At 39.9% G+C, this 72089-nt stretch overlaps 1 protein-coding gene and 1 pseudogene across 1 annotated transcript; one reads left to right on the top strand and one right to left on the bottom strand.

Moving 5' to 3' along the window:
- The first annotated feature begins 4515 nt into the window (after positions 1-4515).
- On the top strand, positions 4516-5533 carry LOC135713035 (uncharacterized; annotated as a pseudogene).
- Positions 5534-5679: 146 nt separating this feature from the next.
- Positions 5680-24576, bottom strand: LOC135713036 (uncharacterized). The gene is made up of 2 exons (XM_065236110.1): positions 24363-24576; positions 5680-6764 (listed from the first exon to the last, which is right to left on the bottom strand). The coding sequence occupies exons 1-2, from the start codon at positions 24574-24576 to the stop codon at positions 5680-5682; spliced, it is 1299 nt and encodes a 432-aa protein (XP_065092182.1).
- Between the last annotated feature and the right edge of the window lie 47513 nt (positions 24577-72089).

The raw sequence follows: 72089 nt of genomic DNA on the forward strand, positions 1-72089 counted from the left end.
CGACTTCGGCGTAGTGGTTAAGATCCATACCTCTCACGCCAAAGTCACGAGTTCAACTCTCACCCACGGACAAGTCACGAATGACGCAAAAGCTTTAAAGTAAGTCTGATACAAAAAAGTAGAAGGGTCTGTGCCTAGGGGCACGAACGGAAGCTTGACGTAGGACCGCTAGTGGATGGAATAAATGTGAAGAGCGTTTAGTTCTTTTAATTGATCAATTATCTATTATCTCAACTCTTTCCGTTTTTTGAATTATAGGCGTGCCAAATTTGTAATAATTTTTTTCAAAGAAAAAGTTGATTAAGAGAATCAATCAAGATCACTTGCACCCCTGCTTCCAAGTTTGGTTACAAGATTACAACTCTGGAGAGCATTTTGTGTGGTCGTTGGGGGCTTGTGGTTCTGAATATGGACAAACAAGCACAGATAAATTCTATTCCAAATAAAATTATTGAAATTGGACCAGGTACAGCTGAGTTATTAACGTTCAAAATCTTTCTTAATTTGTACATGTTCCATTTTCGGTTTTCACAAAGTGTACCCCATATAGAAATCAAAACGTAGTCCTACGTCAAAAAAACATCCCTAAAGTTCTGAGAAAAATTTTCCTTCATTTCTGGGAAAAACTTGCCTCACGTTATGCATAGAATGTTTCTTGAGTTCTGGGAAAAATTTTCCCGAAGTTTATTTCAAAATTTTTTTTAGAATAAGTGTATACCTTATTACGTTGGGTTTACGTTTAATTCTACTAATATTGTATTACTTTACTATTCACCATTCACTTTCACTATCACTTTTAAAAAAAATTATAACAGTTACGTATTTCGTTTACTATTTCAAAACTTCGTCTGTGTCTAGTCATAGATTTTTGTTTTAAGTGATAGTGAAAGTAAATAATGAAAGTGAATAGTGAAAGTGATGTAATAGTAGTAGAATTAAAAGGAAAATCAACGTTATAAGGTATACCTTGTATCAATTTTGTATTAGTATTAGGCCATTCGCCCTCTAGTGGTAAAAGCTGTCAAAGCAATGCATATAAAGATTCTAGTTGTTAAAACAAACTTCTGGTCCATGACTATTTGGCACTGAAGAAGTGAACAAGTTTTGTGCGAAATAATGATCATTTGATAAGCAATTATAATGAAAATAAATGGAATTTACTCAACCCACTCCGAAAGCTCATACACCTCACAAAATTATTTTTAATTAATTTGCTCTGTTCTCCCAGATTGTGAATTGGAATTCATCCGTAGTTTAACACGTAGCATAAAATCGCGCCAACTCTGTACCAGCTCGCCCATGGCAGCCGGATGGCTTAGCCACAAATCCAAAAACCCACCCCACCACCCACAAAGATGATAAAATCTTCCTCACCGACCACGAACCGCTGACTTTTGTGGTGATGTATAGTTAGCTGTGGTAGCGATGGCCATCTCTCCCGAATTGTGATTCACGTTACGCCTAAAGGAATGTCTAATGATGGAAATGTTACTAATAGCTTTCTCACAGCGCCAGCAGCAGCAGTGGATCCCCGGGATGAGATTGCAGCCAGCGAACGTGTGAGCTTCTATACATGGACGAAATGAGCTTTTTAGACGCTCCCAAGAGGACGATAAAAGCCTGTCGCTCATTGTTCGATCCCGATCATCGCTGCAGGGTTCGGAGCGACGGGAGACGGGTACAAATGATTTTGATAAATGCAAACTACACACGCGAGCGGAATTGATATGGCCTGGATGCTTCCAAAGTTCGCCATAATTTCCAACCCATTAGCGCTGATCATCAATTGCTTGAACGGTCGGAGCGCAGACCATGTGTGGGTAAGTCTTGGTCCACGGTGCATTCCCAAATGTCAGAAGGAAAAGCTGCCACCTCCAGGCATCATCGCTCGGCAGATACGGGATGAGGATTATCGAGCCATTGGATGATTGGATCCCGCTGAACTGGGAGGGTGGTGGTCATTAATGTTCCACTGCTGGTGGAAATTTCGACGGTGGATCAACTCTCGGGACAACGATTAGAGTGTGCGGTCACAAAGTTTACCGATGAAATGAGGATTTGTAGATTGTGTGGATGGGAATTTGTTAAACCAACTCGGGTGGTCTTCATTCGCATCAAATAGGCCAGATGATTCCATTTCAAGTGAACTTCTTATCCACATATACATAATTGAACCGTCGTCGCTTGCCATCTTCAATCATCGCATTTAACGTCAAAACATGACGGGCAATTGTTTCCACAGCTCAGAAAAAGAGATACAATTGCACATCGCATCAACTACCCGTGTCATGTTTCGATCCCATCCGGAAATAGAAAATCCCTCGGCTCAGAATTCCCTTCACTTCATTCCTCACCAGTCATCGGCAGGGTGGGAGAAAGTTGCCAGCATCATCCGGCCGCTTCAATAGTGTTGAACTAGAACTGCTCTTGCCGGAGGGTGGAATGGGTTGTACCAATCTGGTATTTCACTCCTGTCTTGCTTCCTTCCAAAGCACCCTCGATTCCGGTTCGAAGCCAATCCAAACCCCCATCCGCTTCTTCCACATCCTTCACACAATAATCCACTAAAGTGCGACTATGATTAATGATCGGGAAAAACGGAGTTTTCTGAATAAATAAATATCAAATATGCATTTGTGTCAAATAAAAGTTTCCATTTGAATCCCATTGAAAAATAGTTTTTCTCGTTCTTCCCGGCTGCCTGAACCAGTGGTAATAACGGTTACTCGAGTATTGGCGCTCGGTAGGGATCAATACAAACACCGTCTACATTTGAGAAATCGGTCGAAGAATGGTGGGGTGAACCGGCAGCAGAGACACAATAAAATGCCACCATTGCCTGTCGACACAAAGTTGACTTCCATTTGTGCATGGAGGCAACTTCTCACCACACTTCCGGTTCGATGCCATTAGGTTGACCGCTTTCTGGTCTTATAAAACATTTATGTGTAACTGCATGTAATATGTATGCATATGGCGGCTGGGTGATAAATCGCCGAACGGTGGTGGCGGCGGTGGTTATGAAATTGTTGCCGTTGAAAATGGCACTGCAGATCCGAAGTTTGCTGACTGGTTGAGTGATTCAGCACATTGGGATATCCAAAATATTGGAATAGCGCAAGAATTGATTGTTGCCAACAGCACAATTCTCGATTTCTTTTTGGAAGGGACGCATCAGCTATTGTAAATAATGCATTTGATCATCAGTTTGGCGAAACTGGTAGCTCATACACGCATACTAGCACCACTATCAGGCTATCTGCTATACAAAAAAATCAAAAAAGTAATTTAGATTTCTTGCTTGAAATTCTAAAATTCATCAAATTAGTTCAACTGGTTATAAGCGCACACACATAAGGACGTTCCGATATCGCAATATATCGATATTTGATTCTATGCGAATCAAAGTATCGATATTACCGATATATCAAATTCAAAATATCGATATTTCGATATATCATATGATGTTTGCAAAATTTAAAAAAACGTAAAAAGAAAAAAACACAATTTAATTGAAATACATTTTTATTTCGTGAGCTGTGAAAGTACATCTGATCATTTAATTTAATTGAACCAGTCTGCATCGTCGACACTACTTAGAAATAGGATTTTCTCCCAGTGCTTTGGTGAAAGACGATTCCTGGTGGTGGTCACTGTAGCACCTGCTTTTGAAAACAGACGCTCACATGGTACGGAGCTGGCCATATTTACCATGTAAAGTCTTGCTTGCCTTGCTAGTACAGGTGTGGAAAAACTTGTTTCATATCCTCTCACAGCATCAAAGGATTGGTTTGCAGAGAGCCTACTGGATTCGCCAAATAAACGTCAAGCTCATCTCCTACAGTTGACTGATACTGATTGCTTTGAGCAAGTTGCTTATGATGTCCCCAGAAATCAAATTCTCCATCATTTTGTTCAGCCAGAATTTTGGAAGTGTAGATTTTTAAATCTTGGATCCAAAATTGTTGCTACAGACACCACAACATTTTGCTCAACTTGGCCAAACCTTTTATGTAGTTCTTTCATAAGACAGTCTCTTACGGTTCTTACAGCAGAAACGTTAGAGGAGAAATTTACATTTTTGGATGAAAGACAGTTTACCATGGGAATAACTTAAGAAACTGTCACATATTTATCCCCGCTGATGTCTCGTGTCATGAATTCAAAAGGTCTTAAAAGATTTAACAACTGCCGACATAAGCATTGGTGGACCGTTGGTGTCATCAATCAATATATCTGACACAGTTTTACGAAGCTCCAGAAACCTCTCTATCATGTAAAAGGTGGAGTTCTAACTCGTTTTAACATCAAGGATAAATTTCTTGATATAGTGATTCTTAAGAAAAATCCACATAATGCCCAACAACTTATGCGCCGATCAGTTGCGCGCCAGCTATCTTGATGAATATGTAAACAAACAAACGTCAAAAAAAAATCCGTATCGAACAGCAAATTTTCCGAGTTTGTTCTATTCATAACAGTTTCCAAATCCATACTTTCCATAACATTGACTAAATGTATCGAATTAAAGAAGAGGTACTTGGCCGACATGCATCAACCAATACGAAGTATCACGTGCTGTACGGGTTCTATTTCCTGGGCTTGTCCAAATCGCAATTGGCAAAAATGTACGGGAAGCATCACACTACAATTAGCAGCTGGATAAAACGTTATCGCGAAAGTGGATTGGTGGCTCGCAAAGAGAGAAGAAAAGTGTCCTTGCAGTTTGGAGCAAAGAAACGACGGTGGTTAATCGAACAGTTTAAAAAAAATCCGACATTATTCTTAGATGAGGCCAGGGATAGTTTTGAGAAAACTTTCAACTGCTCCATCAGTACGTCCTCTGTTTCCAGAATACTACACGAGCAAGGATATACGTGGAAAGTTCTAGAGCGTCGGGCGATCCAGGTTCAAGAATCTCAGATTTGTCATTTCGTCAATGAGCTGGCTGCAATAAACTGGGACCTACATCACCTTATCTTTTTGGACGAAGTATCGATCGACAACAGAGGTATGTTGCGGAATCGAGGCTACGCCAAGGTCGGCGAAAAATTGATTTACAGGGGTGAATTCAACCGCAAAGCCAGAGTATCCTTACTCTGCTTCTTGGGCCAGACAGGAATGAAGAACACGTACTTGACGGAAGGAACTTTCACGAGGGCAAAGTTCTTTGAATGTTGTCGTAGCTTTGCCAACAGTGGAGAAGTTTATCGACACCCTGGAGTTAATTCGGTCTGGATCTTGGATGGGTCTAGAATTCACTGCCATCGACGAATAGTTGAGTACCTCCGGTCATTGGGAATCCATGTTATCTTTTTGCCTCCGTATATACCGTTTTTCAATCCAATCGAGTATATTTTTGGATACTGCAAGAAAAAACTACAACGTGTCTATAAATACATTCACGAACTTTAACTGCACTCGTGTATTCCGCAAATGCGGATATCTGCCAGGTGGGAAATTCAATCCGGCAAACGGACTAAGTCAAAATATCGAATCATTGGGATTTGAGAATGTACGTAATAAGGATTAATAAACAATAAATCAAATAATCAAATGTTGTTCACCTTTTTTTATTTCATAAACTCAAAACAAAGAGATGTTCAATAAGCAACAGCTTCAATCAGTTGGTCGTCCCGAATGCGTATGGAATCGTTCGGAATCAGGATCAGCAAATCGTTATTGATGGTCGACATCGAAGCAGTCGGTCACTTCCTCGGCGAGTTTCTGCCCAAAGCTATCTTCAGATACAGCAATACTGCCAGACACATCTGCTAGCAATGAAGTGTTAGTTGCCTGCATCGTTTGCAATGCGGTCAAGCGCAATTGCATCGCCTTAGCATATGTCATAAGCTGGTCCAAATCTGCTTGCAGGCCATCCAACAATTGTTTATACCCTGAATTAACATTTTGGGCAATGCATACATCCTGACGAGTGTGATTCAGCACGTTTTGAGAGCATGAGGGAACCGTCTGGAACAAATGTATCAGATGTTGGGGAGGTCCTCGCAACTTCAATTCCTCTCGTTCAAGCGCGTCTTTAGTCAGTAAGTAAGAAGCCCATACAGAGCAGTTGATGTCCGATGAAATGTAGGATAGCTTGTAGAGTTCCTTCAACTCAGTGGACAAATTACTGTTTGCCTGGTTGGATGCTGCTCCTGCTCGGTCACGCTCCTCCGGTTTTATCAGCTGCACTCGCAGTGTTTCGTACATAGCGGCTGAGGTCACCGACTCCGAATAAATGTGCACAAACACGTTAATATCTCTGTTCAGAAATTTCTGCATTTTGTTTGGCTTTTCTAGCAACTGTAATGGTTTAAACGTGCGTTTCGAGGCTTTATCTTGGAAGGAGATGAACTTATCCATATCGCTGACTTCTGGGTTCAAATCATCATTCCAGTGCACGGTAAATTGATCAGCATCTCCACCAGCGAGTGATTCAAACACGGCCTCTCTGCGAATGAACTTTTCACAGTAATCCCATACAGTTTGCATTACCTCCTCAGCTGATTCACAGTTCACTTGCACTTTTCCCACAGAAGGACCTTTTTTGTGGCCCTTGAAGTTTCTGATGAATACAGTTGCTGGGAATCGAAATATTTGTTTTGGCTCCGCTTGTTCACTTTCACTTCCAGGGCTCCCGGGCGAAGCAGAATCCAGTGTATCCTGGAACGATCGTTTTGCCTGCTGCACATTTGATGGTCCTGCTTCTGCTTCCTCCTCCAGAAATTCTACCTCGTAGTCAACCTCCCGTCCCTCCAGTCCTACAAAAGTTGGAGACATATGCATGATGGCACATCTGAAAAAGAAACATTTATTATGAAATGCATTTCATTTGAATTGATACGAAAAATATTTTACCTGCGATTCAAAGCCGACGTCGAACGGGCACAGCAGAAATCAAATGAAGCCGCTAGGAAAAATGAGTTGACAGTTTGTTTTGTTTTGTTTGGTGAAGGGTAACTGATGGGTTGTTGACTATGTACGATTGCAAGTATTTTTTTTTTATTTGTTGATTTGCAACTGTTTTATGTGAAATTATGATTCACTGGCCCGAAATACATATAGGTAATAACGAGTTGAAGCTTTAAGAAGGGTAACGTCAATATTTAAAGACAATTTTTGAAGCAATATAAGATTTCGTTCGAGTCAACTATCAGTCACATACCCTTGCGCACAAAAGAGGGACAGCTGAGCAAATCAAGCTTTTGCTAGAATTTCTCGGGAACCACTACGCCGTTATTCGTTTGAACCTTACGTTATTTATCGGAAGCTTTGACGCTGTTTTCAAAATATTTCATATAGGTTCAAAGTATGTGCAATACACGGTAGGCGACGATTATCGAACGCATGGCAGCCACTACGTTACTGGCGTTATCCGTCACCACACTCACCACCTTTTCGTTATCGATTTCCCATTAATGTACACTTGCACCCGGAGTTGCACTATCCTTTCCCTCGACGTTTGACGATGACAGCTTGAGAAGATTGGGATGATGCACTTGCAGGTGCCGCGATAGGTTTGTCGTATTCCCGCTGTATTTCACATGTTTGCTACACAGCTTACACTTGGCAACCTTCCTAGAGATGAACTAGCCTAAGGCTAAAAATCTCTTAAATAAAGAATTAAAAAAAAAAAAACTTGGCAACCTTATTTGCCTCGATTTTTTCGAAGAAAATCCACACTCACTAGCTCATGGGGCCATTTTAATGACACTTTGATAGAGTCAGCTGAACACACGCGACACGCCTGTTCTACATGCAGGTCTCACTGATTCTGAAACGTCGTGCAAACAAACACAATCTTACAGTCTGCATTGCGGTCAGCATACAACGTAGCCAGTATTGAAACCTGTGTTAGTGAATGAATGCAGCGAGCGAGTGGATAGAAATTTGTCTCTCTTTCTCTCAACGATGCAGTAATTATCTCAATAGATCCATACCGTAGCTATTCATGTTTATTTGAGCATGTGTGGTCTCACACGTCAATGGCCATTACGACTACAAACTCTTCTTTGGATTATATCGTGTCTTTTACACACACAGCCTGTGTGAGGCAAGGTAGGTAGAGATGAAAGGTACACACTTAATTTTTTTTTTGCCGAGATGAGCACCACTGAGCAGCTCGGCATTTTATTTTGCTGGAAATTCAGCAAAAAATATGTTTGTTAGCTGAGATCTCGGCAAAATTCCCGTTTGTTAGCTGAATCTCGGCAAGTTTTTCACTGAGATCCAGCAAAATAAAATGCCGAGCTGCTCGGTGGTGCCCATCTCGGCGAAAAAATCTAAGTGTGTAGGGATGCTTAAATTGAAAAAAAAAAACATCATAGCTAGAAAATTATTTTAAAAGTTATAGGCATTCGATATTATAAATATCGAAATGATAATATCGATATTGGCACTATATTGAATCGAATATAGCGATATAAAAATATCGGATATCGGAAGAAAAATATCGATATTGCGACATATTGGATATTGGAACGTCCTTAGGCCTAGTGTGACTGAAACTTGTTCGTCGCGTACTTTGGCATGTAAATTCTTCTCGCGTAACATTTGAAACTATAAACTTTTGTAAACAGAACTTAAAGTCACAAAAATTTTCCAGATCTTTCCAAAAATTTGCTGAACTTTCCTGAAATTTGCAGAATTTTCCTGGAGTTCTGAAAATGTTTCTGTATGTTTCAAAACTTTCCAGAAGTTCATTTAATTTTTTTTGAAATTCACAGAATTTTTGGTCTTGTTCTTTAAATTCTTTAAAAACCTTAAAATATTCTATAAATGTCGAAGAAGCTGTGACGAGCCTGTTGAGGAGTGTTGGAAAAATCATAAGTCAAATGATATTTTTCAACTCTCATACGCTCTCAATATCACGCGTGATATCATGTTTGATATTGCTCCTTTGAAATTTTGAGACTATTCACAAGATGTAAGAATGAAGCTGATAGTTGATTCAACACCAATATGATTCCGTTGCAAATAATTTTCTAAGAAAGAGAATTTATAGCTAATAATAATAAGCTTAATAAGTATTGCGAATTGTGTTATTCGATTTGTTCGAGCGTATCGTAGGAAGGAGATTCTTAAATTCCCGTGGATTCCGCGTAAGTGTCTCTGCTTACGGGTCCACCCCTCCGTTTTTGGCCCTTCATACAGCGATATAGTGAATTCATATCGGTAGCTCAAATTGATCTTGCTATTAAGTGGAGCTGCATACAAGACAAGTCTTGAAAGGATGGTGGCTACCTTACATACATACATACATACAAGAGAATTTATAGCTAACTATCTCTCTACACTCTTTACCGATGGCAGGCACGAAGCTACTGCTGCCAGCAGTGACGGTAGTTTCGGGTTGCGTTCGGATGTAAAGCAAAAATCATGAAACTCAAACTCAGCACGGTCTGGTTCAAATTGTAGCTGATGAGTTTTGTTAGCTTGATATTCGTAGCTACGATACCACGGCATGTAAAATCATCCGCAGTTGCTTGCTTATTCATATTTGTCTAGGAAAATCAAGCGTGATCTTGGGCATTGCTGCAATTTGATTTTTTGACGTAGGACTACGTCTGTGATTTCTATACGGGGGTACACTTTGTGAAAACCGAAAATGGAACATGTAACAAAATTATGAAAGATTTTGAATGTTAATATCTCAGCTGCCACTGGACCAATTTCAATAATTTTATCGCCAATCGATCAGATATACTTCAACGCATCTGTTTATTTAAAACTTTATCATATTTTGAAATGTCACTATTGAAAATTTCACGAATCGCCGGCGCCGGTGGTGTAGTGGTAAGCGTGACTGCTTTCTCACCCCAATGGGTCTGGGTTCAATCCCAGCCGAGGTCGGTGGGATTTTTCTAAGGCATAAAAATCTCTGGTCACGTCTTCCTTCGGAAGGGAAGTAATGCCGTTGGTCCCGGCCCATGTGTGTTGATGAATGGGTGCGATATCCTACGCAGGTGTGGAAGCTGCCTTCCTGCACATTCAATTGCCATCAATGGATGGCAATCGATGTCCGTCGGTGATTGGCACTAGATTGCGGAACAGAGACCGACGTTAAATAAAAGAAAGGAAAGGAAAATTTCACGAATGTGCAACTGTTGCTATTATAATTAAAAGTATTACCGATTGCCTGCGAAAAGCGATTTCCCTAGCACAGATTTCAAAGTTAAATTCCATCCGGTCTCACCAAACGGTGTTTATACCATCGACGCGTGATGAGTGGTGGTGTTCTCCAGTACACAAAGAAAGGCTGCCTGCAAGCAGCAAGCTGCAGCCCACATGAGCATCCATAGAAGGAGAAAGAAGCCGCACCGCTATTGATCGGAAGAATATTTCGTGAGTTGGTGTGGGCCATCTATGTGAAGCGCGTCATTATAAAGAGTATAAACAGATAGAACCCCGCTCAAATTCCTATGCCTACACAAAACACTAGCTCCTGCTGTAGTTAACAAATAAGATTTATTATAAAAGACCACGTAGTCGTACGTTACCATTGCGTTCAACCCCACAGGGCTGCCCCTTGCAGTTTTTTTTTTTTTTATTTTTCCAATGCTGCCGTTGAGGTTCTGGAAACTCCATCGAAGTTTTCAGAATTTGGTGGGAACTCTGTCAAAATTCTGGAAAAACTGTTTAAGGGGAAGTCCGCCGCTCTGAAAAAAAAATACGTTTTGCTTTTCTAAAATGATCAGAAATCTAAAACAATAGTTTTTATTCTTACAAATAAAAATTCTAGTGCAAAAACATTTTCGTAAGTCACCATGAAATAAAGTTGGACTCAAAAAGCCACAAAACTTCGACGTTTCGGTTTTGGTGATGGTTCAATGTTGTTTTCCTGAAGAGATAGAAAACAAATGTTTACATATTTTCTTAAAAATCTAAGGAAATATCTTACTTTTAGGATTTTTGAAAAAAAAAAATTCAAATTTATTTTGAAAAATAAAAATGCGCAAAAAAAAATTCGAGGCGGTAAACTTCACCTTAAGGTCCTTGTTGCTCCAATGAAGTTTGGAAAATCGATCAAAAAGTACGGCGATTTTATAAGTTTTAGAACTTTACCTTCAATAGTTAGAACTTTCCTAAAGTTCTGGGAAGAACTTCCATGGAGTTACGGGAAGAAATTTTCGTAAGTTCATGGAAAATTTTCTCTCAAGTTTGTGTATGAACTTTGAGAGTTTTGGAAAGAACTCCCCTTAAGTTCAGGGAAGAAATTCTCTAAAGGTCTGAATAGAACGTGCCTCATATTCTGGGATGAACTTCCTTCCTTAAACATTCGAGATGAATATTTCTGAAGTTTTGTGAGGAACTTTTATGAAGTTCTACGAAGAATTTTACCTAGTAGCAAACTTGCTGCAAAACGGTTGAGATATCTTGTATGTGACACAGCTTTGTGGTGCTTTGAATTCTGAAGTTCTGAGAAGAACTTCCCTAATGTTTTAAGAAGAGCTTCCCGAATGTGTTGAGAAGAAATTCCCTCAGGTTTTGGAATGAACTTTTCCAAAGTTCTTGGATAAGCTTTCCTTAAGTTCTGAAAGATCTTACTTAAAGTTCTGGGATCATCCCAGAAGTCACGGGAAAATTTTACTACAGCTCTAGGAGGTACTTCCTTCAAGTTCACGGAAGAATTCCTTTAGAGTTCTGGGAAGATCATCCCTGAAGTCTTTAGACAATTTTCGTAAAGCTCTAGGAAGTACTCTTTAATGTTCTCTGAATTTTTTTTTTTTCAAAGTTCTGGGAAGAACTTGTCTCCAGTTTTGCGAAGAACTTCCCTGGAATTGAGGGAATTAGTTCCGTGAACTTGTAGGAAGGTCTTTTTTAAGGTTCTGACTGGGGGTGCAACACATCTAAATCTCAATTTAAGATGGCCGGAAAATTTCATGCTAGCGAATCAATCTACGAAATTTTTTTTTATCTCTTGCTTCTATTTACACCTACTCGCATCGCTCTTCACCTTTTTGTAGGAAATCTTCAACATCTTCATTAATCTTCTTTCTATCTACTAAGCGTGCGAGCATCTCACAACAGCAAAGCAAAATTTTTCCTGCATCTTAGATAGAGTCGCACCCCTCGGGTTCTGAGAAGAAGTTCCCTAAAGTTCTGGGAGAAGTTCCATAAAATTTTGAGAAAAGCTTCAATATCTGGGAAGATTTACTGGAGTTCTGAGAAAACACTTTCTAAAGTTCTGGAAAGAACTTCCCCATAGTTCTGAATATAACTTCCCCAAAGTAAGTTTTGAGATTAGCTTAACTAAAGCACTTGTTTTTCCCTTGATTTATTTTCCGTCGATCTTGTTTTTCGTACTGAGTACCAATGCTACCAACGCCAGGAAACGAACTCCCACACCTGGATCCTACCTATCGACCCATAAACTCATGGATTGGGGGAAAATGGCCTTACTTCGCTTCCGAAGGGAGGCGTGATCAGAGATTTTATGCATCAGAAAATCCAGATGGTGCCGACTGGGATTGAACCCAGACCCTCTGAAGTGAGAGTCGGTCATGCTTGCCACTACACAACCAGCGCTGCTATGGCCTTAAGCAACACAGCAAAAAAATAATTTTGATATCACGTCAAAGTGGATGCACTACAATCATGTCGAAAATATGGTGTAATATTACTTGCTTAAAAGGACAAAATTATCATTAATACAATGCATGAACTGACATTACGCTGCTTTTACTGCATTTGTTTATTTATGTGGTCATAAAAATTACATGAAATTTTCGACATAATTGTAGTGCATCCACTTTGATGTGATATCAAAATTATTTTTTTGCTGTGAATAGGAAGAACTTTGCTATAGTTTTGGAAAGAACGCCCCTTAAGTTCAAGAACGTTCTTGATGTTCTGGGAAGAACATCTCTCAAATTCTGGAAAAAAAACCTCCCTCAAGTTTTGGGAAGAACATCTCTGGAGTTCTGGATAAAACTTCCCTGGAGTTCTGGGAAGAACTTCTTTTATGTTTTGGGAAGAGCTTTCCTGAAGTTTTCGGAAGAATTTCCTTGATATTCTGGGAAAAACATCCCTAAAGTTCTGAGAAGAATTTCCCTGGAGTTCTGAAAAAACTTTTCTACAATTCTGGAAAGAAATTCCTTCAGTTCTGGCAAAAACTTGTCTCTAGTTGGATGATCCTAGGATGATCATAAATTATTTTAAAAACCAACATAAGGTTCCCTGAAGTCCTCAGGATTTTTTTACAAGACTTCAGGTTGATCTGGTACTATTTTTAAGATTTTTGAAGTTCGCAGACAATCCAGTAACGCCTGGTAGATAACATTTTCGTGGCATTGAGATCTACCACTGAAGGTTTATCTGAACTACATCAAACTATGGGAACAGGATTGTTTTGTTATCAAAGGAAGGGTTCTGATGCATGGTCATTATCGGTGTTATTTTTTGATTTGTTACGAAGAAATCCGTTTTTCACTGACGAAGGGGCACGCCTTTGCAGGGTGTTCCAGAACTCCGAAGAGTATAAAGATCGGGACCTTACAATTAGAGTCGGATCTTTGCAAAAATGGCAAAAATGACAACTGTAAAACAAATTGAATACTTCATCATTTCTCAATAGCAAGGGAGTAATACGACCTGCACTAAATTAAGTACACGGTTTTCACTAAACTAAGGACAAAGTTAACAGACTTCCCTGTTACTTGCAGAGATTTTCTTAAGTTCCCAGAATGTTCCTGGTGGATGCTGCAGTTCTCAGAATTTCCATGAAGCTCGCCGCCTTTAACACTCCGAACACGATGTCTCCTGTAAAATGTGTAATGGAAAATTTGCGATGTTTTAAAAATCATAGCTCTGCCATTTATTATTGAATTTCAAATATATTTCATTCGGTATCAATAGATTTAAAATCTATTGATACATTCCTGACCAATTATTTTTCAAACATTGACAATTTGTTGTTACACATTTTACCGGAGGCATAATGATCGGAGTGTGAATGAAGTTGGCAGAATATTTTAGAAATCCTTCGAATTTTCCAGAAAATTACAAGCATCCTTGAATTAATTAAAATATTCCTGAAGTAGACTTACTTGAAGTTCGCGGACTTTCCTGAAGATCTCAGATTTGCAGAACCTTCCAAAAAAGTGCTGAATTTCCTGAAATTCTCAGAATTTTCCTGGAGTTCATGAAATTTTTGATTTAAACTTTTCCAAACTTTCCATCAGTTTGTTGAAATTTTCTGAAGTTCACAGAATTTTTGTTGAAGCTCACTGACTTCACTTCACTTCCCAGAAATTCACGCATTTCACCTAGGTTTCGCAGAAGTCTGGGACAAGTCTTGGGACAAGGCTTGGGACAAGTCTTGGGACAAGTCTTGGGACAAGTCTTGGGATAAGTCTTGGGATAAGTCTTGGGATAAGTCTGGGACAAGTCTGGGAACAAGTCTGAGGGCAAGTCTTGGGACAAGTCTTGGGACAAGTCTTGGGACAAGTCTTGGGACAAGTCTTCGGACAAGTCTTGGGACAAGTCTTGGGACAAGTCTTGGGACAAGTCTTGGGACAAGTCTTGGGACAAGTCTTGGGACAAGTCTTGGGACAAGTCTTGGGACAAGTCTTGGGACAAGTCTTGGGACAAGTCTTGGGACAAGTCTTGGGACAAGTCTTGGGACAAGTCTTGGGACAAGTCTTGGGACAAGTCTTGGGACAAGTCTTGGGACAAGTCTTGGGACAAGTCTTGGGACAAGTCTTGGGACAAGTCTTGGGACAAGTCTTGGGACAAGTCTTGGGACAAGTCTTGGGACAAGTCTTGGGACAAGTCTGGGGGAAGTCTGGGGGGAAGTCTGGGGAGAAGTCTGGGGAGAAGTCTAGGGGGAAGTCTGGGGAGAAGTCTTGGGGGAAGTCTGAGAGGAATCTGGGGGGAAATCTGAGAGGAATCTGAGAGGAATCTGTGGGGAAGTCTGGGGAGAAGTCTGGAGGGAAGTCTGCGCGGGAAGTCTGGGGGAGAGTCTGAGAGGAATATGAGGGTAAGTCTAGGAGGAAGTATGCATGGAAGTCTGGGGGAAAGTCTGTGTGGAAATCTGTGGGGAAGTCTGGGGGAAAGTCTGGGGGGAAGTTTGGGGGAATTCTTGGGGGAAGTCTGGGGAAAAGTCTGAAGGGAGTCTGGGGGGAAGTCTTGGCGGAAGTCGGGGGGGAAATTTGGGGTGATATCAGGGGTAAATCTGGGGTGAAGTCTGGGGAGAAGTCTTGGGGGTAGTCTGGGAGACAGCCTGGGGGGAAGTCTAAGAGGAAATCTGGGGGGAAGTCTACAGGAAAGTCTGTGGACTTCATAGATGCTCACAGCCTTCGCTGAAATTCCCAGATTTTCCCTGAAAGTAGAAGAAATTTCCTGAAGTGTGCAGGACTTTACAATATGGTGATATGGTGAACTTCCCTGAAGCTCGCAGAATTTTATACGAGTTAATATTTTTTTTTTTGTATTTTTCATAACTTACCAGCATTTTCTTCAAATTTTTAGAAGTCTTAGGAACATTCATGAAGATCCCTGAAGTGATCAGAATTTGTCTGAATTTTCTTGTTTACTGAGCTTTCATGTAGATCTCTAAATTTTTCTTAATTTCACAAAAAAATTCTGAAGGCTTAGAATTTTCTTCGGGTTTGCAGGATTTTCCAAAAGTGAGGTGAACGTTTTAGAAAGTTTGCAATATTTTAGTAAAGCGTTTAGTACTTTCTTGTAGTTGTGGAGAATACTATAGGAAACTCACGGGTAGTTTAAAAGAAATTTTAGGCAGAATAACTTTGAAGTTTGAGACTTCCTTGAATTCCGGAGATTTTTTTCAGAAATCTTCAGACTTTCCAGAATCTCGTTGAATTTTTCTGAAGATCATAAACTTCCCCCAAAAGATAAAAGTTTCTTAAATTCGTTAAAATTTTTCGAAGTTCGAAGAATTTTCCTAAAGTTATCAAAGGTTCCCTGAAGTTTATATTTTGTTTCTTCATGTTGTACTCAGAACTTTCCTGAAGTTCGCAAAAACTTTCACATGTTTGTAGAACGTTCCGGAAGTTCACAGTTTTCTATGAAATTCACATTTTGTTTGCATCAATTTTTATGGAATAAGCAAAATTTACTGAAGTTACCACTATTGTTCTTTATTCAATCTTAAGGTTTTGTCCAAAATTTGAGCTTAATCAATAAACATTAACCCATTTGAAGCAATTTTACAGACTTGAACTTTGAAACAACATTTTCAAAGTTCTGCCTCTATGTGAAGTTGCAAACGTCTCAAACATCACCAATTCTAATGTCATAATAGGGAATAATTTTCTCAACAACTTTTCCGAAGCCTGAAAGACTACCCCAGTTGATCTTGAAAAGCTATTAGCATTTTATCGAAGACATCAAATCAAGAAGGCTGGCAACTCTGCCAGAATTCAAGCGACAGATACAGTAGCACTTCGCTCGAGTGAAGATGGAAGTACTGCATAGAAAAATCAGCAAATACACACTTTCTTCTTAGGTTGTATGTTTGCTATCAAATTAGTTCGAAGCATTTACATTTGCGCGGCAGATGACGCGATTGTGTCGGTCTCAGAGCGGTCGTATGAAAAAATGGAAGAGTTACCAGTCTTCTTGATATGTTGTCTTCGATTTTATGGAAGCGATTTTGAATTACTAACACAATTTTTCATGACGATATTCATAACTAAAACAATTAGTTTCCATTTACATCGCTAGCAATTTTCCAACCCTAGATATCAGTGACGGTATACAATTTCACTCCGCCTTGGCAACATTTTTTCCCGTAGGCAATAAACCTTCCATGAAGGCTACTGAACAAATCCAAAATCTAAATATCGCAGAGGAAGCACCCGATCAGCACCGAGGAAAGGGATTTCTGTGGAATTATCCGGAATCCTCTGCGCAGCAATGTAAAATCATACCCCTGCCACTGTCCCAGTTTGGATGAACTGAGAATAGTGCTCAAAGTAGACCGAACCGAAATATGAATTTACATCAGTTTCTGGTTGCGGTAGCTGCTGTGCCATAACTTTGTATGCATGTAAGTCCATCAAGGGCGGACTCCGTCAGGTGTGAATATAATAACGCAGAAAGTTGGTCGTGGCATAGCGAGTGGACGCATATAATTGAAATATCCACACATGTTAAGCAGAAGGGGTTGATTACAACTTTGGATGACTTCCGGTTACCATCGATGACGTCGACCTACTTAATTAAAACAAATTTAATTACATTATGCATCGGTGGTGTTCCAGAATCACGTGACGCGATTTAAATAACAAATTTCCTGTTGGATCCGCATCGTTAGCACACAGCACCTTGTGCATTCCATCAAGGTTCCTCAAACTGCTGGCTGCAGCAGGTTTCACTTTACAACCCACCTGGTGTAACCTGTCGAGTTGAACACAGCAATCGTTTATTATCATTGACACGGTGTTAATTTTTTAACCGGGTGTCTTACGACATCACCCCCCGGCGGCATCTTGTACCAAGCGTCCAAGCGTCTTGTACTTACCGTCAAGATGAAGCCCTTCCCTAAGAGGAATCACGTGTCGTTGCCGTCGTCGGTGGAATTCCTCGCACCTTGTTGCGTGACGTCATTTATATGCGCTGAACCCGATGCTGTGGCAGCTCTCGCAACCTAAACCTAACTAGTTGCAACTTGGTTGTGAAGGTGGTAACCATGGTCGTATGTAAGGGGTCAAATCTGTGGGTAGTCACGACACAGGACTTGGGGGACAAGATTCGAGGACTGCAATCGAAAGTTCATAAGGATGTTTCACAAGACTTGTGGAAAATCAACAGAACTTAAGAGGCTACTTACCCAAGTAACGTTTGAAGTTTTATCGTGGTTTTAACGCATGCTTGGGAACTGCAGTCATAATGACGAACTTCATTTGAACTAAAATTCCGGATCAAAAGAACCCCACCCTCGCAATGAACCCTTGGCACGACATCTCTGTGGCAATGATGCTCTCGTTACTTACGAATTCCCAGAGGCACATTAGTCTTGCTCACTTTCGATGCTGCTCGGGTATGTTGGGCTATATACACCTACTGCAATTCAACCTCAACCTGTTTTGGACACGTAAACCTACTGCTGCCGTTGCTGGTGTCGGAGAAAATCACTGTCTTGGCTCGTTTTCCCCCATCATCGTCAGTATCACCCAAAAAGAAGAAGAAGAAGAATAACAAGAAGAACGAGCAGCGACTGCAGCAAAGCGAGCGTAAACACTTCACTTGAAACTTCTCCCGAATAAGCTCCGGGTCTCGTTCGAGGTTCGGGTAGAGGTACCACCACAATAGGGACTAAGTGTGCAAAATAAGGCATTAGCGGGAACCCGGTGAAAAACGGGAGTATCATCGTGCATACCGTATGTGCTGCGGCGGGTGCAGGGTAGGACTTTTCGTGTTACACCAATCAGCTCAACGCTTTTACGGTGCCTTCTTCGTCTTTGGAGGTGGAGCTGCTGCTGCTGCTGCTGTTGCTGCCTGGTGAAATATGACGTGTTGGAAAAGCAGAATTCAACCGTAAGACTTTAGTGGCAAAGCAGAACCATGGCAAGGGTCTGTTGTATGAGACGTGAATACTTAATGCGGTCGTCTTGCGCTAAAACAAACACGCCAAAAGGCGAAGGGACGAGTGTGGATGTGACGGTGATGAGGGAGGAGGGTGATGGAGCTGAGACCATGCATTACGAGGCAGCAATCGTTGCTTTAGTTGCTCCTCAGGGGGAGGGGAAAGATTTACAGGGATGAATTTATTTTGTCGATGTTAGAAACACAGCATGTGAAATTGACATCAGCAATGGCTTCTACCAATGTAAATTCGGTTATATGGTTTTAAATTAACTAGAAACTGATTTTATTTTCATTTCACAGAAATGATTAGCTCAATTTGTCAAATCAAATAAAACAGCAAAAGGGTTTATCTTCCATTTAATTCCACTTAATTAATTTTGGTATCCATGACAGATACGTATTTCGACTACAATGTGCAGTCTTCATCAGTGTCATTCCCACTAAAGAACTTATCAAAATCTAACCCCCTTAAGTACTCATTGTAGTCGAAATACGTATCTGTCATGGATACCAAAATTAATTAAGTGGAATTAAATGGAAGATAAACCCTTTTGCTGTTTTATTTAGCATTCCGCTAACAACCCAATTTCATTACTTCATTATGATGGCTACCAAGCCTTTGGGGATTTTCCTTATTAGAGATTTGTATAGATTTTTCTCCTTTAGCTTACTTAAATCTTTGGTTTTTATTAGTTAGGTAGGTTCCGATTCAACACATTGTAGTTTCATTTTTATACCTATGATCTTGACTTTTTTACCTAGGGGATGAGTACTTAAGGGGGTTAGATTTTGATAAGTTCTTTAGTGGGAATGACACTGATGAAGACTGCACATTGTAGTCGAAATACGTATCTGTCATGGATACCAAAATTAATTAAGTGGAATTAAATGGAAGATAAACCCTTTTGCTGTTTTATTTAGCATTCCGCTAACAACCCAATTTCATTACTTCATTGTCAAATCAGCTAACATCATAAGCCTATGAAATAAACAGAATCAAACCATCCATAACAAGTGTCAACTAAAAAAGGGGATGAAAATAATGGGTCGGAAAAAAACACCAGTAAAGTTTGATTCAAACTGATTTAGTTCATTCAAAAGGTTAACTCAAGTCTTCAAACTAAGCTTAGTGAATATTGGCATACGGTCAATATTCCACCGTACGGCGCAGCTTAGTCATGATATTGGAACATGAACGTTGGACGGCTGCCACTTTGATTTTCCGGATGCAGCTTTTGATCCTGTTGGTGAGTTGCTTGGTGTCCTTGGCCCTCCAATTATCCTTATATACCATGGAGGACCGATAGGACAGCACTGCAGCAGATTTGTCTGATTCCGGTCGTTTGGCACATATGGTATATTTTGGCTTTTCGCCGTACTTCCGGCTCATCCAGCGGAGTTGGGACCTCACGGTTTGGATTTGCTCGTCAGTGTTCTCTGGGGATCTGGTTTTCTTTATACACTATTCTCTTCTTCCTTAGAGTCTCGCAGATGTGTGACCTTGAACCACGGAACTTTCTGGCCGCTTCCCGTTGACTTACCGAAACCTTGTTATTGAAAATTGTGTACCTCTCTTCTGAGTTACCGCCATGGATGCCAGGATACGATAAACGGTGGATAACGGAACATTTTCCCTATTAATATGGTCCACCGTGTACTTGTTTTCCACGATCTTCGTTCGCTTAAAGAAATATACAATGCGCGCGCAGTTCTTCCTTTTTCGACGGCATGTTAGAGTGAAATAAAGTGTGTGACAATTTTCTGGAGGGTGTAAGGATTTATTCATCCAAGGTGATATTTCTATGCGAAGGTTTTTGTTCTGTTAGAAAAGTATTGGAATCATTCTCATTTTTGTCGTTAGATTGTCAATTGAGCAGAAATCGTTAGGAAAACATAGTTGCGATGTCTTTGAGGTTCCATTAATGAAGTCATTTCCAATAGGCCTTATTAATAGAAACTAAACGATCGATTCAACCTCTGGTGGTGAATAAGAGAACGTCAAAAAGAGTGTTGTGAGCATAAATTTTTGCCTTGAGACATAGGAAGCGGAACACTTTTTTACTTTTCCTGATAAATTTATTCATCTGAGATGCTGAAAAACTTAATCTACAGTTGAAAAATTTAATTCTGTAACGTTTTTGGTAAGATCCTGCTGGTGTCCAGGAATATTTTTGTTGAGAAAAATGAAAAATTATAAAAATGCCTTAGTGGTTATGATCTTCCGGATTTTGTGTGTGTGTGAATAGTTAAGGTGCAAATCAGTTCAGATTTGTGGAAAATCGTACAATAAGACAATTACCGATGGAAATTGGCAAGATTTTGAATGAAAAATGCTGTTATATGCGTTGGGGAAAATATTCTGATGTAAACAAACGGTTTGGTTGACGTTTCTTCTCGAACTCGCGTGGTGCACTCTACGTTGGTGGTGCATTAAAAAGGCGTATAAGACGTCAACTCTACCCACTGAAATATTTTTTTTCCAGAAGAGGTGATAGTAGCTCTAAGGAGATAAACACCTAGTTTGTGCTAGCCATCACTACGCGGTAGCACCAGGGCTGGTATCGAGTCATTTTTTAGTGACTTGCTCATTTTTTTCAAGCCAGTCACTAAAAAGTATTCTTTTTTAAGGCCAAGTAGCTAAATTCACTTCTTCTTGTAATCAGTCACTATATTAAACTTTTTTAACCTGAATTTATTTCAAGATTGATCACGATTTGCTTTGTGACGTTTAATCGTCTTTATCTATCTACAGGGTGACTCTACTCATTTCTCTAAATAACATTACCTGAGTTTTCCGAGTTTCTCCAGAACTTTAACGGAAAAATTCCAAGCTTATAATAAGAAAGCTATTTTTTAAATGCGTTGAAAATATGCATTTTTGTGAAGATAAAAAAAAAAAACAGCAATTAACCTAAACGTTTTTAAGTCATAGCAATCACAATCACAATTAAATCCATGGAATGTTGAAGTTCATCACTTACTTAATTTCTCACTTTGATAAAGTTAAAAAAAAACTTACTTAATTTGAGTAAGTCCTTGATCTTAAAATATTCAATATCTTGAAGTTTCGTATTCAATGTTCAAGTTCAAGATATTGGACATTTTCAAAGTGTCAGGTACTTCACAGGTGTCAAGCGAACTTGAGAAATATATAAAACTTGAGGAGTGTTGTGCAAATTTTAAAGAAGTTCTAAGCACCTCAGAAAAGCTACATCTAGAGATCTTTGGGAAATTTCGGATTTTAAGGGCAGTTCTCGAAACTTTAGTCCAGTCTTTTGGGGCAGTTTAAAGATCTATATTTTTTTTTTTACTTGTAAAGTTTGTTTGTTCTTCAGAAGGTTTAAAAAGTAATTACAAAATAATTATTCAAACTTCGATATCTAATTCGAATTCTAATGAGGCTATGTCAACAACATTATTACACAACATAACAAAGGTGACATATTTTATGAACAATTTGAGTATTCCATGTCTTTTGGTTCTTTCTATGTCCCCTTCTATCGAGAGTGTACGCCATCCATTGAGTATAATCGTTATCTTCCGCTGCAGCAGTCTCCAAGCTGGCTCCACGCGTACGCATTCACTGAACTTGTGCTGCAGTGTTTCACAGGCAGCGTTACAGTGGAGGCAGTTTTCACCATCGGTTCTGTTCATTCGGTACATCAGTTTTCGGTGCTCAATTTTTCCGTTGACTAACAAGAATAAGGCACTTCGTTCACTTGAATTCAGCTGTCATATGGTTATATTTGTCCAGATTTGCCGCCAATTTGCTGCTGGCTACTCACGAGTAACTTAGGGTGTTTCCGTTTGTTCGATGAAATGGTTATGAATACTATTGGCGGTAAGGGAGTGTTGGGAGATTTAAAATGATAAGTTTGAGGCAAGGACAGTCTGCGGGAGGGGTGGGATTTTGGTGAGTGAGAAAGGACCTATAGAAGGGAAGGGAAGCGATATCACTCACATGTCGATTAAGTAGCAGCGCCTTGCACTTTAAAGCTGGCAAGTGCAGTTTCAAGCCACCTGCTTCTCTGCTACAGAAAGGTTCCCATCGTAGAAGTCAGTTTTGCCGTATGAGCGGCAGTTAGTGTGAGAATGGATGCGAGATACCATATCTTTGATGTGATGAATGTGTTGAGCAGGATCACTTTTTGGTGCAAGGTGAGAGTACGGAGAGAGTGGAGATAAATCGGCCGAGAGAATTTATCGACAAGCTCATCCCAGTTTAACTTGTTCATCAGCCGTATCGAGTTAGCGAAAGTCACCCCCAAAATACGAACGGTGTTTTCGTTCCGAAGCCACGGCACTCTGAGTGGCAAGACGTCAGTGTAGTCCACTGATATCGACGCAGATTTCTCTAGGCTCAGCCTTGCACCAGAGGCACGTTCGAAATGTTGAAATGTCTCACGTATCAGTTCCATTCTTGCCAGGCATGTGCTGATCACCGACACATCATCGGCATATGCAACAACGAGATCAGGTCCACATATCTCCTCGAGCCGCTTCATCAATGGGTGTAGATAGAGGACGAATAGATGCATGGAGAGAGGGTCCCCCTGGCGAACCGATCGCTCGATGGGGAATGCTTCTGTAAGATGCCCGTTTATCAACAGGCGAGAGGACGACAAATCTCCGATTTTGCTTAGTAGACGAACGAGATTCGGATTGAACCCGAGCGAGCACATGTTACGAAAAAGAAACGACCGGTCCACTACGTCGAAAGCGTGACGGAGATCGAATGATGCCAGTAAACTTCGTTGTTTACATTTGGGAATCAGCTGGGAAGTTACCTGAAAGTGCCTCGTTTATGACGAGTGTGATTTCTCTCCAGATGCCATCGAAAGTTTTGAGATAGAACTCTCGTGGTAAAGAGTCTCCTCCGGGAGACTTGTTCGAGCTGCTAGTCTTGATGGCTGTGTATTATACTGATGCAAATTTTGACATTTTCGCTCCACAGTGCTCAAACGGTTCCAAATCGCGTCCTGATTAGTCTCCCAAAATTTGAACTCATTTAAAAAGAAACTGACTTGGCACAAACCATTTGAAGTTAATATGGAAATTACTATAGGAAAACCAAATGTTTTGTTCATATCCATCTAACAATTCACCATATCGCTCTGCTTTAAAAAATGATAACTGAGCTCGTAGAAAATTTTCTCAGCTACAACTTTGTCCTGAACCACTTTTCAATATAATGTAAGCATCAAAAGTTATCAATAATTAAAGCCACTTATTCTTACGATTATGCTCAATCAACTGTTCAGCAGGCAACATTGGTGTTTCTGGCGCTTGGAATAGAGGACAAGAATCATGGCTACTATGTCACACTGCAAGATACAGTGTTGCTGACAAAACAGCTGCTTGATCATGCCAGAAGTTTATCAATCTCTTAAACAATTAATAACTATTTTATTTGACGTTTGGCTCAACAATTATATTCTGCAAAGTTGAAGCTGAGAAAATTTTCCATAAGTTTAGCTTTTGAATTTTTGAACAGTGCCATATGGAAAAGGGTAAGAAGACAATGAACAAAAAGTTTGGATTTCCCATAGTAATTTCCATATAAACTTCAAATGGTTTGTGCCTAGCCAGTTTCTTTTCAAATGAGTTCAAATTTTGGGAGATTAATCAGGACCCGATTTGGAACCTTTTGAGCACTGTGGAGCGAAAATGTCAAAATTTGCATCAGTCTACTGTGTATATATCAGCCGGAGTTATCTCATTCATACAGGACTCACTTACTGGGTCGTTTTCAGGGATCAGTCTCTCGCATTCGAATGTGTCTGCTGCTGCTCTTTCCGTCTCACCCGCAGCGTATAGCGATTGGTAGAAGCCAAGCATGTGTCGTTCGATCGCACCAGGATCATCGATGAGTTGGTTATCGTTGTCTCGCAGTTGTGTGATGGTTGTTTTTTTCCTACGCCTATCGCCCAGCTGGAACATTGAGATCGGTTCTCCAGAGATGAAGGACTCGTTTACGCGCATGAATGCTTGCGTGAAGTTGCGCTGAAGAGTCAACATTTTTGCTTTTACGCGATTTATTGTTGACAACATCGCAGGGTTTTGGTAGTAGCCATCGTACGCTCGCCGTAATTCTCCATATAGACGTTGGTGTTCCTGATGAAAATCGTCGAAAGCAGCCTTTGATTTCCAACGGATCCAGTATTGCCAGCGTACCTGGAACTCGTGAATGTTGTCCGTTGTCAACAGGTGTGGACGTTGCGACCAAAAACCACGACCAGGTTCGCGGCTTGATTGAAGAAGACAAATTCGCGTTGTTACGGCTTTATGGTCAGAAAAACAGCAAACATGCGCATCAGCTGTTCTCAACTGACTTCGTAGACCCTGGCTAACGTACAAACGGTCTAGGCGAGAAGATGAGTTGTGTGTAATGTACGTGTAGCCCGGTATATTTGGACAGAGTTGTTCCCAAACATCGAGGAGCTGCAGCTGCTGTTCGGTTGCGAGGAGAGCGGGGCTGTGATTGTATCCCGTTGCATCACGTTGTCGTAGAACACAGTTGAAATCGCCAGCTATCAATGTGTGCTCTGTGCGATGTCGGAGATAGTAAGCGAGAGTATTGATGAAGAAACGCTCCCTCTCCGCTCTAAGGGTCGTACCAGATGGAGCGTAAAGGTGTATTTACATATTGTAGTGTTCTGCACCCGTAGTGCAATCAGCCGTCCGTCTAAGCTCTTCTCGACGTTTGAGAATTTCAGGTGCTCTTTCAGCGCTATTGCCGTCCCCCTTCGTGAGTGATCTACATTGCACACGACGTTGTAGCCAGGCAAGCTGAGTTCCTCGTTCTCTACTTCCTGCAATAGTGCGATGTCTATATCCATCGTTCGTAGAAAAGTTCGTAGTGCGTTCAGTTTTGTTGAGTTGGTGATGGTGTTGATATTAATCGAGGTGATATTATAGCTGCTGAGATCCATTATAGTTCGTTGTCTACCTCCTCGTTCGCATCGTCATGTCGTTGCTTTTTGCCTGGAGGACGACCACCTCGGCGCTTGTAGCTTCCCGAAGTCGATGACCCATCTGTTTCGTTTCCGTCGCTGGTTTGACGTGTGACCATTCTGCTGATTGAACCTATCAAAGCCGGCGGTGCCATGAGAGTAGCACTTTGTTCGGCAAGGTTTGTTTTCGCCAGTTTCGGCTCGACAGGGTTGTGTGTGGACAGCTTCGGAGCAGTTAGCGCAGGTTGAGTTGCACTTGGTCTTTGGGTCAGTGGATTGATTCGTTGCTTTCCCCCCTCACTGGGCTTCGGTCCAAACGGTTTGACGAATGGTGTTTTCTGCGTCGTTGCAGAGGCTTTTGATTTGATTTCGGTTCCGGTTGTTTTGCCACATTGGCATACGTGTACGTTTTTTGCACAAGCAATTTTTTGTTTTGTACACAAGAGATGCCATTGTATACAAATTCGCTGCAATGGCGGCACGTTTGCAGCTGTCCGATATATGTCACACTCGTTGACTGACCGTCGATAGTGATGAAGCTTTCGATGTTGCGCTTAACCATAATGCGCGCGATGCGAGCGCCAGTCGGACGCCCAGCAAAGCGATATTTTCTATCCCAAACATGATCGGTGACCGAGAGCACTTCACCGTAGGCGCAGAGAAATTCAGTAATTTGTTCGTTTATGATACTTTCGGACAGGTCCGTCAGCTTCACCTCAACCGCCCCGTCCTCCATTGTGATCCGAAGCTTATAGGTTTTGCCGTCTACTTCCGTCTCGTACTTGTTGTCGTGTTCTGCTGCAATTCTCTGCGCTAGCTCTAGGTTGACGACCTCCACAAAGGCGCATCCAAATACCTTACTTGGCTGGAGACGAAGAACTTCTTCGTATTGTAGACCCAATTCGGTAGCAACAAAGTCATGAAGCTCATCATAGGATGGCTTCTTTGGCACGTTCGAATAATCGATGCGAAACGTGTTTTCACGTCGAACACTCATCGCGGCAATAATCGCGACGAAAAGAACACGCGAAAACAACCACTAAAACGAGGCGAACCGAAAATTGAAAAAAAAAAACTATAGCTTGCATGTGGCTTCCAGGGAAATAAAACGTCTACTCCGCTTGGAAGTTGAACGCTAACTACAATCGTAAATTTAAACAAAAAAACAGGATTGTTCTATGATGTGCTGAAAAAAAATCGAGAACGCTTAAGATCTTCCGAGAATTTCAGGGAAGTACAGAAACCTTCAGAGAATTTATGAAAATTTCAAAAATATTTCAGGAACTTCGCTGAAGTTCAGAGAATTTCTGGGAAATTTAAAGGTGTTTATGGGAATTCCATTTATTTCCCAGCAGAACGGAGATCTTTAAAAGTATTGAGTGTTTTAGGAAAGTTTCGAGACGATCAAGACTGATCAGAGCATCAAAGGGCAGTTTAAATAAGGCTTGTACTCGAAAATATGCACCATTTTTATCCGTGTGTAACTTTTTTATCCGTCGGTGAAAATTGATGTAAATCTGGATATAACTAGTTTGAAATGAATTGTTTACATGTGCAAGATTTCATAACAATCGGTTTGGTGGTTATTGAGATGTCATCGAAACAAGAAGAAAATCGCCGGATAATTTTGCGCGCCGTCATGGAAAATCCGACTGCGACCATGAGATGGATCGGAAGACAACTGGGAATCACCCATACAACTGTGTCTCGGGTGGTAAAATCGTTTAAGAAGTTCCAGATGATCGAGCGGTGAGCTGGCCCGGAAGGTGTTGGATTATTTCAAACGTAATCCGAACCTTTCGATTCGCGACGTGGCCCTGAAGGCAAACTGTTCCGCCTGGTTCATTCAGCAAACCATGAAACGAACTGGGTTTCGTGTATTCAAGATCCGGAAGGCACCGAGCCGGCGTGATCAACAAAACACGGCGGCCAAATGGTTAACGAAACCGATGTGTGTGATTATGGATGACGAAACCTACATCAAGGCAGACGCAAAGCAGATACCGGGGCTGGAGTTCTACGTCGCCAAATCACGGTGTGATGTTCCGGAAGACATAAGGAAGAAGAAGGTGGACAAATTCGCCAAAAAATACTTGCTCTGTCAGGCCATATGCCAATGCGGTAAACTGAGTAAACCGTACATGACAATGGGTACCATCAACAGCGAAATTTACCGCACCGAGTGCCTCCAGAAGCGTATGTTGCCCTTCCTGTGGTCCCACGGAAGCGAGACATTATTTTGGCCGGAGCTGGCATCATGACATTACGCGCGATCGACGTTGGATTGGTACAGAGACAGTAACGTTGTTTTTGTACCAATAACCGCCAACCCCCCAAATTCACCAGAGATTCGTCCGGTGGAAAGATTTTGGGCCATAATGAAGGCCAAAGTTTGAAAATCGTCCAAGGTGTTTAAGAACGAGCTGGAGTTGAAGAAAGAATGGATAAAAGTGACCAAAAAGGTCGGCTCCACCATTGCCCAAAATGTAATGAGGGGTCTTAAGGGAAAGGTGCGGGCTTTCAGCGATGGAAAGGACATTAAATAAAGTAATTATGCCGATACATAATACATTCAAGAAAATCCTAATTAAAATAAATTTTTGGCGAACACTTTTGTCTGGTGCATTTTTTTTTCGAGTACAGGCCTTAATTTCAAGGAATTTGTAGAAACCCTAAAAGATGTTTCGAGAAACTCAGGGTATTTCCGGAATCTTCAGCAAAGCTCAGAGAGAATTTCTGGAACGTGATAACAATTATATGAACATCCGAAAAACGTGAGAGTATTTTATGGATGTTATATCATGGAGATTCAAAGAACTTAAAAAATGCGATTCATGACATTCGGCAAAGTTTCGAGTACTTCGAGGACGATCAGATAGCTTCAGAATAATCCCATTAACATATGTAAATTTGCAGCGACTAACAAGTAGTTCCGTGGAATTGTGGTGTATTTCCAGAATTCTGTGATTAATCCGAAAACGTCAAGAAGCGTCAGGGAATTTAGGTAAGCATAGATAAGTTCAGGGAAAAGTAGTGAGCGTTTGTAATGGTTATAATACGTAAGGAAAATTGTCGCAACTTCAAGGCAAATCAATTTATTTCAGGGAATTTAAGGGAATTTTCATGAATTTCACAAAAATCTTAAGAACTTCAGTGAAAATGAAAGACTTTTATTAATTATTTCGTTCTTCTTCTTTCCTTTATTTAACATCGGTCTCTGTTCCGCAATCTAGTGCCAATCACCGACGGACATCGATTGCCATCCATTGACGACAATCGAATGTGCAGGAAGGCAGCTTACCTCGGCTGGGATTGAAACCAGCCCCATTGGGGTATTAGAAAGCAGTCACGCTTACCACTACACCACCGGCGCCGGCTTTATTATTATTTCGTTCTATTTCCATGAGAATTGTAATTTGTCCTTCACAGAAGGACAGTGGTCTTTAGAAAAATTTCGAGGACTTCATAGAAATCCACAAACTTCAGAATGTTTTTTGAACATTAGAAAAATGCTGGACAATTTGAAAGAAGTTTAGTAAGCTCCAAAAATTGGAGGAATTTCAAGGGGAGGTCAGTTTAATTTCTGAAAATTAGTGGGAAATTTAAAGCAGAAGTCACAGAAGCTAACAAAAATTTAGGACGGTTCAATTAAATTCAGTGCAGTGCAACAAGCTTCATGAGAACTGCAAAAAATTTAAAGAAGTTTTGAGAATTTCAGAAATGAATAAAGAGCAGTTCCGTTAACATTAGAGAAGTCACATACATGTTATAGAAGTTTAGAGAACTTCAGTGAATTGTTAAGCCTTTAGAGGAGATTCATAATCGTTCGAAAAATTGAAGAAACTTTAGGAAGTCCTATAAAGCTCAGGGAAGTTTAAGAATTTGACGAGAAGTATTGCAAGCATCAGGCTTTCTCAAACTACAAAAGCCCTTCAAGGCAGTTTAATTAACTTCAGGAAAAAAATTGGGAACTTCCAAGTAGTTCTGAAGACCTCAGAATAGTCAATTCCATATTTAACGGAGATTTCCATTGAAATATTCATCAACATTTCCTTGAAGCTATCCTCTGAATTCATTTTTTTTAAGTTTTCTTCGGAATTACCTTGAAGTTCTCCACAATAAGAAACCCTTTGGAAAGATTATTCGAATGATTGTTGAATTCATTTCAGATTTCCTTTTGAATCTCACTCCTTCCTTTGGAATTCTACTCACATTGAAAGTCTCTTATGAATTCATTGGCATTTATGCTCACAAATTTCTTGGATTTTTTCTCATAATGTGTTTGGCAAACTCTCCTGAATTTATTTTCCGAATTCCTTTGTAGATTTTTTGGAGTTATTCTTAGATTTAATTGCAATCCTTCTTTTAGTATTTTCAAAATAATCCAAGTACTTCGTTTTCTCGCACAAACTTTATGAAATTATTCTCAGAATGCTCTTGAAATTTCCTCTGAAGTTTATAGGAGTTGTGCTCTTCGAAAATTCCTTAGAGTTTTCATTAAAATTTATTTTTAATTCAATTCAGCAGAAAGCAGATTGCATTAGATGTTTTTTCGGAAAGTTTTTTTTTCAGAACTCCCTTCGAATGAGGTCTTAAGAAATTATAATAAAATTTCACGAGCCTATGCATGAAATTTGACTAAGGATTCTTAAAAATTTCTTGAAGTATTAAAGCTTTTAAGTTCAAAACTAGTTCAAATTAAAAATTTCTAGAAAATATACTTGTTCCAAAACCAGAAAAAAAAAACATTCCAAGCCACTGATTGTTCTTTAATTTATTTGTTACTGAAGATAAATCCACTGTGGATCTAAAAATTGTGAATGAAAATAACGAGACAACCTAAATGCTTGTATTTTATAATTCAATATTTTCTTTAAAATATCCTTAGTAAGAAAATTATTAAATCCTCTGAAACTTCCAGGTATTTAAAACAAAAATTTCCTGAGGATTCCCGGTTTTCCAGGTTTTTGCAGTTAGTAGGCACCCTGACCCAATACTGTGGGTTTGACCTTAAGCTTTCTATTGAATCCGCTTAAAAGGTTCATATCGAACATGTGTAAGTGTTTAAGAGATACGAATTGAATAAATAAGTACAAATCATCAAACATTTATTTGGTGTGCCATCATAACCACTACTTTTCTTCTCTAAGGTCACTTTTTAGTCACTATTTTTACAACTATAAGTTACTATTTGGTCACTTATTTCTTCAACATGGTCACTACATTCACTATTTTTGACAGCAGAAGCGCTATCAGCTCTGCTGCACATTCGTTTGTATTCATTTCAATCAAGCCCATCACTCCCGGATACTTCTTACTTTCCGAGCTCACAGAAAAATGGCATAGTCCAGGTCTCGTGGCCGTAGAGGACCTCCGGTCTAATCAGCGTCATGTAAATAGTCACCTTCGTGCGGCGGCGAATGTTATTCCACCGGAGCGTCCTCCGGAGTCCAAAGTAGGCACGATTCCCTGTCATAATGCGTCGTTGAATTTCTCTGATGGTATCATTTTCGGCGTTCACCAGTGAGCCCAAATACACGAACTTGTCAACTACCTCGATTTCGTCACCGTCAATCTGAACTCGGGGTGGGAGTCTAACATTGTCTTCCCTAGAACCTCTTCCTTTCATGTATTTTGACTTTGATGCGTTGATGGCAAGTCCAATCCGTCTAGCTTCAGCCTTCAGTCTGATGTACGTTTCCGCCATCGTTTCAATGTTCCGTGCCATGATGTCAATGTCATCGGCGAAGCCAAGAAGCTGGATGAACTTCCTGAAGATCGTGCCACTCGTGTCTATCCATCCTTATGACAGAAAATGTCATATGTCAGAGTAGGGGTAATAGGGGTATAGTGAGCATCCCGTGCACCAGTTTGGAGTTCCGGCCGTTCGGAACCAATTGGTTGGTGGTAGGATCAATATCATAGTGATATTGAACCTACTACCAGTTGATTTGTTTCATGCAGCTGGAAATCCAGAGCCAAAGTGATACTCACTATGCCCCACCTGTTCGCTATGCCCCTCTTACCCCCATATCTTTTTTTTTTTATTTTTCATGTTATCAACTTGTATGATTTATTATTTAAAGTTTAAGTGATCGATACAAATACAAAACTAAGCAACGACTAATTTCTTGAAATATTATATTGAGAAGGGTATGATGTATATCTCTGAGTTGGGTGCCCCTAGCTTTAGTTCACCATTGCCTTACCGTTAAGACGGTACTGAAGGAGACACTTATTTTTTTTTCAAACCTTTCTTGATGCCAGATCAACGCCTCGCTTCACTGTAGGTACCTACGCGCATGTAACTAAGTCAAACAATAGTCTATAAATGGACTTCAATAGTTTCTATGAACCAATCTCCTAAATTTCCGCATTCGATTATTAACATCTTCAGACTTCATCACTGTCTGCTCAGTTCTAAATCAACGAGCTGTCGACAAGTACATATGCATGATGGGATGCACTTCCTTAAACGAACTTTACTTCAAGCGAACCATCATCTTGTCGTCGCCGCGTAAGAAATTGGCTCAAACTCTCTGTCTCTCCCACTCTCACTCTCTCCTCGCCCCACACACACACACACACAGACCCATAGTCTGACCTCATCCTGTAAGCGCCGTCAAAGCTGTTTCAACAAAAACCTCCAACCAGATAGTCTACCCTCGCAGAAAGACCAACTTCCATCCCAGGAGATTCCAGAAACTAAAACCCCCGGAAGAGCGAGTGGCGAGACCACCGCCGCCGTCGTCGTCACCCAGCTTTTTCGCTAAAAGTCGCGTGTGAATTTGCTCCATTAAATATCGCCTTTCGTTCGTGGGTTTGCTCGTTCTCCATCGAAGTAATTTCACCCACCAAGTTTTACACCAACCACATGGCGTATGGCAGAGGGACCGGAAGGACCTTGTCGTTGTGCTCGTCGCAGTGGTGCGAAAGGACGAAATGGAACCAAGCACTTCATAACTTGGATGTCAAGTTTGTCCTAGCAGAGCACAACACACTACTGGCGCGGAACCACTCTCGCACCCCGGACTAGTGCAATCTACTGATGGAAGCGCGGAGAGCTTAAGACGAGATCCAGGGGGGAAGGTCGAGTGGAGTTTGAAGTGGTAGGGAATTTTGACGTCCTCCACTTCCATGGGGAACCTACACATACTCTTCGGCCGGGGGAGGGCGGCGATGATGATATTGCCGACGTACGAACGTGTCAAGCGTAAAAGATTTATCGTTTGCCGAAAGTTAGTTTCCTTCGGAAACAAACGGGATAAGGGAAAAGGGTGGAAGATTAGTGCGAGGGGAAGCGAAGTTTCAGTTTCAAGAATAGATTTTTCGGTGAAAAGTCCGCTTGTGGTGGGGTTTGGCATCAGTTTTCTACTGCCGAAACTTGATGATGTGATGATATTTCTGGATGGTGTGTCAAGATAAGGTTTTTTTCTGTGTTCGATGTGTCCGGAAAAGTTTGAATGGTTTCGGTATTTTTCTGTCATCTATTTTGATCGGAAATGTGTAAATAATTTATAAACTGAGCTGGAGTTTGAAGTGAGAAATAAGAGGAAGTTCGGTCGAAAAACATATCATGGACAATTTATCCGCTGAACAATGAAGCCAAGCTGTCCGTCTTTGATGGGATTGACACTCCGGGAAGGTTAGGAAAAGTGACGTTTTACTATCTTTCCTTAGAATCCGTCACGTTTGAATAAAAAAAAGCAAATCGTGTTAGAGAAGTTACATTTTGCTATCTTTTATCAGAATCCTTTTTCTTCGTATTTCAAGCTTATTGCCTATCGCAGATTAGCTCATTGCGTGCTCTCAACTTAGTTTTTTAGATGAACTACCACAGATGTTAATTGAAAGCTTTCGATGTCTGTACCATTTTTACTTTAGTATAATTGGGTTGCATCACCGGATCAGGAATCAAACCCAGCCACCTTCAGCATGGTCTTGCAGAATCCGTCATTGAAAAAAAAAAAAAAATCAAATCGACAGGCATGCTCGGAATTACAAAAACACGAAAATTTAACGTTGAATCACCCTCGTTTGAAGGTTCCGGATTTGATTCCGCCCAAATAACTGTCAGTTTTCCTGGTTTGAAACGTGACCAGCACTCGCATATATTCTAAATCCCCCAAACGAACTTTGAATTACCCTTGTGCACATCCCTTTCACCCGGCATCCACCCACTGGGCGGAAAGTAACGATCCAATCCAATCCTTGGAGATCCAAAATTAAGCCATTCTCCTTTCCCTATAGGTTTAAATTTACACACACTACATGTTTCCTGCCGTTGGCTCCATTACCAGAGGCACGTATTGTCCTGTAATAATCCATAAATCATATGCCGGGAAATGCCATGGAAGCCAAAACAACCACAGTGCGGTGGCGGTGGTGGCCGTTGTCGACGATGTCCCCGATTTGTTGGTTAGCTGGGTATGCTTGCGGCCACGAAGCGTGCATTTTTCTTCGTCTTTCTTACGGATAACACGTCTTTTTCGGGGGAGGGGTTTGAGTCAATGGAGAAAGCAACTCGTTGAGCTCCTAATAGTTGTTTCTCGGTTATTGTAATAAAGGTGATAAGTGTATACAGCGTAGACAATTGCGACAGAGACGGGATACGTGCATTATCGTCGTTTCGAATTTGAGCAGTCAGAGACCGAATATCTTACGTGCAAGTTAAAGAAATACTAAAGAGCAACAGTCGAAAGTGAGGAAAACATAATGTAATGGTTAAAATTTAGGGAGGTTTACGAGACATACACTTTGTTCAATTCACTCATTAAGGGCCTATTTATAATATTCAAATGTTTAGCATTTAGGTTTATGATTCTGAAATTATTGTGATGAAAATTTGCTTGAGTTCATAAACATGACCTCAACTCCATCTTCGATTGGAGTTAACACAATTGTTCCACTCGTTTGCATTCATCATCAATAATAACCATCCAATTCGTACTTGCTACTCCGTGCTTGTCCAGACCCAGTGTAATTTGCACAAGTAACCAAATGAATAGGGTTTGAGATTGGTAATCATTTGCAGTGTGCGATCTCCAGCGAATCAGTAAGTATTTTAAGATCAATAACGGTGCTGGCCACATCCTTGCTGTTATTGAGGAAGGGAAAGATTATCTGCGATCTTCGGTGCAGTAAACAAAAACTGTCACCACTAGGCCATCGAGCTCCTCACTTCACAGAAAACCTCTGCAACCGACGACCGTTCAAGCCTGGAGACATAATTTAAACGAAATTAGGTTGTTAGATTACGGCGCCGCCGGGATGTTCTGAGGCATAACATGTCTGATCACGCCTTCCTAAAGTAGTAAAGCCGTTGGTACCCAGTTCATGAGTTGATGGGTCGATAGGTAGGGTCCAGGTGTGGGAGCTGTCTCCCTGCATTGGTAGTATTGGTGTTCAGCACGGAAAACAAGATCGACGAAAAACTAATCAAGGAAAAAAAAAAGATTATGATCCATTTCGTCAACCTACGTAGACTAGCACAAATACACATACAGTGTTTTTTTTTTAAATTATTAATTTATTTGTACAGGGTAAATCGAATTAACTTTACAGAGCCGAGTTATCATTTTCGTTATGCTTTAGGCGGGAACAAATATCAAGTTTTTTTTTGTCACCCCCCCCCCCCCTTAAAAATTTTGAAATATCACCAAGGGGGAAATAAAATAAAACTTTCAGTGTATATTTATTTTTCGCCAATTCATTTGGGTGTGGATACTCGCTTTGCTAGATTTTATTATGTTGGTGTATAACCTTGCTCTTTAAAAGAATTTTCACATAAATTGGTACTTGACCAGTACGGCATGACAGGTCCTTGAAATCGGATCAGCCGGTTTCAGTTGTTGAAAGCGGATTTTATCGAACATCATTCCTAATCTTGTTTGGCAACTCACTAGGTAAGCCACCTTCAATCTGATCGATCCCTCTTGTTCGTTGCGCACATCTTCGTCTTGTCCCAGTCGGATCACTACAAAGAACCATTTTCAGTGGGTCGTTATCCGACATTATTACGATGTGCCCAGCCCACCGTAGTCGCCTTCTGCAATGATACTTAATGATTCACTTCTTTTCTACAGTGATTCAACAATTTCCGAGCTAAATCCAATCTTTTCAAAATTGATTTAAAATTTTTAGAAGTGAGACCAAATCACAAACGATTCAGAAAATTCCTAACTGAGGTGACACTTTTCAAAGCAGATTCAAAACTGAGTCTGAACTTTTTTGAAGTGAGTACAAACTTTCGAATAAGTCATCAGTATTTTTTCTAACTGAGTCTAAACTTTTCTGTTATGTTATTCAATCCTTTTTAAAGTTGTCAAAACTTTCCTGAAGTGATTCAACATATTCCAAATCCAATCTTTAAAGAATTTGTTTCGCATTTTCTGAAGTGAGGCAACCTTAGCTGATTTATCCTTTTCCTAAGTGAATCCAAGGTTTCCTGCATTGATTCAACTTTTTCCGAACTGAAACCAAACTAGTCAGAACGGGTTTGATATTTTCCTAAGTGAGCTCCAAATTTTTGTTAACTGCTTTGGCATTTGGCAAGGACACAATCTTGCTTAGTGAAAGTGTAGAAAGTTTTCCGAGGTGAACCGACAATTTTTTAAGCTTAAATTTTCCAAATGGTAGACCTTTTCTCAAATGGTTCAAAATCTTCCTTAGGGAATCCAAACTTTTCTGTTGAGTGATTGAATTATATTGAATGTTAGTCTGAGCTTTCCTAAAGTGATTTACCTAACTTTTAACGTAGATTCCGCTCCCTTAGATCCCTTCCTCGTTCTTGTGAGATTCACATCCGTTGAAAATTAGGCTGATATTTTTAAGAATGGACCTTCGTGTGTTCATACCTGATGGTAGATTTTTTTTTTAAGCAAGCACAATTGTTGAGAAAACTGGGTTTACATCCACAAAAGTACGTATTTTGATAGAAATTTGAGTTTCTTGATCAGCCAAGTTGGATTTTGGCTCCGTCCTTTGAAAAACAGGCTTGGATGTTATGGAATAGCTCTTTGTGAGTTCATACGTGATGGTAGATTTTTTTGAAGCCAGGTTGGATTTAGGTTCAATCTTTGGTAATTTGTGCTTGGATTTTATAGAATGGAACTTGCTGAATATCGGAAGGACGAACCTGGTTAATATTCACAAAAAAAGGTATTTTCATAGAAAATTTTTTTTTTCTGTTTTTCCGATCTGAATTTGACTTCTATCTTTGAAAAATAGGCTTGTATTTTAATAGAAGTTGCTGAATCCATACGTGTGGGTTGATTTTTTCAATTTTTGAGAATACCGAGTTCAAATTCACATAGGACGTATTTTCATAAAAACATTGATTTTCTGTTCTGCCAAGTTTAATTTCGACTCCGATCTTTGAAAATAGACTTGAATTTTATAGAATGGACTTTGCTGAATCCATACGTGATGGTAAATTTTTTGAAACATGCACAATTTTTTTAGAAAACCGGGTTTGAATTCTCAAAAGTACGTATTTTTATAGAAATTAGGGTTTCTCGTTCAGCCAAGTTGAATTTCAGCTCCTTCCTTTGAAAAACAGGAGTGGATTTTACCGAATTGCTGAATCCATCCATATTTTCATAGAAATTTGGTTGTTCGGTTCTGCCAAATTGCATTTTGGTTCATATCTTTGAAAAATTGACTTGTATTTTTTAGAATGGACCTTGCTGAATCCATACGGGTTTGTAATTCGAAAAGATTTTTTTTTTTGTTTTCCTTTTCTGCTAAGTTGGATTTTGATACTGTCATTTGAAAGTCATGCTTAGATTTTATAGAAATGACCTTGCTGAATTCATATGTGATGATTATTTTTTTAAGCACACCCAAAGCCAGGAATAAATTGACAAAACTACGTATTTTTGTTAAAATTTGGTTTTTTTGTTCAGCCAAGATGGATTTTGGCTCCTTTCTTTGAATTTTACGCTTGGATTTTGTTGAATAGAGCATCCTGAATCCATACGTCTAGTTAGATTTTTTTTAAACACGAACAATTGTTGAGAAAACTGAGTTATATTTGGATAGGGAGGAAGTATCGAAAGCAGAACGTTTTTTTTTTTCATAAGAACTGTTACGTTTTTGGTATTCCGCTCGATAACTCGAATGTTACACACAATAAAGTCAACATTTGTGGCATTAGTGTAAAAGTCACGGCTTCAAAGAAGTATAAGGCTAAAGCGGAGGCTAAGACCGATAATTCCCTTTGAACTGCTTTGTAGGTAAGGTCCTTTCAGTATTACCTAACTACTCAAGTACTTTGCCGAAATGGTTTTGAAAGTTTCCCAGAAATTGCGCTTAAAATTTTATTAAAATTAATCTCCATAGAAACATTGGACAGAATTCCTTTTGAAATTTGACACTAGACAACGGACAATATACCACACCCATTAGACCAGTAGAGAAATTTTCAGGTTGCCAAAATTTGCACCGGTTGGGGGAATCGAACCCTCACTTCGTGGCACTCACAATACGCCTAAAGGATGGGTGACGCCGCACGACCCAGAAGGCCACAAAGATAGATGTAATTCTACTCAGAAGTAGCTTGAAATTCTACTTTGATTTCACAAAGAATTCACCTCACACTAAACTGTAAACTATTTTCAGAATTACCTTAAAATTCCAATAATGTCAAACGTTGATGGCCTTTAATAATTAAAGTAGCAAGTTTGGCTTTTTTTTATTTTTTATCAGAGTGTATATCAACTGCATTGATTTTTTTAAAGCAACATATTTAAAACATCTGGGAAAATCTGGAACATATTTAAAAAATCTGTAAATATACGTGGTATGTCTGTGTATCTGGCAAGACGACTAAAAATCTGGGAAATCCAGATAAATCTGGAATACTGGCAACGCTGCACACCACCGAAATGTGGTGCCGAGAGTGAAATGAAGTGCCATTCTATTCGGTTACTAGCTGTTCGTTGTTCCAGTTGCTCGAACAAATTACTAGCGCCTTTCATGTTTGAGCCATTGTCGCTGTATATTGCTTGGATTCGTCCTCTGCGATATTGAAGTCCTAGAATGCACCTGATTAATGCATCTGCTGATAAATCGTCTGCTAATTCAAGACGTACCGCTCTCGAAGCCATACACGTAAATAAGGCAACCCACCGCTTTTCTGTAGATCTGCGAACTGTGATTTCCATGGGTCCAAAGTAGTCAATGCCAGTATGCGTGAACGATTTTATTGTTGGTGTTGTTCTGTATTGTGGTAAAAGTCCCATTTGTGGTCCTTGTGGGATCGCCTTTTGATTTTTACACCATTGACGTCTGACTACGGTACGGTTAACAGCACCGCGAGTGTTTACAATCCAAAAATTCTGATGAATTGTGACGATGACTGCTTCCAGTTGCCGATGAAAAAATCTTTCGTGATGGTACTTTACCATAAGCTCCGTAACGTGGTGTTTGTTATATGTAGGGTACGGACTGGGCTTTATCTAGTCGTGCGATAGCCCTAGTGGTTCCGTCTAGATCTATTCTATCAGATTATAAGTCTGCATTTCTGTTTTATGTACTGGGCGCAAGCGGGTGAGAATGTAGCCCCAAAGATCATGACTTGCATTACGTAGTGTCCTATCGTTTGTGTCTATCTCCATTTCGCCATACAAATCGCAGGGCTTCCTGATCCTCCTGTAACATTTTTTACTTGAGAGAACATCTCCCGTATATCTCCTGCTACTGCGATTATTCCTTCTCCGAACCTTATTAGAACACCTGGAAGCGATGACAATTCATCCGGTCCCGTTAATAATTCTGTGATCAGAGATACTTCTTGTACTTTAACTCTTGCGTCGAATACAAGACGAGATGATTGGTTTGGATTTTCTACAGCAAAATGAGGTAGGTAATATGTTTTCTCAGTTTGCTTGGTGATTTCTGCTGGATTAAATTTCCTCGCGTAACCCTTCCGGATGTAGTCTTCGATTTTTTCGTTGTACCAAACTGCAAACTCATGATTTTTCTTTATTTTGGACTCTACCATTTCTAGGCGCCCTAAGGCTGTTTTAAAACTCTCTACTGATGGCATTACTGCTCTGGAGTCTTTCCAGAGCAATTCTATTTCGTATTGGTTTCCGATGCATGACGTTATTGTTTCCATAATTTGTATTGCTCTTTTTTCCTCCGAGCTATGTTCATCTATTGTGGTTAGTTTTAAGTATTTCTTCTCTCAAGGATTCAGTTTCCATTTGAACACATGTAAAGGTAACGTCTGTTTCTAAATGCACTTTTCCATAAATAGACCACCCTAAAGAAGTTCTAGGTGCCGGTGGTATATGCATCAATAATAATGGGTGGTCTAGCCCGATTAACAGTGTTGGTTTAGCATTCTCATATTGTTGTATTGGCAGTCCTCTTAGATTCCGATATTTCATTTTTAGAGCCTCATAATCCGTGGTTTGTCGTGGCAAAGAGAGTTTCTTAATAGTTCTAACGTTGTTCATTGAATGTAGAAAGTCGCTTGATCCTTTTATAGTAAATGACACCGTTTGACTTTCAAGATCCGAGTACTCCGACTCATTTGTGCATAACATATTTAGTGGAGATGATGGTCCATGTAATTCCAGATTATCTGCTGTTTCTTTGAGGATCAAACTTTTTGACGATCCGTGATCCAGAAAGGCGAATGTGTCGATTAAATTTCCGTTAGCAGATAATGTTACTGGAAGAATTTGGAAATAAGTTTTCTTCTTATTTATGGTGTGTATATTAGCTCGAGGATTCTCTTCCTCATTGTCTTGTTGTGCTTTGATGATTTTAGATGTTGATGGTTTTACTTCTGATTGATTAGGCTTTTTCTCACTTTTTTCTTCGATGTCAGCTTTATTAACTTTAGCCTTTTCTTTCCGAACATGTGGTAAGGAATGATGCTTCAAGGAGCATCCCTCTACATTGCATGGCTTGACATTTTACAATTACGTGCCTTGTGATTGGAATAATTACAACATCCCATGAAGAGATTTTCCTTTTTAATTAAATCAAATTTTTGGTCCATCTTTAATTTTTTCAAGACATTGCACTCGCTAGTCTTACGATCAGTTTTTCTGCATGCAAAACAACCGGTTTGTGTTTTGTTATTTCTTGAGTACTTCCCGACTTTTTCCTTCTGCATATTAACTCGTGCTGTAGTCATGGTGTTTTTTTCATAATTTGGCCGTTCGGCCAAAAGCAAGGTTGCTCTCTTTTGTAGAGGCTTAAGAAATTCGTGCAAGTCTTCCAATGTTAATCTTCTTGGATCTTGTCCTGTGGCTGGCGTAAGACTCTCTGATTCTTTGCCAGCCCATTCTTCCCTTATGTTCAATGGTTTTTTTTTTCCTTTATTATAGAGATTTTTAGCCATAGGCTAGTTCATCTCTTATTATGTTCAATGGTAGTTTCCCAATCAGTTTCGTCGTATGCAGAGGATTATTTAGATAAGCTTCCTGCTTAATCATCTTCATGTTGCACACTAGGTTTCCAAGTGTGACCACAAAGTCAATCATCGTTTGTGGATTTTCCATTCGGGGATTCCTGAGTTTATTCAGGTCTCCCCATAACTTGTTATAGATGGCCATTGGCTGGCCATAGATACTTGTCAACGTGTCGATTACTTGCTTGCTAGGATTAGAGCTTCCATGCCGGGATGTCCCGGGATGAAAAATCCCGGGATTTTTTCATTTCCCGGGTTTCCCGAATCCCGGGAAATAAGTTTTTTAATCCCGGGATCCCGTTCATTCCGGGATTAATTTTTTTAATTCATATTTTATACACAAATTATGTTCCACTGTAGGATAATTATTCGCAAATGACGTGGAACAAGTCATCATTTAATTATTCGTTTTCATTTGTTGATTTGATTCTTGATTAATATTGGACAAAGTTATGATGGGTGCATGCAAATTTGAAAATAATACAGTTGCTTTTATCAAGACAAAAAGAAAGAACCATGCTTCCATTGATTTACTGGATTTTTACTTCATTTATAAAAATAGTAATATTGGTAGTAATAAGAATATTTGCAATTCTCCAATGAGAGAAAGAGAGTATATTGAATTCACCTTTGCGAATTATGATTAGTTGAAGTGCAAAAGCTATCGGCTATTTAAAGAGGGTGCATATTCCATGTGGGTTATTCTCCAGTCTGATTCCGTAAAGAACGCAGCACCGTAGATACCAGTGAAAATCATCAGCCCTCCGATCATCCGATCGACGATGACGATCAACGGTTACCAAGGGAACAAGCAAAACCGGCAAGCGAGACTGATCGCCTACTACGATCGAAAATGTGATTTAGAAGTGAAAACCCGAAAAGTCCAACCTCGAAAAAGATCCAGTTTTGCTGTCGTTAAATACGACAGTAAAAAGTTCCAAATCTGCTTTAAAACGGTAAGTTATTTGTCTTTCATATCCAGTAGAAATACTTTTTTTTTATTTTGATTTGTTTGATTTGCAGAAATAGCGGACGTTTGGCAATATTTTACGAAGCTTCCCGCTGATGGTGAAAAAGCACAATGTTCCAAATGCCCACAGCAACTTTCCTGCAAGGGATCATCCACCAGTGGATTTTTAAGCCACTTGCAAAATAAGCACAAAATTACCCTAAAGCGACCGACATCTGAAGATCATCAACCAACATCTGCACCAACCCAAGTAAAGTATCGAGACCTGGAGGATTCACCACAGTGATGCAATTCATTAAACGTCAGTCTTTGGAAGAGATTGTAGCACGGCTTGCTGCACTTGACGGATTTTCAATCCACGCTATAACGAAAAGTGAGTTTATCCGCCAGTCAATTTCCGCTCGTGGCATGCAACTCCCAAAATCAAACACAGCTGTGATGAAACTGGTACACGATTTTTGAAAATAAAGCAAAAGATCTCACCAAGAACGAAATTGCAAAGCGAGTAGGAGGGGGTGAATGTATGAGCCTCACTTTGGATGAGTGGACCAACATCAGTAATAAACGGTTTATCAATGTCAATGTGCACTGCTTCAACGGGGTCATGTTCAATCTCGGGCTGGTTCGTGCTCATGGGTCTCTTCAGGCTGAAAAAATCCGAGAGGCTGTAATGGTGAAGTTTGGAAGGGAGTCAGAGTTCTGTCACCAACTGTGCTACAACCATGGGCTTCATTTAGCGGTGATGGATGCCTCCGGAAAGACAACTCTGCTATGACTGATTCCACAGACGATACCGATGATGACTGCAATTATGACGAATATTCCGATGAAGAAACTGACACACCATCTGGTATGTTATTTTTATTAATGTACTTTACTTGAAAATTAGTTGTACTTTTATTTTTTTAGCGCTTTATCGTACGCGTTTTGCTGAAATTCTGAGGCATGTCCGAAAAATCGTCAAGATTTTTCGGCAATCGCTGGTGAAAAATGGGATCTTGCCAGATAAGATAATCGCTGCTCATACAAAACCGCTGCAATTGATAATTGACGTCACGACTAGGTGGAACAGCACTGAACAGATGGTCGAACGATTCCTACGTGTCTATGAAAGCATCAAGGAGACACTAACCGAGCTTGGACAGCGCAATCCACTGTCTGACAATGACGTGCATAGTCTTCAGATACTTGTTGATGCATTGCAACCAATTAGATTGGAATCTGAAGCAATAGGCAGACGAGATGCAACTCTGCTAACTGCTGAAGGGAGTTTGAGTTTTTTTACTTTCGAAACTAAAGCAGCAGAACAACGCAATTGCAAACGAGTTGCATGACGCCATTTACGACAGGATTTGTTCGCGACGAAATAAGGAACTGGTCTCATTAATGAAGTTTTTAAAAACTAAACACATGGGCTCAACCAGCGAAATGCCAACGTGCTCCAAGTCGCAGTTGATGATATTTATGAAGGAATCTGATTGGTTGCTTAAGATGGTAGAACATGGGACAGAGACAGGAGAATCATCTAACTCTATCAATTCGGCCTCCCAAAATTACAACTCATTTGGTTAGAAACAGACTTCGCACAAGCCATTTGAAGTTTGCATGTAAATTACTATGGGAAATCTCAACTTTTTGTTCATTGCCTTCTAGTCTTTTTCCATATTGAGCTGCGAGACAGTTCGATAGCCATTCTTATAGACAATTTTCTCAGCTAAAACTTTGCTGATGATCGTTTCTATGTAAAACGAGATAGGAAAATGTCATTAATTATTTAAGAGATTGGTAAACTTATGACATGATCAAGCAGCTGCTCTGTAGCAAAGTTGCAACTCAGAAAATTTCCTACAAGTACAGATGAAAGCTTTTGAAGCAGACCGATATGGTGAATTATTAGATAGACATGAACAAAAATCTTGGTTTTACCATAGTAACTCCCATACAAACTTCAAATGGTTTGTGCTATCTCAGTTTCTCACCAAATGGGTTCAAATTTTGAGAGGATAGTCGGGATCCGATTTGGAATCGTTTAAGTATTGTGGAGCGAAAATTTCAAATGTTGCATCACTCTACCCTGCATCTCTTGTGGTTTTGTGCTACATCATATAAAAAATTCTTGACTGTCCAACCTACGGAAATATGAATATATCTTAAGTGTCTTTAGGAGTGGAATGATTTTAACTGAAACTCATCTATTGTATGCAATTCTATAAACTTATCAGCGTGATTTCAATGCAAAGCAAAAATTCTTTTCTGAAATAATCACTACGGGCAACAACTTGAGTACCTCTATGGCCAATACAGGCACAACTGATGCCAACACAGGCGCTGAAGCTAGACGATTAAAATCGTTTACTAAGATCGCTTTATTATTCAGAATGCTTTAAAATTCAATTACATGGTATCAGTTATGACCTAACATGGGGTTGTCTCGCTTATCCTAAATAAATGCTTTTTAGATATTTTTGAATGATTACATGATTACAGCTCCTTAAAACTGTACCATTTCTGAAATCAAATGTGCTTCAACCTTCTATCAGTTACATTTCAAAAGATCTTCTAAATCAGTTTTCGGCTGTCATCCAGATTATGAACATGGTAACTAGTGATGAACTAACCACTGGCTAAAAATCACTCTTTAAAAGTCAAACAAATGATCATGAAACCAGACAAGCAAACAGGATTGTTGCCTTTGAGTATTATACATTTCTAGTCGCGAAATCGTGAAGGTTGCCACCGAATCGAGTTTGACTAATTTCCCGAAAGGCGAAGTTTGTGTCTTCAAGAAACTTGTCAATGGGTAATTGTCCCTCGTCGGACGAAGAAGTCCTACATGTTTTTTGACTCGTTTCGTGTGGCATTCTCCGTGTCGACACTACATGATTACGTCACGATTGGGAAGATCCGACTACCTGTTCGCTTGTTTCACCGTAAATATGTAACACTGCTGGTCGCTCTGGTCGCTTCAGTTCCACAATTGCAGAACCATTGAGAAAAGCGTTCAAAAGTCATTCGTTTATCTTGAATCACGGTTCCGCTAGGTCTAATAAAGCCTTCAGCAACAATGTCACGAAAATTCCCAAAAAGACCATTTATTTAAAGAAGCAATTACCCAAAAAATTAAGGCAAACACAGCCAACGGGTGAGCAGCACCTCGAACGACATTGTTTGCGGGACCATTCTGTGTGCTCCGGACAGCGTCAGGTAAACTAATTATAAGTTCTCGCGGGTGGAAACAACACCCCACAAAAAAGAAGGATAGGAAAAAATAATCCCAAATGCCAAGGAGCCCTCCCGAGCGAAAGAATAACTACATTTCGCACATCCACCGGAAACAGGTACCATGGAACCCATTTAGTGTGGTGAGTGGAGGTTGAGAGAAAAAAAAAACCGAAGGAAATTAAATAACTCTTCTGCAGAAAGCACCACCACGTGGAGTGAGCCAGAAAACGGGCGCTGAAAGGCGAAAAAACACTTGTTATTTATTTCTGTTGCAACGACCGACCGACCGACCGACGTCGCTTGTTCGTCGTAGGTCAGATCGGCGTAGTCGTGGTCGTCGGTCGGATGAAGTAAGGAGTGGGAGGGGGTCTATATTGGTTGTGAGGCAAGAAAAGAACGAGAACGTTCACGGTTACTTGGAAAAGTGGCACACCCCACCCCCCCCAGACGCAGGACCACCAGTACCCGGAGACAGGAAGTGGTAATTAAAAATTATTTTTGCTTCAATAAAGGACCTGAACAACAGCGTGGCGAAACGGGAAGCAATAAATATGGCTTGGTACTAGTGAGGCGAGGTGCACTTATGGTGGTGGTGATTGGAAATTGGAACCGGTGCTGCTAGTTTAAGATGTGATTCCTGCTGGTTCAATGGTTATAAATCTCACATCGCAAAAATTGAAAATTACCTGCTGCGAGGGATTTAACTGGAATGGGAACAAAATAGGACAAACGGAAAGAGCACTCAAGTTGAACTAACCTTAAAAATATATCGATGAGCTTAGACAATTTCTGGAGCTCAAGTTTCACTATTTCATATAACAACCTGGGCAACATTTTTATGTTGCGGAATTAAGCAACTGCAAACTGAATATCATTTGAGTTACTTGTACAGGCTTTCAGTTTGTCTTGTATCTGTAAATTTAAAGACGATTTGATTGTTGCATATTACATTAGTTCAAACTCACAACAAAACTGTTCTATCACCGTTTACACAAGACATATAGCTACCGTATGCGTGATAATGTTTGCACCATCGTACAAATAAGGTTCCCGTTTCATCTGTGCATACAATGCCGTGGTTTTCTTTGCATGCACGTAACCTATAGCTCATACCGTAGTAGGCTGTGTATAAAAGAAAATGATTTACTTAGTTTGACATTTGCACTACTACGAAGTGGCAGCGTATTCGTGATTTGTCCCACGCGCAAATGTCGCAAAAAGACATTTCAATCGCCATGGGAGTGTCCCGGTGGACCATCAAAAAGGTTTTAGACCGAGAAAAGAGAGAACAACTATCCGCGAAGGTGGCCACTGGTCATCCGAGGTCAGCTCGTGTTCCGAGTGTTATCTCTGCTATCAAAAGGAAGATTCGGGTGAATCCAGTGCGTTCAATAAGGAAAATGGCAAAGGAACACGGGATCAGTGACTTTACGGCACGGAAGATCGTAAAGGAAGATTGCGGTGCGAAGTCGAGGGCACGGAAAAAACTCACATGATTACCAACCGCATCCGGGAGCTACGAGTCGAACGATGCAAGAAAATCTTGAACTTCCTTAAGCGAAAAAATCCGGTAATCCTGTTCACCGACGAGAGCATGTTTACCGTCGATCCCGTATACAATTCCAGAACCGACCGGTATATTAGTTCTCTTCTGGTAAAAGACGTGGCCGACGAGCACAAGAACGTGTATCTGACCTAGCATCCTGCTAGCGTTATGGTGTTTGGATTGGTGGCTTCCAATGGTAAAAAAAAATGGACCCGGTGTTCATTCCAGAAGGCGAAAAGGTCAACACGGAGGTCTACACCGGGATTTTAAGTAAGTATGTTCTTCTGTGGATCAAAGAACAGTACGGTCCGAAGCCAAATGTTGTATTTCAACAAGATGGGGCTCCGTGTCACACCTCGAACCGCACTCAGAAGTGGTTGCAGAAACATCTTCCGTTCTGGGCGAAGGATATGTGGCTGCCATCCAGCCCGATCTTAATCCGCTGGATTACTCAATACGTCATGATGGCCAAGGCCTGTTCTAAACGCCACCCGACTACAGCAAACTTCAGACAAACATTGACCCGTACCTGGAGAGAAATGGATCCAGACTACATTATTAGAACCTGCCGTGCATTCCGGAAGCGTGTGGAGGCCGTAATTGCAGCAAGTGGAAACTCGATCGATGATCAACATAGTTTAAGACTCTGAGAAACATCCCCCCTTTGAATAAATAAAAAAAAAAATAAACTCAAAAACGAAATTTTTGAGAATTTTTTTAATTTTGACATTGTTTAATGGTGCAAACATTATCACGCATACGGTACATTTAAATTTGCAAACATGGTTCCATTTTCATAAATTTTATTATTATTGTCCTCCTTTGTTTTGCTGATGAAAATTGCATATCATCAGAAACTGACAAACCAATATGTTAATTTTATGTAGTCACCATTTCACATTTATCGACGGCAGTCACAAAACGAAAATCGAAATGAAGACAAACCGAATGTTCCAGTTGGGCTGTAATAACAATGAATACTAAGCAGAATTTTGAATTATAGAATCATTATATCAAAGGCATACTAACATTCCTGCACCCAACCGGGGGATGTTAGATTCGCTTACAATTATGTGGGATTCATCATCAGAGGATGTTAGTGGAGACCGCATGAACCGAGGATGCGATATACCTAGCTGCGGTCCAATGCAAGAAAATTGGAGACCGAAAAATGTAGAGTGTATTAGTGAGGTAAATTAGTTATGTCGAAAAAAAAAATAGGAATCAGATTGCCGACTGGACTCGAACCACGAACGTTGCGATTATCAGACCTGTGCTTTCTCCACTGCTCTCTCCATGCTTCTGAATATGATTAGCCTAAAAGCAATCATGAAGCGCTCATTTTCTCGCATACTCGACTTCGTATGCTTTTTTTGCTGGAGAGATTCGAGGCAAGTGTGTGTGTCTTTCTACAATGTTCTACAATGTGCGTCGTTCTACAAGCTTACTGGTATAGTCGAAAGCGTAGATAGAACACGAAATAAAAAAAGACAAAAAACCATTACATCGCTTGCATGGTCAATCTCTAACATTCGTTGCGATGTTCATGAACAGAGGATGATAGGAAACGGAACTAACATTCATTGTAATAGATTTTTGGTTTGCGTGTAGTCTTTCTTAATCTTGCGAAGTTTAGCACTAAACGGAATGTTATTATTACTGATGGCTTCCAAATTTATTTACCTTTCCGTACGTACTGTAAGAGAGAGAAACCAATCGTTGAGATATTGTCAAAAGTCTAACACTGCTTCTTGACGCCAAACTCGGCCTACGGATTCTAAACTCGGCCTAACGCATTGAAACGCCATTGAAACGCCACTGAATTCACTTCGGCTTATCGGATGATGATAAAAATTGATTCGGTCGGAGTGCTTCTTTTGTTTTTTGGGAGTAATGAGTACAAACCTTCATACCACACGTTCTCATTGACTTCGTTCGGTAGCTTATTAACTAAAGTATCGTACCAAACGCATAATTAACTTGTTAACTCTGAAATCATGGATTTATTTGAAGTTTTCTGCTCGATAGGCCCAAAATGGACGATTAGGCCGAAGTAGTTCTCTACTCTACACGTTCGAAAAATTGCGCGAAAAAAAGTTAATTTTTTTTTATTAAAATGTCATGTTCTACGATTTTGGTAAAGTGTTCATTGCGTCCAATTAAGAAAAGTTAGCAGTTTTAATAAGCTTTATAATTAATATAAGGAATAAGTGGGTTATCTAGCTTTGGTGCTCAAGTTCTTATCACGTCTACCCGTGGGATATGAGCACTAATTGCTGTATACCCAATTTAGGTACTTTTACTAATGCGTTGGGTACTTTTTTCTAACCGTGTATGATGGTTTTGACGTACACGGAAAGAAAAAAGTACTTAATTTTGAGTTCTTTTCACCCAGGTTGGCAGGTTTTCACCCAGGACCAACTCAATTGAGAGTTTTAGCGCTTACCAAGGGGTTGGTCACCCTACACAGTGTGCCAAAATCAAACTTGGGCACACCCGGGCGTCGTCGTTTACGCTGTTTGGCACCCATGGTTACAATTTTTATGATCTTTAAAGTTACTGGCAACACTGAACTTTTTCTGCGCTTACGCAGTGTGCATGTGTCAAAATTTGTTATTGTTGTTGCCACAATATAATCAAATTATTTTAAAAAAACGTGAATCTCTACCAAATCTCGCCATGGGTTCTCAAAATCGTTACACCCGTCGGCAGTCGCATCCACATTTCCTCCCAGACGAAGAACAGCTGACAGCGGTATCTTGACCTGACCGAGGTTTCCGGCAATGGCTTCACGAACTAGCGATGCAGCTCCCACGGCTGCGGCTGCTTCCAATTCTGCTGCTAGTCCGTCTTTTTTTATGAATTTTAGAGGAGACGGACCAGCAGAAGGAACACCACCAGCAGCAACTAAAGCAGAAACAGCATAGGAAGCAGCCGCATTCGTGGGAGCTGAATCGCTAATTTTTGTAGCCGTGGCTGACGCTGGAAATCTCAGGCCGGTCCTTTCTTTTCTCAGATAAAGAAAGCTAACGTGTTTTCAAAGTTTTCGTTGCTCCACGCACCGGTCATTTTCTTGGAGGAGGAGAAGCACAGCTTCATAATGAACGGGAGTTTTGTGCATTTGTGATCGATCGCGCTGCGGTTGCACTTCATGATGGCGTTCACCACCAGGGCTACGCTCGGGAACTCGACCAATCCGGAGGAGGAAATTTCCGATATCAGCGGGAACATTCGCACTTGGGACGGGTGGCAGTCCTTGGTAGAGAATGCAGTCAGCAGCAGATCTTTGGACGGCATACGGGTGGGGTATTGAAGAAGTGGAGAAAGCGATTTTTGCTGGCCTGAGAAGTGATTTTTCTTGGAAGCGCTGTAGACCTTGAAGCTGATCGAATTGTGCGGCAGAGTGTACGTTCAACTGGTTCGACTGCGATGGCGTTCCCATCTAAACCATCGCGGTACCCCCTTGGGTCTTCAGGAACTTTATTCTGACAACATTTCCATACAGGAAGGATAGATTGAACATCTTATCGGTGTTGGCTGTGTTGTTATCGAGTCCGTAGACCATCATCACTGCGCCCTGTTGCTGTGCGGGTTGAATGAAGTTGATTGGTCCGTTTCGGGTCAGCGGTGCGCAGCGTTGCCAGGTTGCCAGATTTATCTGGCACAGCCAGAGAAATTTAAGCTCTGCCAGACAGATTTTTTGAGACATCTGGCAGCTTCCTATGTTAATTTGCTGTGCCAGATTTTTGCCAGACTTTTTTTTCGGGTTTTGCCAGATATTTTCAAAATAAGCCTGGCATCTCTGGCGGTGCGTCCTTCATCAGTCCGACGTGTATTCCGCCGGTGTTGGTTTCCAGTTCTCCGAAATATGATACTCAGTCGGTGACAAATTCGGTGCAAATCCTCCGCCGGCTCCCAGAAGGGCTGGTTGTCTAATGATTGACGTTCGTTGTGCGGGGTCGGCCTTCCACCGAAGATGGATGTTTTTGAAAACATTGCAAATCAAAACAAAAACAAGAGCTGTTAAAATACCAGGTTGCCAAACAAGGCATTATTCACAAGCAAACAAAAGTCAGTTCAATGACTTATTCTTGGCACTGTCGATACAGCTGCGGCACACTGAGGTACACTGAGAAAAATGTTGGCGCAAAATAAGTGTGTAGAGTGACCACCCCTTGGCGCTTACTCAATTGTGACTTGTTGTCACTAACTTGGCGCACAGAACTGTCGAGTTGCGTGAATAGAACTCAATTTTGTGTTGTTTTGCTCTTTTCGTTTTTGACAACAACAAAAGAACAAGTGAGAGGCATCAACTCAAAAGTTTATTTTAAAGGACTCAACCGTTGCGTAGTTTTGGTTCTCCGTGTATTATTGAGCAAACTAGTAACTAGAGCAACATGTGAAATGGGCTTATGTACCAAATGTGAACAATGACCTTAAACGACGGCTAATTCGGAGTGAAAACTTAAATTGAACGAAGTTCATAAGTTCCTTGCGACGATTATGGGAATCGGATGTGGTTATATCAATAGGGGGGGGGGGACTTTTTCCTTTTTGGCATAAAGCCAGGAATGTTTTATCGAATTTTGCCTAGAAGATGGATCATTATTACCATCCGTTAGCATATCAAATTGATTGCTCAATTGAATGTCATCAGAAGGGGGATCATGCGATTGCCCTTTTCATTTGCGCTTGAGTGCTATGGCGGCAGAAACAAATTTAGGTAGGGTCCAAACAAGGATCAAGGTACACGCAAACCAAAAATCTATTACAATGAATGTTAGTTCCGTTTCCTATCATCCTCTGTTCATGAACATCGCAATGAATGTTAGAAATTGATGTAATGGTTTTTTGTCTTTTTTATTTCGTGTTCCATCTACGCTTTCGACTATACCAGTAAGCTTGTAGAACGACGCACATTGTAGAACATTGTACAATGACGCACACACTTGTCTCGAATCTCTCCAGCAGGAAAAGCATACGAAGTCGAGCATGCGAGAAAATGAGCGCTTCATGTTTGCTTTTAGGCTAACCATATTCAGAAGCATGGAGAGAGCAGTGGAGAAAGCACAGGTCTGAAAGTCGCAACGTCCGTGGTTCGAGTCCAGTCGGCAACCTTTTTTCTATTTTTGTCGACATAATTAATTTCACTCACTAATACACTCCACATTTTTCGGTCTCCAATTTTCTTACATCAGACCGCAGCTAGGTATATCGCATCCTCGGTTCATGCGGTCTCCACTTACATCCTCTGATGATGAATCCCACATAATTGTAAGCGAATCTTACATCCACCGGTTGGGTGTAGAAATTTTACAGGTTGAGCACTGAAAAGTACTGTATAAATTTGTAAAGACTGGAACGACAAAAAAATCGTTTCTTTCAGTCAAAATTAATATCACAAAAATCTTCTTATTTTTCTTTTGGTAGTTCAATTCATATATTTAAAGGAACTTTTTTCTTTTGGTTTGCCAAATCCGAACTGCCGTGCCTTTCGCTTAACCCCTTCCATTAACTTTTGCACAGTGGTCGCATCGACCTTATTCGCCGCCGAACGCCAGTTAGATTTAAGCTGCTGCTCGTTTTCCATGGATTTATTAGTTTTTTTTTTTTTGAGGTTCCGTTTGACCAAGGCCTAATACCGTTCGATAGGGCGGAGTTCTGGGCTATTGGGGGGGGGGGGGGGGGTTTGTGATCTTTGGGTACCACAATCACGTTGTTCGCATCGTACCACTCTATTGCCTTTTTCCCATAGTGGCAGCTCGCCAAGTCCGACCAGAACAGCATAGGTCTATTATGTTGCTTTAGGAATGGTAGCAGCCGCTTTGCCAGGCACTCCTGGGCGTACATCTCTTGATTGATGGCTCCCGTAGTAATGAATATGCCGCTTTTTAGACAACACGTGCATATGGCCTGCCAGACGAGATATTTTTTTTTTCGGAAACTTTGATAGTTTGATGGTTTTGAAAATTTCAGCCACCTTCCCTTTTCATGATGCGGTATGAAACTCCTGTCCCGGAAGCTGCTTGAAATCCGCTTTCACATAAGTTTCGTCGTCTATGACGACACAGTCCAACTTTGTGAGCAGATACGTATACAGCTTTCGGGACCGCTGCTTTACCGACGTGTTTTGTTTGTAATCTCGGTTCGCCACCTTCACCTTCTAGACGTCGACAACCCGGCTCGTTTCTTAACCCCCTGCACAGTAGTATGGGATACATTGAGCTTTCCAGCGACGTCCCGGATGGAGAGGTTAGGATTCCGCTTATATTTCACCGCCACCTTCTTCGTCGTCGCTGCCACGTCCGGATTACGATTTCCGCCGCTTCTAGGCTTCCTGGCGGTCGACAGTCGCTCCCCTAACACTTTTAAAATGTTTGTCACGGTCGATTTGGCCACATCCTGCAATTTTGCCAACTTGGCGTGTGAGAACGTCGGATTTTCTTGCTGCGCGTGCAAAATTTTGACACGCTGCTAATCTTGATTGGACGTCATTTTGAAAACTGGAGAGCAAACGGTGAAAACTCATCATAGCAACCATTGCATATACACTCAACTTCCAAATACAGCATTTCAGGTTTTTTTTTATGCATTTTAACAGAATTTGCAGTTGACCAATGACTTTAGTTACACTTCCTTCAGCAAAAAGCATCAGATCATGATGCGGACTGAATCGTCCTTCAATGATTCCTTCATCAGTTCGGTCATGGTAAAAGCAGACGGAGTAGCGGATTCCATGATCACTCCATGTGGATAAAAAGTACATTACTAAAGAAATCTTAATATCCTGGACAATGGATTAGTACTGTCAACTTTTCTCAACACATGAACTATATAGAATCGGTTGGTATTGCAGCTGTCTTCCAAGTCATCGAAATATGATCATTATTTGCTCTCTGGGATCAACAAGTGATTCAAAATTTTAGTGCCCTAATTTTGAACTCATTCACCCAATAAAGCACTTCTCTAAATTCGAAAATCTAATTAAATCAATTAAATCTTCAATTAGATTCAATTTAGGAAATTACAGATATAAAATAACCATCAACATTCTCTTCGAATGACAGTTAAAACTACAAAAGTTTGTTTTACTGCAATTCCAAAGGACCGTTCCCTTTCCCCATATCCCAATGTCCAGTAATTCAAAATCCTTCTTCAAATTCGCATTAGCAACACAAACCCGATATGCTCAACACATCAAGAAGATCTGTCGTTGCAAAACAGAGAAATAGTTGAACGCAAACCACTGGAAACTCGTTTGTTCCCATGATTACCAGCAGCATTTCAACTGAGAGACCGACCAGCTGAGGTCCAGTCCCTCCCGCACTTCCCATCAACCGAAGCCAGTTGTATCAAACGAATTAAACATCACTTCAATACAAGTCAAGTGGTCATGGATGTTACCACATTTGCACCCTGCTCTGGCAAAGTTGCATCAGATCCCTCAAGCGAGCCCTCGGTTATTGTATTTGAATCTCATTTAAACTAAAACTTGCAACAGTACCACTTTCCTACAGAGGCGGTTCAGGGTGCCATTTGCTGCTGAGTGCAACACAAACACAACGAATATGTATGTTGTTGCAAATGAAAACGATTGTGTGGTTTCCTTTCACTGCTCGATGGGGTGCTCGAATCAGCATCCGAATCCAGGAATCCTAAAGACGAGCAAGGGAAAAACTTTTCCGATGTCCTCTCCCGCAGAATTGGCATCATTTGTTTTTCAGCAAATTATTCCGCCCTCCCGAGAGCAGGAGGTGGGGTCCAGCTGTGTGTGTGTGCGGTTGCACATGGTTGTAGCTTTTGGCAGGAACTTTTATTTTCGGTTGTAATTTCCATGGAACCCACCACCAGCAGTACAGCATCATTCCAGGAACCAACCGAGTGGTTTTCGGACGAACGAAACTTTTCGTCCGTTCCCGACCTCGAGGGGGACAAAAGTTGTTTCATGGGGGCGATTAGTCTTCGCGGTTAACTGCACGTGAGGGAGTACGGGCGAGGTGAGGGGGGATAATAATAATTTCCAGGGAAAATTTGCGGACTCTGCTGCGGAGTAGCGATTTTTCATTGTTAGCAAGTTGTGATCCATCCGTCTGTCAGTGATTTGGGTAATATAGAGTGATTCCGATGAATGGGAGCTGCTGCTGGTGGCTGGGTGGCGATGGGTGTGGAAATGGTGTTTCAAATGGGTCAAGTGCAAAGAATATAGAATGGCATTTTTATTAAAATTACGCATGAATGCGCTGTAACTGAAAAAAAAAATGTATCTTGAATGATCACAGAAAGATCTCAGTGTCTAAACTGGTTTAATAACAGTACATTGTCCATGTAAATATCCTTTGAAGCTAATAGGAAAACTTCAAGAGGATATGTGTCGATTCTGTCGACAATATAAAAACGGGGAATATATCACAATAGATCAAAGAAATGGTCGCTGTGATGAAAACACGCAACAGCAACAAAATATGTTGAGTGACGTTACAAATATTGCACTTCTCAACTGCACTACTTAACAAATACTAACCAAAAAATTCAAGCTCCTCAAATGATGATGATGATGGTCCCACCTCTTACCCTTACAGTGGTTTTTTTTTATAATGTGTTTATTTTTCCAGGCTCATTTGCCGTAGCTTTGCGGAGCCGATGATCATTGTTTGGGTTACAAAATTATTTAAAACTAACGTTAGTAAAGCGGGGGCCGATTACTCGTGGCTATCTCGAGGTTAGGGGTAACAAATTGTAACAAATGGATGGCAGGGTAGGGATTGACAACACAAGGTTTGGAGAGCAATATGCTCTTGATCTCGAACTAAGCGACACTCCAATGAAAAAGACAAACATGGGGGTACACCGATGGGCAGCTAACAACTTGGGAGAACACAAGATGACACTAACTACTAAATCCTCAGATCTATCCGTTTTAAAAACACATAAATTAAATTGCAATAGTCGAGATCTTGGCTCGCCAAGATGTCTCTATAGGTTGTTTTCCTCGGGCCCTGAGGCCTACAAAGGTTTGAGCTGCACGATTTATCTCTAAGATAATTAAATATGATATAAATTCCCTCTAGAGCTTACAGTTGCTTCACAGCGATATAAATGTGGAAAAGCTCAGGCATTCACCTCTTAGTTCGCCTTTTTGTTCACCTGAAATATTCATAAGTATTACAAGCAATCAAGAGTTAATGAACAATCAACAAAGCATTCCATTACACTAGCAACCCCGCAATCTAATGCTATCATAATTTTCAGCAATGTCATGAATGTTCACGAACTCCCAACATTTGCCAGAAAACTTACTTCTAACTCAAAGTATCTTCCAAATAAGCTTCAAAATTGCATTTTTTTTTTTCAAATGTTAAATTCAGTCCTCTATATCCGTAATACGCGTGCGAGGCTCAAACCTTTGTAGACCACTTTTTTTAAATTATTTTCTTTTAAATCAAATATTAAAACCCATCATCACCCTCGTGGCGAACAGAAATAGTTTTTGCAGTGCTTCTTCTTCTTCTTCCTCGCATTTCAAGCTTGTTGTATGGCATGTTAGCTTTTTACGTGCTCTCAACTTAGTGTTCTATATATGCACTTCCACAGTTATTAATTGAGAGCTTTCGATGCCTGTACCATTTTTGCATTAGTATAATTGTGTGGCAAGTACAATCATACTCTATGCCCAAAGAAGTCGAGAAATTTTCCAACCCGAAAAATTCCTAGACCTGACCGGGAATTGAACCCAGCCACCTCCAGCATGGTCTTGCTTTGTAGCTGTGCCTGTACCAATTGAGCTAAGGAAGGTCCTAGTGCTACAATAATTATTAAAAAAATATTATGACAGCTATCCATATAAATTAATCCGTTAGAGATAACTTCGTCAAGATACATAATTTTTCAATTCATAAAAACATCACTGGATAACTGTTCAAAAGACAGTTTTAACGTGTGAAATGCAGTGTCTTTTAAATTCTTTATGTGTTGCTGAACGTTTGATATGTCTAGGCATCGAATTGAAAACATTTATTCCTTTTTAATATAATGAATTTTGTGAAGCACAAGTCAAGAAATGTGGTGTTCTTATTTCAACCGTGTTTCTAGTATTATATCTATGAAAGTCACTTCCTCTTTCAATTCAAGCACACAAATATCGAGGCAAAAAACCGTTAACTACTTTAAAAATGAACACCATAATCAAATATATAATTCTTTGCTTCACCGACAACCATTGTAAGGCGTCTAACATCAAAGTTGAGGAAGTGAATCTATTACATCTCAAAATCAAACGCATTATTTTACTCTGCAAGCGCTGTAATCTCGATATTTGTAATGCATTGGCCAAAAATAAAATGGAAGGGCAAAAGTCTAGATAAAGAGAGATGATTGATTATTATAGCTGTATTTTACTGGCAATAGTTAAATCGTTTTTCAGTCGACATAGAATTCCATACTTCTTGGCAATTTTTGTGAGAGTTGAACTTAAGTGTGTCATCAATAATCACGCCAAGATATTTAATCTCCCAAACGCGATCAATAATCTCATCATCAATTACAACAGAGACATTCTCATTTACTCGATTCCGTGAAATTACCATAAATTTAGTTTTACTTGTATTCAATTTTAACTGCTTATACTTCAACCATCTACTTAGAGAACGAAAATCATCATTCAAGTGTAAAACGGCATTATATAAATCCTTAGCTGCAATGAATAACACAGTATCACCTGCAAAAAAGATTAATGTCGCAAAATCGTAAAACACGTCGCAAGTCATTAATATACATAATAAATAACAGGGGCCCTAATACACTTCCCTGGGGCACTCCAAGGGTATTCCCCACGGGACTGGAAACAGAATCATTAAAAACAGTCCGTTGAGTTCTGTCAGACAAATAGCTTTCAAACCATTCATATGCAGTACTCGTAATTCCAAAGCGCTTGATTGATCTTAACAATAAGGGCCTAGAAATTGTTTCAAAAGCGCGTTCAAGATCCAAAAAAACAGCAACAATCGTATCTTTACACTCCAAGTTATTTTTCCACTTCGCTAATACCAAATTCAACGCGGTTTCACAAGAATGCCCTTCCCGATATCCCGATTGTTCTGGTATCAACAAACTATTACTATTTAAATACTCCAACAGCTGGCCTTTAACAACAAGTTCTAAAATTTTCTCTAATGTGTGCAACATGTTGATGGGACGAAACTCTTCGGCTTTAATCGTTCCAGCAACTTTTTGAATAGGGACCACTAAGGATTCCTTCCAAATTTGTGGCACATGTCCAGTTTGTAATGATTCATTAATAAGGTCCAGCAAGATGTGGCCAATGACATGAAAGCAATCTTGAATAACTCTAGCCTTAACATTATCTACTGCAGCCGATTTTCCTAATTAAAAACAAATAACAAATAAGAAACTTTTGATTATTTCTTATAGGGAATTTAACGTAATTTCCAAATCTGCAATAATATTTAGGGGTTACCTATCATTGTTTGCAGCTACAGTGCAAAATCTTAAGAAAAAAAAACTGTCGAAAATCGGTGTAACGTCACGTAGAATATGTCATAAAAATGGAACTGTTCCTTTGTTTGTAAAATTCTCAAACTTTCTATGGGATACCCGCCATCAGGTTCCATACAGTTTCCGCGGATACCTTACCGAATATAATCCGAATATAATCCATACAACAAATTTGTATTGAAATAATCTTTTATCGACAACTTAAAAAATCAATGTTGCTGTGAATCTAACAACGCCAACAGCTCTCTAAATCCTAAACCACTATTTCTCATCTATCAAAGTGCTTCGTCTGCAAGCAGAAAAAAAAAATCGTTTCCCTGTACAGACACGTTTTATATTCTAGTACGTACGTATAGCTCCCAGTCAGAGACTGCATGGCCGGAAATGTACACAGTGCTAAAATCGTCGAAATCATTTCCATAGCCTGCGGTTATCAGTTTGCAATTTGAGGCAGGAAATTGAAATTTTATTCCACCAGGTAGCCTCAAATGACAACGTCTGGGTGCGACCAAGGAACAGAATTTGCTTTAGAGTATTTTTGCACGAATCTGTACCTCTGTATCAACAAGCGAATCTCGCTTCGTTTCCTCTAGGAAAACTCACAAGGTCCCATCGAATCAATACCAGTTTGAATATCAATGTAAATCGAGCATATGATGCATTTAAAGTGACGCAAAAACGAAGGAGGAAAACCTTTTTGATCTAAATTTTAAATAACGAGGGCTTCCATTACCGGAGAAAAAAACAAGCGTAAATTCATTTGAAAGAAAACTGATGCATCTCGCTTTACTGCACTGCCTATAGTCGCATATCAGTCTCATATGGGAAAAGTAGACAGTGCGAAAATGCCAGTTGAAGTAACGAAGCGCAATTCACATTCAAATATTTTAAAAATCAAAGTACACTTATTGATATTTTTTCTAGTTAAAATCAGTTCCAATGACGCTTACACGTTTTGTTATATCAGCGAAAAATGTGGCAACTCAAAAGGCAGGATTGTAACTTAACGACTGTAAGATTGTATTTCAGGATGGGACTGATATACGATTATTTTGCTTGATAGGACATACTGACTTGATGTTGTTCTCACATTTTTCATGATCTAAGTCCATAGTTTTATCGTATAATATGATAGTAGATGCCAATTGATAATGGATACCGTTGTTATCTCAAAATTGACGAAAAAAACATATGGGACTGATAACCTTTACAGGTTAAAATCAGTCGCAATGACGCTTGAACGTTGTGTTATATCAGTGAACATTATGGCAATTCTAAAAACAGAGAAATTCTAAAGCAGACCCCTGGATGATTTATATTCAGGATGGGACTGATATGCGATTACTATGTTTAACGGAACAAACTGACTTGATTTCCATTTTCCAACATCCATTTTCAAAGTTCGAAGATTTATCGCATAATACGAAAGTAGCCAATTGATAACGGATAGCAGTGATATCTCAAAATTGATGAAAATCCACATACGACTGATTTGCGATTGTAGGCAGTGCAGGACTCAATCAAAAGAAGCGTCTTACTCGAGACTCTGCACCGACCGCCACTGCAAGCATCTTTCGAAGAAGTTTCTCCTGTCAACGATTCCTCCTTCTCCTTCTCCTCTTCATCCTCCAATATAGTCATTTCCCGAGGAACTCGAACATCGTCATGAATTTCTTATAATCAAATCGCCATTATTTTCCATTTCCCCTAGGACCGAAGGATGCAAGCAAGCAAGCAAGACGGCAAGAGTGGGAAAACCGCAAGTAGACTGAGCAGGAGCTGCAAGTGGACTGCACTGCCGAGATGACCTTCCCACACACCCACGCGGGTTCACGCATCCATTCACATCAGTTTCCCATGCATAAAAGGGAACACAGAAAATCATATTTGTCCATGGCTTGACTGCTTTCCTAGTTTTTCCAGCTTTTCAGTTTGACTTTTTTTTTCTCTTGCTCAACATTCCTCCCGAGAAAGGAACTTATTCCTATGCTCAGCGTCGATGGCCACCGTGGCAGAAGCAGCTTTTTCTCACGCAGCTCAATTTTCTTGTCCCTAGGGGGAAAGTGGGATGGGATAGTTATTACATGGCCACATCAACCGGGTTTCCTTTTCCATTTCCGGAGGTCATATTCTTTGAAAATTTATATTTTTCGCTTCTTTCACTACCATGGGGATTCCATCCAGGGTTGACAGGAGGATTTTTTTTTTCCTTTCACTATTTCAACATGCCCATGCATCATTAACTGTATCGTCTTTTTTACGACGTTGATAGTTCAAAATGGCTATCGCCGGAGAAGTCAGCGTCGTGGAAGTTTATTGAATGGACGTTGTTTTTTGTTGCTCAGTTAACTGGCTGCACTTGTCAGATACTTTTCATGATTTGCCATGTCCAAGTAATCACCACGCCGCTAGTAGCACGCTATTTGCCCTTTTTGCAAAATAAGGTTTATATAGAGCTTCCCAACTTTTTATGAGCGGTAAATTTGCTCTATACAGGCTTATAATTACCACGACCAGAGCAATTGGGTGTATTTCAGTTGATCACAAGGTTGCGGATATTCACAATGAATCATGCATCGCATTGTCTGCTGCTCATCAGCGTTTGGATGATATCGAAGTAACCGTTGCTTTTTTTCCCCTTGATTTGTTTTCCGTCGATCTTGTTTGCCGTGCAGAGCACCAATGCTACCGACACCAGGGAGGCAGCTCCCACACCCTACCTATTGACCCATCAACTCATGAACCGGGGACCAACGGCTTTACTTCCCTTCCGAACGGAGGCGTGATCAGAGATAACGTTGCTCTTGTTTTGCACGAATCCATAAAGGTGTATTCAGACCTGAGCGAGAGTGAGAGTAGCAGAGCGGACTTGGCTCTCTGAAGATAGCTTGATGCTTCCACGTCACAGCGGGCTTCAAAAAATACGTTATCGGTGATAGCTTCGGGGCTTCGTTTGGCGGAAATTCTTGCTCTCTCACTATCTCTGCATAGCATCGGTCGAAGAGAACGAGAATTAAGGTGATACGGCACGTCATGCAACAATGGCTGTCCCTACAATCATTCATTTTCATTTTCAACTTCTATTCAATTTTCATACTGCCGTACTCTAACGGAACTATCCACCTACCCTCTTCTAAAGATCATTCTCTAGCTAATAAATCATCACACTAAAGCTTCATGTTAGCATTTCCAACCAACTCTGAAAATCGTTAACTTCGCGTATGAAGTAACATAAAAACACTTTGAATGGAAATGTAGTGTTACACATTCGACCTAATAATAACGAACTCTAGCAGCTATGTTTACGGTAGTTGCGGTAGTGAATGATGTACACTCACACCACTACATCATCAATGATAATCAATTCACTGACACGTAGAAAGGAGAGAAAACAAGCAAAAAAAAAGCGTGACGCATCGTATCACCTTAACAAAATAAAAACTTATAGCGAATTCGTTTATTATCGGGGTTGGAACCAGTTCCAACCCAGTGCAAAACCGAACTTTTTGTCAGTGCGAACCTCAACCTGAGCTAGGTTTAAAAAAAAACGAGCAAACTCACGCTTGTCAGAAAACAAGCAGACCCAATCTTGATACCCGATCCAGGTTGGAACTGAATAATAAACAAATTTACAATTAGGTAGAATGGCGCCGGTGGTGTAGCGGTAAGCGTGATTACCTCTCACCCCAGCAGGCCTGGGTTCAATCCCAGTCGGCGCCGCCGGGATGTTCTGAGGCATAACATCTCTGATCACTCCTTTCTTCGGATGGGAAGTAAACCCTTTGGTCCCCGGTTCATGAGTTGATGGGTCGATAGGTAGGGTCCAGGTGTGGGAGCTGCCTTCCTGGCACGTCGGTAGCATTGGTGCTCAGCACGGAAAACAAGATCGACGGAAAAAACAAACCAAAGGAAAAAAAAAACAATTAGGTAGATACTGCAAGACTGCCGGAGTGATTCGTGATTTAGGCGTAATTTTTAAGTTTTAGTAGAACACACCCCGAAAGACACCGAATCGGCGAATCCTACGAGCGGAAGTGATGTAATAAGCACTCGGTGTCAGGTCAGCTGCGGTGCTTTTTTTTCCTCTGTTCGGGACCTAACACCAGTTATTTGATATATTGTAGTATATCTCGTGTCCTTAGTTTAGTGCATGTCGTATTACTCCATTACTTTTGAGAAATGATGAAGTATTCAAATTTTTACAGTTGTCATTATTGCATTAATCGCAAGGATTCGACTCTAATTGAGCGGGACCTCTATTTATACCCTTCGGAGTGTTGAAACACCCTCCAAAGGCACGCCCCTTTGCCAGTTAAAATTCGATTCCTTAACAACAAAATTAAGGAATGACTCCGATAATGACCATGCATCAGAACCCTAGTCTTAACCACTTCAAACTATGGAACAGCGAATAGAAGATTAAGAATCACATAGACGAAGACTAACTAACTCATTTTTCCTTGTTTCAAGATCATCCTCGGTGGACAAAGCCGAGTCTTGTCACTATCAACAAGGCATAAAAAGTAACAAGTACTAAGATGTGTTCCTTTGATTACTGAAAAATCATGTTCCCCTAGTTTGAAGTAGTCAGGACTAGGAATCGGTGGTAGATCTTACATTGTAACGAGTACCATATTTCTGAATTCAATTTTCATCAATATTTGTTAGAAACATGAATTTAAAATAAATCTCATAAATAATCACCGCAGTCGTTGAGTGAATTCTATTAGTAGGTAATGAATTCGAGAGTGAAGTAGAAATCCACCACTTGGCATAATGAAATTGTAAATGAGTTATGAGTTCAATTGCTGCAAGCAGGACGTAGGTTGCTCGATCGTCGTTTAGCGCGTACGTACATCGACCCAGTACAGATCCTTTGATGATTTGTTAACCTTTCTCGAATTTCTCTCCTATCCCTGAATTTTGAGCCGAGCAGCGAATTGGATGATTGGAGTTGTTTGTTAGAGCAAGATGCCGATAGCGGGAGATGCAATTGATGAGAGCATGAGAACAATGTTCGTTGTATCACGTGATTTCCGGTGCCGAAGATTACAATAATGCGTTTAATCTGAGGATCCCCAAGAATCTATCGATCACTTTGGACTGATCAGTGGAAGAGGCAGGAGTGGTCCACTCGTAATCTCGCGCCGTGGTGTGTTTAGTAAGGTAGAAGTGACATGAGGTTCTTTCTAACTAGTGAAACTTAAGAATCCTTTCCCATTAGTTATTTCGATAGGCATTATTCGTTCCGAGCAGTGTGTGAAGCGTGTGTAGTAGAGTGGTGCAAAATTTGAAATTTCCGCTCCACAATACTTAAACGATTCCAAATCGGATCCTGACTAACCTCTCAAAATTTGAACTCATTTGGTGAGAAACTGAGATGGCACAAACCATTTGAAGTTTGTATGGGAATTACTATGGTGAAACCAAGATTTTTGTTCATGTCTATCTAATAATTCGCCATATTGGTCTGCTTCAAAAGCTTTCAACTTTACTTGTAGGAAATTTTTCCAGCTACAACTTTGCTCAAGACCACTTTTTGATTAAATACAAGGATCGAGCTATAAGAATAGCTATCGAACTGTTTTGCAGCTCAATATGGAAAAAGACTAAAAGGCAATAAACAAAAAGTTGAGATTTCCCATAGTAATTTACAAGTAAACTTCAAATGGTTTGTGCGAAGTCTGTTTCAAACCAAATGAGATGTAACTTTTGGAGGCTAATCACGACCCGATTTGAAACCATTTAAGCACTGTGGAGCGAAAAAGTCAAATTTTGCATCAATCTAGTGTGTAGTGATTTTGGAGGAAGAAGGTAAAACTGGTGACAATTTCTGGTTTGTGCGATAGAGGCTTAACACGTGCTTGTGCAACGGTTTTTCTTTATACAGATTCGTGGCGAAGGTTGTGCACGCCCGACACACCACTCATTCAGCTAGTGACCGTTTCTGGCCCCACCATCGGTTTTGAAGGTAACCCGGGGTACGCCGGAAGAGGGCCGCGACCGTTAGAAACGCGCCCTAGGCAGGGCGAAACGGCCACATTAGGAACAAAACCGCGATCATCTTTTTGGGGACGACCAAAGCGCGATCAGCGATCGTACCGCGTCACACAAGCCACGTGTCGACGCTAAGTAGCATCGGGAGTTTCTAAACCGACTAACGCGCTCATCTGCAGCATTTTCCACCTGTATCCGTGAAGGAAAGATACCGGGTGATTCACCTCCAACCCCTCCGTTCATCCGCCGCATTACCGTCATCTGTATTACAGCATAAATGGTCCGTGAGTACTGAATGAATCCCTTGTGAAATGTTTTGACCATGTGCATATTGACATGAAACTTGAGAGCCCGCAACCGTAGCACTTTTCCGGTCTTGCGAGGCGTACACATTCTAACCGTTTGCACGTGAACCCAAATGAGAGCCGTTTGAACACGCACAGGAGGATGAAACATACCAGAACATAACCCAACACACACACGCTCGATAGACAGGTACACTCAAAATAATCGACACGTCAAAGTTACGTGAAAAATCACATAAGCTATCTCGTTTCCCTATTCTATCAGCTTTACGTGACTCACGTAGCATATACGTGATACACCTTGAATATTAAAGAAAATTTATGTTGAATACTCTAACGCTCCCAATGAAATTAACGTGATTTCCGCATAGACAATTTCTATGTGCGTTTCACGTAAACCTTACATGGTTTCCGCTTCTGAAAAAAACAGTGCGACACTCAGCATGGTGCACAAAATGGCGGCTACATACAGATATGTTTTCGTTATTTTTAGAAATTAATTTCAAGATGTAAGTATAAGATACGGGTTATTTTTTCCCATTGTCAAAACTCACTTTATTATTTTATTATTTTTCACAGGTAGGCGGCAAGCAATCCAGCAGTTCCCCGCGGAAAAATAACTTGGATTATCACCAACTTTTATGTTATCACCCTGCACCTGATTGGAATTATTAGTGTTTCATCGGATTTCATTGCGGTTTTTTTTATTGAATAAAAGGGCATTAGTCTGATATATTGTGAAAATTCATTATAATAATAAAAAAAAGTATATAAGTATCGCCAAAACAATAGTACTTAAAACCACCATGACATTCATTAGCAAAATCATGTAAGTTATATGTGATACTCATGTGACGTTGAAGTTTGACGAAATGAGTACATCTATATGAGAATCACGTAATTCTTACGTGAAAAGTACGATGGAAAAAATCTACGTATGTTTTCACGTAGCATTGACGTGAAGATTATTTTGAGTGTAGATAAAGAGGGAAAGGTAGAGGCAATTAGGCAGTAGGTAGACAAAGCAAACAAAATGAACAGAACATGAACTTTCGCGCCTGTAAAGTAGACTAGACAATAAACATTATGGAATAAAGCTCTCTTTGGTTTTGGATAGGCAAATACACTCAGGTCTTTTTTTACACGGGGGATACGGTCCGTGTAAAAAAAAACCGTGTAAAAAAAAACCTACGAGATTTTGATTTTTCGCATGCTTAAATGTTTTTAAAAAATCGGATTTTGATGCCATTTGTAATTAAAGCATGATATGGTCCATATAGACATATTTTAAAAATGTCTGTATTTACACCAAAAATTGTGATTTTTTTTAAGTATGCCATTCGATTACAAATAGCTTGAAACGGATAATGTGATTGGAATCAAGTCGATAGGTTGTATCGTTGTCGAGAAATTGTTAAATGTTGTACCGTGTAAATCGTGGAAAACCATGTAAAAAAAAAAAACCGTGTAAAAAAAGACTTCAGTGTATGCAATAAAGTCCTGTAATTTCGTTATGCCAAAAAAGGTTGTTATAGATCTGCCTTGATGAGATAGAAGTGAATCTGTTTGGAAGATTTTCATGTCACCGGTTTTTTTTTCCGCTGTAGTTTTTTTTTTCTCTTTTGAGGTTTTTACTGGAGAGGTTGGCTCCGAAACCAACTGGAAAACTTCCAAATCTAACACGGGTTTTCTCAGGGTGAAAGTATTATTATTATTATTTATCTTTATTAGGGAGGCTTTCAGCCTTGGGCTGGTTCGCCTCCATGGGTGAAAGTAGAGTCTTGGCCTGTGATGATAACCACTCGCATTGGTTAATCTTGGTCCGGGCGGTTTATTGGCAGCATATTCTCCTCAGTTGCATTTACTTCACTATTTGTGACATACTTTTTCTAATTGAATAGCTCTAGTCAGCCAACTCGCTTTCCGCCCAAAATTTGGGAAAAATAGGAACCTAATCCTGCAAGGTCTCATACGGTCGGGCAACCTCAAAATTGGTAAATGGTCTCCCTCGGGAGTGGTGCTTAAGCCATTTTACTTTCAACGGAAAGCTCGTCAGGCTGACGGGTTACAACATCCCGTAACGTACCACGAAAAGGTGATCTACCCACGTTACGGGGCTGCATTGCTATTTAGATAGAGAACTGCGCAACTACTACTACAGCTACTTTTGCATGCTGCTGAAAAGAGGCTAGCATCCGCATCTCTCATGTCGTATGGACCAGTATTATGAATGGGCAAGGGGGAGCACGGGCTAGTGAATGCCACCCACCGTCTCTTATAATTCAATAATACATTATTTTATCATTTCTGTATACTTCAAAAGACGATCTTAGAAATTTAGGAAATCTATACAAACTTTAGTAAATTTCAAAGAACTTCGTGAGCTTCAGAAAAAATGAATAACATTCAGAGAAGCTCATAAAACAACACTTAATTTTTTTTTTTAAATCAGAAGTTCTGCTTATGTGCCATTTTTTTAAGAATTCACAAACTTCTCAAAGTTTTGCATTTCTGAGAATCAGTGAATAATTCTGATGTTTGCTGAATAGAAAAAAATCAAAACACATGTGAAACACACAGAACGTAAGGGAATTGTTTTGAACTTTTCTGAAGTTCACAGATGTGATTATTGCAAAGACCGTTCATTCATCAAAAACCTGCATAATGTTCGCTGGGTATTTTGGCAATTATTCTGGTTGATTAGTTATTTTTCTGAAGATCTCAAATTGTTCCATAAATCAAATCGTGCGTCTAAGATATGTTTATGAAATATAAGAATGATCAGGAATTATTACAAAAACTTTAAAGTAATCAAATACCTGCATAATGTTCTCATGATAGGTTGGCAATTCTTCTTGATGATTCGTAATTATTCTGCAGATTTTTAATTGTTCAGTAGATAACATCATGCTTCAAAGATATTCTTTCAAGATAGTCGGTTGGTCAGGCATTATTTCAAAGAACTGATATTGATCAAATACCAGCATAATGTTGTCTGTGAATTTTGGCACTTATTCTGGTTGATTAGTAATTATGCTGGAGATCTCTAATTGTTCTGTAGATCAAATAGTGCTTCTTGAAGGAAAAAAGGTTGATCAGGAATTATTACAAAGACCTTCAATTGATCATACCCAGATAATAGCTGGGTGTTTTGGACATTTTTCTGGTAGGGGAAATGGCTCTCATGTTGGCCTATGGATCTAAGATTGGGCCCATCGCTAAATCTGCTATTTATCTATTTTATCTGGATGAACGCGCCATTGAGACGTTGTTAATGTTTATTTATTATTGTTTAATGTAGTTAGAGTGGTCTCACCATGTTAATTTGATCCTCCAATTTGTTTTTTTGTTTTTCTCTACGCTTTGCATCTCATTTCGTGATTCACCTTTGTTACTTCTAAGGATATTTGTAACCATTTGCTCAATATCACTGTCAAGAAATTTTTATGACTCTTGAAAGTCTCGATACCGGCAAAGGTCCTGGTCCTGATGACATACCTCAATTTTTATTGAAAAAAAAATAGCAACTAGTTTTGTCAAACCCTTGCTTTTGCTTTGCAATTTATCTCTCAAAACTGGTGATTTTCCAAAAATTTGGAAGAAATCATTTTAGTCCCAATATTTAAATCTGGCTAACGGTCAGACATTAAAAACTATAAAGGCATTGCAGCCATGTCATGCATTCCTAAAATGTTTGAAGCAATTAATGGTTAAGATTTGCTTTTAAAATAATCAACATGGTTTTTTCAAAGGTCCGTCAACGCCTACTAATCTTGTGGAATTTGTAAACTTATCTTTCGAAGCAATGAATAGAGCTAATACCGTTGAAGCCATATAAACTGACTTTAGTAAGGCATTTCCCTTACTTAGACATTCCCTCACATCTTTTTAAATTAAAACTTTTAGGTATGACAAGTACTCTTTTAAAATGATTGGATCATGCTTGACAGAAAGAAAACAGATGGTCCGCTTTAAAGGAAATATTTCTTCGCCAGTTAATGTTACCTCGGGAGTTCTACAGGAATCCCATTTAGGTCCTTTATTATTTATTTCAAATTTCATTTATTTCAAATTGAAATTGATGTTTTCTACAATTGGTGCGTTAAAAGACTGCTGGTTATTAATGTTAAAAAAATCAATATTACATATATCTTATTCTAGAAAACACACTACTCTAGATTTTACGGATACTCTAGGAAACCAGCTGATTTTAAGGTGCGATAAAATAAGGGACTTAGGAGTAATTCTTGACTCAAAGATGACATTTGTAGATCTTGTGAATACCACAATTCTCCAAGCAAATAATATGTTGGGATTCATGAAACAATTAAGTTATTATTTTAAAGACCCTTACTTACCTTACCAATCAGGCTAAGGTCTTGTTGTGCTCTGCTGTCCGAAGAAGTCGTCTCCACTCTACTCGATCCATGACCGCACTTCGCCAGCCTCGTTGTCTGCGAAGGGTCCGCAGGTCGCCTTCTTAACGGTTCTAGAAAGCGACCCAAAAGGAACAAGAAGAAGAGGTGTGCAGCGGGCAAGGTGGATCGCCCTTGTTCCTTTTGGGTCGCTTTCTAGAATCATTTTCACTGGGTCGTCGTGTGGCATTCTTACGACGTGCCCAGCACACCGTAGTCACCCAATTTTTGCAATGTGGACGATGGATGGTTCTCCCAGCAGCTGGTGCAATTCGTGGTTCATTCGCCTCCTCCATGTTCCGTCATCCATCTGCACTCCACCGTAGATGGTACGCAATACCTTCCGTTCGAAAACATCAAGGGCGCGTTAATCAGCTGCAGCGTCTTGTAGACAGTCAACTTCGTGCGGCTGTTCAAACTCGCCCGCCCACGGTGACGAATCTCTCAATAGAATTACACACCGAAAGTGTGGCATCCAAACTCGGAGAACCGGGTTCCCGGAAGGCAATGAAACTGAAGCTGCATCATAGATTTTCGAGGTTAGATTCGAGGTCAACCGAGTCACTCAAAGCAAACGCAGGCAAAACACGGTATATCAAAAAAATGGTAACTTTATGAACACTTGAAACGAAATTTCAGCACTCAAATTAACAAATTTAAAGCAAAGTTGGTTGGAAATGCTAACATGAAGCTTTAGTGTGATAATTTATTAGCTAGAAAATGATCTTTAGAAGAGGGTAGGTGGATAGTTCCGTTAGAGTACAGCAGTATGAAAATGGAATAGAAGTTGAAAATGAGCGAAGGGCCATTAATGCGACAGTTTTTTAAAGTCAGACACACACATCTTTTGCCTAACCGTACGATGTACGCGGAGACTTGAAGTATGTCTTCAAGTCTACAGGCTATTTAAATTTAAAGCAAAAACTACAAGGGACAACCCAATGGGGTTGTACGCAATGATGACGTAGGACTACGTGGTATGATATAATACATATTTTTGTTAAATGCAGCAGGAGCTTGTGTTTTGTGTAGGAATAGGAATTTTAGCGGGATTCTCTCTGTTTATACTCTTTAGTATGACTATGATTGCCCTGAAAAGAACCTTTTGATGTGAATTTTAGTTGGGACATGTTCAGAAAATTAACTCTTTTGGAAAATGTTAGTGGCCCTGAAAAGGGCCGATGGTAGTACAGGTTTAAAGCCTTTGGAAGATGATGATAACGTATAGAAAGCTGCATGTTCAGTAGACTGCCAATGAATGTATGAGAAAAATTTGACCATCAAATTTCGCTAACAAACCATTTACAAAATGTTTATTACCTCGAAAAATTACTCTATGCAAAATTTGAGCTCGATCGGACATGATTTAGGGGTGGCGCAAACGCGTCAAAGTTTGACTTTTTTCACTCTCGAAAATCTCACAAGGGGGGGGGGGTGGTTGAGTACATGAAATTTCGGAAATCGAAATTTTTTTTTTTGATGCCAAATGTATTAAAAAATGCATGACACGTCGAGATTTGGTGTCATCTCGAAAAAAATTTTTTTTTCAAAAATCGACTTTCTGGGACTTAGAATTTTTTTCATGAGTTCTATATGGAATATAGAAGATTGATGAGTCGGCTTCTAAAACTGTTCACAATTGTCGCCAACCTGCTTATATATCGAATTAAACCACCATTTAGGATCTAGTATGAAATAATTCACTAGGGTGGTCCAATTATTCTTCATTAGGGTGGTCCAAAAATCAAAATAGGTATGTAAAAACCATTACTTTTTACCAAACGCATGTATCTGAAAATATCATCACGTTGTGTTTTGGAATTTTTAAGAATCCAAGCTTCAAAACATTTGATGATATATCTTTTTAGTATCTGAGACCACGTAAAATAGAAGGATAACCAGGCATAAATCGTAGAATAATTCCGAAAATTGTACAGGACAACCGTTAGTGCTGTTTAGTTTACAGTACAATCTGACGAAAGTACAATGACTTCTTAACATATCCACCTAATACGGATTTTTAACAAATTCCAATCAAAATGGCACATTTTGGAAAAGACTTCATACCACTCAGGTATGGATGATGATTTTTTTTTTAAATAGCTATTTCGGAAATAGAAAGATTGGCGTTATTGGAGTTTTATGAAAAACAAATTAGAGAGCAACACCACCGTGGTGATTACCGAGAGGTTCTAAAACTTGCCATTTTATATTTGGGTGGAAAAATCGATGAAAAATTACAAATAAGAGCTCCTGGTGCGTTCCACAATGCAAGGTGGATGGCCAAAATCATTTATTCTTTGAAAATGTTTATTCTTCGGCATGAATTTGCTTTACCAGATAAAACTAAAAATCAACTAGCTCGATTTTGTGTGTTTATTGTAAAAATTTATTTGAAAAGTTGGTTTCTTTCTCCGTGTGTTGCGATGGCACCCAACAACGATCTGTACCTGTTCAAAATATTGAAGGAATATGAAACTGTTGATTAAGACGTTGGGATACTTTAATTTAGGAATTTTAACTCACTTGCAATATTTGGACAACAGCCTTATCTGACTATGTCTGTTCGACGAAAATGTAGACCTCCCGGTTAAGAAAAAGGTCATGGAAGCCTTACTTCTATCAGGTAAATGCTTTAATTGATACATTTGCATTTAATTTTCTAATGATTTTTTTTTTTACAGATACTCATAAAAACATTACAGCCCGATCCATTGTTGAATCCAACGATATTTCAACGATTGAACTACACTCGTTTGCACAAGGCAGCAGTGGTATTGAAAACTTATTCAAAGCTCTCCAAATTCCGAAGTCGTTGCTGAATGTCGATATGGAGCAGGGGTGTAGTTCCATCGAGTTTAAAAATGCCAAAAGATGGGTTCAATGTTTGGAAGTAGTTAATGATAATGCAGAGCGTGGTATAGCATTGATTAAAACATACAATTCAAAACTATCAACGGATGAAGATCAAAAGCAGTGCATTTTACAATTACTTGAAGATCATCGAAAAAATTATAAGAGTACCAGGAAATCTGATTTGGTGTAGCTAATAAGGAAATATATGGCAAAATATAAAACAAGTATTTTTTTCATCTTTTCAGGCAAATGTTCCTCTTGTGTAAAATTCATGATTCCCAAAAAAAAAAAAACAGATTAACGCAATTCAAGATATTTTTACAATT

Source organism: Ochlerotatus camptorhynchus, unplaced genomic scaffold, assembly GCF_037179485.1.
Source record: "Ochlerotatus camptorhynchus isolate MF236.1 unplaced genomic scaffold, CSIRO-AGI_Acam_v1.1 ptg000530l, whole genome shotgun sequence".
Taxonomy (NCBI): domain Eukaryota; kingdom Metazoa; phylum Arthropoda; class Insecta; order Diptera; family Culicidae; genus Ochlerotatus; species Ochlerotatus camptorhynchus.

Bases quoted from the DNA above. Each gene is read 5' to 3' on its own strand.
- LOC135713036 (XM_065236110.1), bottom strand. From the start codon at position 24,576: ATGTTGACTCTTCAGCGCAACTTCACGCAAGCATTCATGCGCGTAAAC. The intron at 6,765-24,362 runs GTGAGACGGAAA...CAACTTTTGTAG, and splicing joins CCAATCGCTATACGCTGCGG to GACTGGAGGGACGGGAGGTT.